Source organism: Perca fluviatilis, chromosome 1 (genome assembly GCF_010015445.1).
Source record: "Perca fluviatilis chromosome 1, GENO_Pfluv_1.0, whole genome shotgun sequence".
Taxonomy (NCBI): Eukaryota; Metazoa; Chordata; class Actinopteri; order Perciformes; family Percidae; genus Perca; species Perca fluviatilis.
In genome coordinates this window covers 26,519,104-26,578,747 of record NC_053112.1, presented here as the reverse complement: position 1 = coordinate 26,578,747, position 59,644 = coordinate 26,519,104, and the positions used below count along the sequence as shown (strand labels likewise).

The following is a 59,644-nucleotide window of genomic DNA, read 5'->3' as shown; positions in this document are numbered from 1 at the left end:
TGTCTGCAATCTAATGGTTTCTGTGGGGAACAAGTGCTGCAGCGGTGCAGCCCAGGCCCTCTAAAGACATCTAACGTTTTCTCAACATCTACACAGATCAAGTAAGTCGTGTTTTAAAGCCATTTTCTGTGGCGTCTGTCTCTAATCATATGTCATTATTAACAGTCGGAAAAAAGACAACGCTGTGAGTTTTCTGTGGGTTGGCTGGCTAGGTTAGCAAGGAGCTAGTCGAACGTTAGCTAAATTAGTTCAAGCAATATTATGTAAATGTAAAAAATCAAGGGGTTGGTTAATAAACAGTGGTGGTAGCTGCCCTTGAATGGAGTTCAGAATCAAAATCGAAATAAGATGTATTGCCAAGTAAGTAACACTTAACAAGGAATTTGCCTTGGTGATTAGATACATAACGTGTTATGGAAATAAACAAAGCAAAATACTGTAACAGACAATAACATAAATATATAATATGTATATTGCTATAAAGAATTTATACAAGACACGATAACCTAACAATTACGTACAATATAACTTTTACAATAAGAAAATGTGGTATGGTTTTTTTGGATCATTTTTTTTATTAAGAAAGACACAAAATGGAAACATTAACAAATATACTTTACTCCTTTTTTCAGCCCCCGTCCCCCATAACACATACAATGTAAATCATTTTAAAAAACAATATCAACCCTTATAGAACGCAGTATGGTTATGTGCAGGGTGTGCAAAATGTTTGAGGGAATGTGCAAAAGTTCAGCGTATATAATATGTGCAATGGTCAGGTATATAGTCCAGGATGTTTGCTGATGTAACGTGTAGTGTCTGGGAAGGGGTGGCTAAAACAAGCCAGTCAACAACATAATGTGCAAAAAGACAACATAAGATGCCAAGACAAAAACTGCAAAGACCCATAACCATACAATAAACCCAAATTATATATTTTTTTCAACTCTGTATTTAGAATAGAATAGAATATACTTTATACTTTATTGTACCCTAGGGGAAATTTGTCATGGACTCAAAAGTGCATAGTGCATAGTAGTAGCTGCCATTACAGACAATAGATACACGTAAAAATACAAATAACAGCTAAAAAACATACACATAGGCTACATACACACAGAAATAAAATAAATAAAATGCAGAACACCGAGTTATTGCACACTTCTCAGGCCTATCTATTACAAATCGTACAAATCTATTTAAGATTTTGATTTAAAATTTTGATGGAGACTGGTACGAAGGAGTATTTAAAACTGTTCAATTTAGTTTTAGGGATTCTGTACCTTCTGCCAGAAGGCAGGAGCTCGTATTCCGTTTGAAGGATGTGGGACGGGGTCCAACAATACTCTCCGCGCCTGCCTAAGTACAGACCGCTCATAGATGGACTGAAGGGAGAGTTTATCAGTCCTCCCCATCACCTTCATAGCAGTCTGTACCAGGCGCTGCAACTTTGATTTGGACTTTGTGGATAGATTGCCGAACTACGCCGTCATCCCATACCTGATAACACTCTCTATCACTGCCTGATAAAATAAAAACATGATGTTCTGGCTGACACCAAACACCCTTAGTCTGCGTAAGAAATACAGTCTTTTCTGTAAACAGGAATATACATAATCTACGTGGTCACTCCAGTTTAAAAGGTTATCTAGGTGGATGCCCAGATAACTATAAGAAGTGACCTGTTTGATATCCTCCCTATGAATGGACAAAGGGGTATAATCCCCCACCGACCGAGGGTCAAACACCATCTCCTCAGTTTTTTTTAATGTTAATGGTGAGATGGTTCTTGTCACACCACAGAACAAAATTGTTGACCTCCGTGAAGTACAGTGATGGATCTGAGTTCTGATGAAGCAGACTAAGAATGGCAGTGTCGTCAGAAAATTTAAAAAAACAGGTTACCCGGGAGACTATTAGTACAGTCGTTAGTATAAAGGGTGAACAGGACCGGTGAATTTACGCAACCCTGAGGTGCACCTGTACTGATGCATTTTGATACAGAAAGCAAGTCGTTAATCCTAACATTTTGGGTTCTATCTGTTAAAAAAGAATAAAACCATTTAATAATAGAAGGATTAACATTCATCTCAGTCATTTTCTGTAAGAGCAGATGAGGCCGTAATGTATTAAAAGCAGAACTGAAATCAATGAACAGAAGGTGTGCATAGGCTTTGGGATCCTCCAGGTGCTTAAGAGTTAGGTGGGTGATGCTATTAATTGCATCATCTGTACTCCTCCACTGCCTATAAGCAAACTGGAGTGGATCTAGTTCAGTGTTGACTTCAGATTTCAGTATGGATACTAGGGTTGGGTACCGAAACTCGGTGCCAATGGGGAACCGGTGCCGACGTAAACGGTAGTAACGAGACCGACTAAGAACGAAAGTTTCGGTGCCTCATTTCGGTGCTTGACTTTACACTACACCTGACAGCATGTAACGTTAGCCTACCTTTAGCTAGCAGCTGGATTAATCACCGGTAAAATGCTGACAGCTAACGTTAAACAGTGTAAAGTGTGACTGTATTTCACTGTGGAGGACTTCAACAGCGGGATGTAACAGTCTGCAGCGCAGCTGCCGTTGTCGCAATTCATAGATATACAGTATGTTTATATGGTCGGAATTAAACAACACAGACGGTGCGTTCACTCGCAGCTGCCGTTGTCGGAATTAAACAACACGGACGGTGCGTTCAGTCGCAGCTGCCGTTGTCGGAATTAAACAACACAGACGGTGCGTTCACTTGCAGCTGCCGTTGTCGGAATTAAACAACACAGACGGTGCATTCACTTAAAACAGGTTGCCTCGTGGTGCATTCACAGTAATTGTAAAATACCCTTTTCCCATCTGGGGTTCAACAGCAATTTACTGGTGAAATAAGTTATTGTTATAGTTATTACATTATTATTAAATCTTTAATTTTGACCATGGCCTTAGCAATAAACAAGTCACTGACTGTTTACTACCCTTATTTTTTTTTTCTTCTTCTTTTTTTTGAACTTTATTGAAAAGTACCGGTTCAGGCACCGTTTAGGCACCGGCACCGTTTTAAAAGTATCGATTTAGCACCGGAATCGAAAAAAACCCAAACGATACCCAACCCTAATGGATACAATGTATTTTTCAAAACATTTCATAACAACAGAAGTTAAAGCCACCGGTCTACAATCATTGTTTTCTGTAGGACAGGGTTTCTTTGGAATGGGAATAATTGTAGATTTTTTCCAGAGAGCAGGAACCAGATGGGAATCTACAGACCTCTGAAACACAGGGCACCATGCAGGGGTTAGCTCTGCAGCAAAGGTCTTGAGGAGAAAAGCAGAGATGCCACCCGGGCCTGCAGATTTCTTTTTACATACATGGCTGAAAAGTGACTGAATTTTGAAGGGATCAACTACTAACCTAGGACATGGGTCAGTTGTAAATGACTGTAGTACATTATTACATTCCAAAGAGTAGTCCTGTGTATCAAACCTCAGAAAGAAATCATTAAATTAATCTGCTTTACTCTGCTCATCATATGTTATGAGGCCCTTTCTATGTGTTGTCATATTTGTAACAGATTTCATGGAGACCCAAAGTTTTTTAGAGTCTATAGAGGCAAAATTCTGTTCAATGACATCCCTATGTTTCCTTCTTGCATCCCTTAATAACTGATTAAGCTCCCTTTGAACTGATTTCAACCCCATCCTATCATGATTTCTAAAAGCCATTTTTTTCCCCGGTTGATACAGTCCTTTAACTCTCTGGTGATGTATGGCTTGTTGTTAGGGTAGATTGTAATAACCTTCTTGGTGGCCACACAATCCTCACAGAATTTAATATAATCCGTAATAGTGTCCGTGGCCTCATCAATACCCAAACCATGGAAAATTTCCCAGTCTGTACAGAGAAATGAGCCCTTCAGTGTCTCTATACTGTCTTTAGACCATACAGTCACTGTCTTAGTTAGTGGTTTACTGCTCTTCAAAACAGTCTTATATGTAGGTATTAGATGGAGTGTATTATGGTCGGAGTTTGACAAAAATTTAACATATCCTGGTCACTATTATTTAAAAATTTTGAATTAAAAATCCTTGTGTATGTTAATAAAATAAATTACGACAAAGAAAGGGAGAGAAATTCAGTCAACCAAATATCAATGTTATCGGTCTCAAAAATGCAGTATAGTGGTATAGACCCAGATAACGTTGATTAGGCACCTGTTGCAGACATCTGTGCATTTGACTGTATATTTGTCTAACAACTGATGCATGCATTGTCTGTAGGTTTTCCATCAGTACGATAGAAGAATAATACGTTTTTGTTGGCAAATTATGCAAAACCATCTTTATTCCAATAATTGCTTGCTTTCACTCCATCTTGAGCTGACACCAGCCTCCCGTCATGATAGGTGGTAAAGATAAACCACTTCAGACTTTACATTTCAGAAATGCATGGATGGCACAAGAATCAACTAATAAAACATATCCAGTATGTTGTTAATAAAGGTCGAATTAGAGGGGGTTTTTTTTCCACTAAAATAATGTCTCAATCATTTCTCAGTTCACTTTTTATTTTTTTCACTAGCTTTACTGTGAAGTTACCTCGCTGCAGCGCAAAAATGCAATAACATGTAGTGTTTAAAAACTTTTAGCTGGCAGCATATGGGGCATTTCCTTTGAAGATGCAAATATAAATACAGAGAAAACAGCCGTCACTGTTGACAAAGACCTACATTACATGCAGCAAGATAATACAGCCACAGAGTCTGCTGACTGTCGTTAACTGAGCAGTCTCCTCCCTCTAATCTGCGTGCCTGTGAAACAACAATAGAGCACAGCGCTGACAAGAGGGAGCAGAGGGAGATTTCTTTCACTTGTAAATGTACGTCTTGCATACAGTACTTTCATTTTGTTCCAGGGGTGGACCCCATCTGGTGAGAAATGGCAGAGGGAGGTTTTGACCCTTGTGAGTGCATCTGCACCCATGAGCATGCTATGAGGCGCCTAATCAACCTGGTAAGTCATGGAACTGAGTAGTGTGACTGATAAGTGTCAGACTTATAACAGAGTGTAAGTGCAGGGACACGTCAAAATATTTCAAGTATGCAGTGTGAAGTAAAAATATCTCCTGCCACCAAAGTTGAGAGAAGGAGGCGAAGAGATTAATGTTATAAACAACTAGCAAATAAATGAAAGTCTCAGCCAGAGAGAAGGGAATGAAAAGCTGCCGACTGAACATGAGCCAACATATCCTGGTTCCTGCTCAGTGTTTATCTTGAGTCTATCAGTTCTGCCACACAGAGACGTTTCATTCTGTTGCAATGTGTGCTGTCACATTTGCATTGTTCTTGTAAATATTCTCTGACTCTTCTTGATGGAAGGTGTGTTAAAAAGATGAGGTCAAAATTATTGAGAGAAACTACTTTTAAAGAAAGAATAAAGCTTGTAATTATGTTGTCAGTTTCCCAGTGACCTCATTGGCTCTTTGTGCACAGGTGTAACTTGCATGGCGAGCTGCAGTTGGCCAGAGCTTAAAACCACCCTGGGGGTTTGTGATTTGTCTTGCAGCAGAAAAGGGTGTTGTCCAAAAAGCTAAAGAATTTACAGTATATTTTATGAGACAGGCACCATCCATTTATGAATATGTGCTGTTGGAAAACAGTAAGCTGCAGTGGGTCATTTGTCTGTATGCCTAATGTAATAAATAACTCTTAAAGTTTATGTTTTATTAGCAGAGTGTTAGCAGAGTGTTTAGACTTCCTGTATTTTCTCTCTTCCTAGATGAGAGAGAGCAGTGGACACCAGAGTAAATAAGTCAGTCATATTCTCTTTGTATTAAAGGGGCTGTACTCGAAATACTGGGGGGGGGACAGCGGGCTGGGAATGCCTCTACATGGCTCTCATAGACCATTTCCCCAATACGTGAAATAACTGTTTTTTCACAGCCACATGCACTAAAATGCATGCGCGGCCAGACCGGCTATCAATATAAAGGACAGAGAAGCTCGGATTACAACACACACAGAAAGAGAGTGATTTCAATCTCTGCTCCAGGACCCCATTACTCCACTGTGTCTTTACATAAAAAATATACGTTCGCTGCTATATTAATGTTCTGAATGTCGAGTACAGCCCCTTTTTAAATCTACCTTGTTCCTCCTGTAATTTCTCTTTCAGCTCAGACAATCTCAGTCCTACTGCACAGACACAGACTGCCCTCAGGAATGTATGTATGACCACATTAGACCTTGTGTTTTTTTCATAATGTGTTATATAATGTTCTCGAATCAGAAACATTAGTGTAGGTTATGTGTGAAGTGCAAATATGTGTTTGTTTTCAGTGCCAGGTCCCAGTGGGCCAGTCAGCGGAGGAGGTGACCTGACCCTCCCCATGGTTCTGATGGGATGGGCGGTGCTGGCTCTGCTCCTGTTCCTGTTGCGCCCATCCAGTCTCAGGGGTTCCCGTCCCACAGGCAAACCTACTGGACCCCACAATGTCAGTATTGTTCACACTCACCCTACTAGTGGGCTTTTCCACTTTTTAATGGACAGGACAGCTAGGTGAGAAAGGGGGGAAGACATGCAGGAAATGGTCACAGGTCGGACTCGAACCCTGGACCTCTGCGTCGAGGCATAAACCTCTATGTATATGTGCGCCTGCTCTACCAACTGAGCCAACCCAGCCACATAACAATGGGCGTTTCTCAATACCAAGAATGCAAACTACGGACTTGTGTTCTTGGGGAGAACGTTCTTGCTGGTTGTTCTTGGAAGAATGAACTCGCAAGTTCACAAGCACAGAAAACGCTGTTAACAGTTTGAGACGATGCGTTCTTCCTGTTATTGCTCAACGCTCCCAGCACAGAGGCTACCTGCAGGGCTCCAAAATACCAGCTAGAAATAAAAACCACAACAATATAACCACTTAGTATTAAAACAATCTCTGGACAAGAAAACCTCATAATGCTACAACTATTGCAATAATATTGAAAAATAAAACTAATTGAGCTTTAATTTTATTGTTTATGGTTTAGCTCAAACAACCCCTTATTCAAAAGAGTGGAACGTGATCCCTACTATTATTAGCGTATAAGTTTAAGTCAGTTTAAATTAAACAAATAAATAGGCATATGCACTGTTGTGTCCTATGTATTCCTATTAGTGTTATGTGGAATTATCATTTCTATATTATTGTAGTGCACTGTATATGCCCAGGGAGATGGAAATTAGAAATTCAAATTATAAAGGTTGGTGTCTCCCCTTTAGTCTACATAACATGTCATAGCATGTTACCACTTTATGTACAACTGTTCATTTATCATAAAGACTCAACTTCTAATAAATCAGAAAACAAATACACCAAAAATATGAACTAAATACAAAATTGTGTGTGTGTGTGTGTGTGTGTGTGTGTGTGTGTGTGTGTGTGTGTGTGTGTGTGTGTGTGTGTGTGTGTGTGTGTGTGTGTGTGTGTGTGTGTGTGTGTGTGTGTGTGTGGTGGTGTGTGTGTGTGGTGTGTGTGTGGTGGTGTGTGTGTGGTGTGTGTGTGGTGTTGTGTTGTGGTGTTGTGTGGTGGTGTGTTGTGGTGTGTTGTGTTGTGTTTAACTCCGAAAAGACAGTTAACCACATGTGTTGTGATATTTAAACAAACGATCCAAAACGGCGAAATAAAAGCCTCTTATTTACGGGACCGGTCTAAAAGACCTCCGTCTTACAGCGGGATCTCGGAGTGTGGCAAGCTGGCGGCCGCTTCATTTTATGGAGCTCCGAAAACTTTGGAGCAAATTGTCAATTCGGCAAAGATTTTCGCAAAACTGCCTATATTCGAAATCTAAACCGTTCATTTCTCGCCTAAAATGTTCTCAGAAGTGAATTTAGTGATGAATAAGATGGTGAAAATTGTTAAAATTGTCCCGTTTTTGGGATGTCTATGCACTGGAAATCCAACCATCATTGAATGCCGAAATGAATGTTGGGATACAGGTGCTGCGAAGTTCATACAAGTTACCAATCGATGTATCCTCGGTAAATGGGCGTGTCAAGAATACATCCGGGAATTTTAACTGTTCTTGGCGAACTTGTGTATTGGGACAGTACTTTGGCAACACGAGATGACGTTTCACAGGAACACAAGCACACAAGTCAATAGAAGAACACGTATTGGGAAACGCCCAATGAAATTTTGTAGGTGTAGGTTCAGTACTGCTCTGCCTTCGTTTACCATGACAATTTACCACAAAGTGGACAATGAATCACAACATAAAAGTAAGATACTGAATAAGACATAATTTGCCTTTGTGGTGATTTACTGAAATAAAATTGAGTCCCCATTTGATGAAAACTTTTCACTGTAACATGTCATGTTTTTTTTTTTTTCTGTGCTAGCCAAGACACAGCAAGCAACAGTCTAACCAAATGCAGAAGTCATTCATACTGTTGCTATGTTTGAGTTGTTAGGTAAATGTTTGTTTAAAAAAAATTAGGAACCATAAACTAAATGTTTATGTGATGTGAACTGGAGCTGTATTTAAGGACTCAGCTGTACACAACCAGATAAACATTTGAATATGTCTTGTTTGTCCACATTTTAAGCTCACCTATTATTATTATTATTATTATTATTATTATTATTATTATTACTACTACTACTACTACTACTACTACTACTACTAATATTAATATATATTATAATATATAATATTAACATTATTGATTTCAGGATGTGCTTATTGATAACATCATCAACACTGTTTACTTTTTTCCTATGGTAAAGACTTTATATTTTTTCTTGTCTTGTTTTGCAGAGCGATGGAAGAGAGCCTCCAGCACCCCCTATTGACTAGCAGTGGAGAGTAGCAGCACTCACCCACCTGCTCTGACTGGAGCTGCACAGTGAAGCTTGATTTATACTTCTGCGTAAAATCTACGCCGTTGCTACGTACGTAGGGACGTGTAGACACAAACCTACGCCGGACCCTACGCCATAGCCTGACATGTACCTCTTGAAAAATGTAACTATACGTCGCGACGACGTACGTCGCTCGGCCGTGGCTTTGTAGCGTTGCATTTCCCCCGACTCATTTCCTGGTTCTCCTTCTCCATAAACAACACGAAATCGAGGAGAGGGTTAACTTTTCCTGCTACAGATTTCCCACGTTGGTCAGAAAGCACTTTGTTTGTTTCTCTCACTATGACTCTAGAGTCAGTACTCGCTCCGAAGCTAATCGCCTTCACTCTCTCACTTTCTCCCTCACTCTACCACCCACTCCCCACACACATACATGTCGGCTCGACACACACACCAGCACACTATTATAAACATCAGGCCACTTAACGTAGGCTATGGCGAAAGCTCTGCGTGGAGCCTCCGCAGAACCATAAATCAAGCTTTAGACAGTGACTGTGACCAGGACAGCGCCATCTCCCCTTCATTCAAATATCTTTTGCTTTACTCCTATTTCAATGCCATTGTGTTTTAGATCGGTCTATTATTCTTGTTTCTAGAGCTCAACTGCTACTGGAATAATGAGCCCAATACATATGATATGATATGATATATATATATATATATATATATATATATATATATATATATATATATTTATTTTTTATTTTTTTTTATTTTTATTTTTTTTACATAAACATTCAACATTGGGCAAGTATTGGTTATTTTTGACAAAGATAAAGATTGAGGCAGGATATTTTACAGTGAAAAAATCTGAAAAGTTTTTGGGAAATTTAATAACCATACATGGAAACACATTTTCTCCACAAATACAAAACTTGAATGAAAGTTATAAAAAATGTTGTTTCGTATATCTGCAGACCTCCCATTTTGACTGATAATATTGGCCGACAGTATCAGCATGTTGATATATCGGTACGTGGTATTCACCACGTACCAAGTCTTTAATCAGAAGGCGTGGCATTGTTCTGAAACCCTGATCTGAGCTCTGGTGCTGACTGGTCGGCAGTTACATGAACCCAGAATGAAGGAATGTGTCACATGCGTTGGTGGAGAAAGGAGTATTAGTTATATTGTTGTTCGAGTGCTTGCTGAGTAATGATGAAGGGTGGCGGGTTCTTCAGACTCTCCGAAACATTCCTCTCTTTCCAAAGTTACAGCTCTAAACGGTGCCAGTAATGATGTCGTACCACATGTTTTAATAACCTATTTAAACCAGCAATGTCATTAATGAAATAAATTTAGAATTACAATAACATGGCATATTGATTTTAATGCAGTGATTTCATCTTATGTTTACATCCAGTCCTTAATTAGATTACATACTCCAGCAAATAGTCTGATTTGAACATGTCTGTCCTTTTAAGTAACTGTTGGTTACTGTAGTATAAATGATTTAAGACAGCAGTGACGGATCTTATGGGTCTGTTTTGACGCTTCAAACTTGTATCACATAGTTGAAATGAACTGAATTGCAAGCATACAGATAGGGTGTATTAAGTGTGGTCATTGTAATACAGTATACTCCGCAAGCATTTAATCATATTGAAATGATTCTGTGTACTGTAATTGTTTTGTAGTTAAAAGATAAAAATCTGAATGGTATACTCAATTTGTAGCAGATAATCATACTTTATTAGCACTTTTGTTGTGGTATGTTGTTTTCTTATGAAGGTGTGTTTTACTGATTCAGCTGTCTAAATGAGGTGGAGGTGAGGGCCTGTTCTTTTCGCAGCAGTGTGTGAATAATGGGAGCAATCTAAAGTTTCTACTTCTGCAACTTCAAACCAATTAAAAGGAAAGGAGCAAGAAAGGGTGCATTTTCAAACAGTGCCAATGTTAATTTAAAGTTTTGGTCTCAGTGCTAATTTAGAGAACAGCTTCTTGAGAAAGAACAGCAATAGTTGAGCTCATTTCTTTTTTAAATGAGATAAGAGGACAAGGAAATTATCTTCAGTGGAAGTTTTTGTCATGTCTCATTTTCGTGGTTTACACCAGAGGTGTAATTAGTGAACAGAAAAATAGAAACCTCTAATGCAGAACATAGTGGTGAATGTATTTTGTTCCTTAACTATGTATGTAAATGTGGGTGGATATTTCAACAGCACCACAAACTACAGCCTCAAAGTTATAGAAGAGAATCAACCCTTTCATACAATCTCAAGAAAAATTTAACATTATAATATGTGGTATTTTTTTTTATATGTATGTCTATTGTTGGCTATTGGATAGCAGAACATGATGGAGGGTTTCCTGTTTTTTTTTTTTTTTTCAGCCAATGACCATATCTTTGTCGTGCCCCTGTCATGGCAACAAGGCTATTAAAGTGTATCTTGGCCTTGGATTATGTTCTAGGGTACTTGTGATATCAGAAAATTACATGGATACGTGTCTTTCTTGAACATGGTGTAAGAGTTCAGAACCTGGATATGATCTGTAACAACTTTGGGCTGAGTTCATCCCAACAGTCTTCAGTGGCTAGCTCTTAATTGCCATATCAGCGAATGTCCTCTAAATATTTCTTTACTACATCTTTCTAGACTTGCTTGGGGGATGGCAGGGAGGATATATAAGGAAGGAAACAGTTAAGTAAACCATAGTTGTATATAATTAAGGGGGAAGCCATGCTAGATTGTTGAGATGAACAAGTGAACTATCTGGTACCACAGGAGACCTTGATATGCACTGTTTCTGTCTAAAAGAAAAAGGGCTTCAACTATGCACTTTTCCTATAACAAAAAAATAAAATAATTAAATATTACTGCCTGGCTGTGTTTTGTTTTAAGCTTGTACATTCCTGCATTCACTAAGGCAGATATACATCATATGTATGTAGCCTATATATATGTGTGTGTGTGTGTGTGTGTGTGTGTGTGTGTGTGTGTGTGTGTGTGTGTGTGTGTGTGGGGGGGTGTGTGTTTTGGTGTGTTTTTTTTTTAAAAAAAAAAAAAAATTTTGTTTTTTTTAAAACTATGAAGCTTTGCTACACATGAAACTGCACTTGCCCAGCAACATAACAATTCTGTTTACATGTTTTTATTTATAAAGACATTTTTATGAAGAATTTAAGATAATTTCCATGTAATGGTATCTTCCATGTAATGTGACCCAGTGACTCATATTTAATACCAAAGGGTAACACTACACTGGACACACAGGACACACCTCTTCATATGGGATTTTAGTTCTATCTTACAGTATATAAATAGTTTTATGGAAAATCCATTAATTAATTTTCAATGTGAGCAAGCACCTCGATTGTAATACCAAAATGTAAAAATCATAAATTTTCCATTAAAGAGAAGAACGTGTCCTGTGTGTTGTTCTGAGTAATCTTCTGAGCATGCGCAGTGGTGAAACTGTACTCCACGTTTCCCAGGGTTACCATCAACAAGTCAGTTAGCCTACTGTAGCTAGCTAGCATTATGTCATTGTGCCTTAAGGTTGTACCATTTATAACTAGCTAGCTGTATGGTATGTACGTAGTAAATGGTAATTTAGCTGTAATAGAATCTATATATAATAACAATTAGCACAGGAGGCTTAGTAGCTAGCTACTTATTAGTGTTACAGTGAACTTGGCGAACACTACCTAGTTAGCATGCTAATGTCAATGAAGGCGATTAGCTAGAAGAAACTTTATAATTTTCAGAATGACAAATCAGCAGTTCAGTACGCTGGCTTACACGAAAAGCCCGAAAACATCGAGAAGAACAAAATTTCAGGTAAAAGCTTTATTGTATGCAGTCTGGATGTCCTACCAAATTAGTAGTAGTAGCTAGATTAGTTAGCTAGCTAGTTAAACGGACAGCCGTTATTAAGTGTCATGTTACTATGCATATAACGCCATTTTCATTGTTTTTAATGTTGTGTTGTGTTATGTGTATTGTATGCACCTTTACTTGGGAGAAGCCAAAGACAAATGTCCACTGAGGTGGACAATAAGGTAATCTTATCTAATCTGAAATGGTGTCGTTGCAGGATGAACTTCAGGCTGCTGTCTCCGCCAGGGCAAGCAAAACAAAAACAGATCGATACTCGTACTCTGATGACTTCAATGACGATGAAGATGGTAAAACTAGTTAGCAAAAGAGCAGAGACGTTAAAGCATGCAGCTAAAAGTAACTGATAAATGGTTGAAACGTCCAGGTTCTGCCACTTCAAGTGTATTACAAATGTAATTTACTGAAAAAAAAGCACCAAGACTAATATCGCCAATTCCAGGACAACTTTGTCCTGTGTATAAGATATTGTAACAGTAGCCTATTTTATGTAATTGGCTGTGTTAAATAACATCAGGTTTAAATATATATACATGTATGCTAAGATGCAGTTGAAAGCTCCAGAAAAAGCTACTAAGTGGACCTAGAGTTTAGATTGTTAATGGTAAGTCCTATCTTGTCATTTACTTGCCATTTTCTTTCATATCACAGATTTTTTAAATGAACTCCTCAAAAAAAAAAAGAGGGCTGGTGCATTTAAGGCTGGGAAGAGCAAATCCAAAATCAACGACTTTGAGATTTCAGACGATGAAGACAAAAACGGTATGGCGAAGAGAGTTTCATTTCTGAAAACCCAAAGAATCGTCTCTCCATCGGGAGACACAACAGCATCAGAGTCTCGTGAAACCGAGCCACCCGACTCTTCCACCGGTCGACACAACAATTATAATGACTCATTTTCCTCACAACACTCCACAAATGTCAGTGAAGATAACTTACGATTTAAAAGCAGTGATGTGGAGTCTACCGATCCTCAAATCACAAGAGAGAGCTCAAGTAAGTCTCTGTCATACCAAACATCAGATGACACTCTACTGGACATACCATTGCCCTTATCGTCTGACAACAGTGTGATGGAAACTCCAGGTCCCGAAGAGAAGAGCAACTCTGTTCTGGAAGAAAGCTCCCAGACTCCCCAGTTATCAGCAACTGACCTCAAACACGTGTCCTCAGCAGGTCTGTTTACCTGCTCCATGTATAAGTCCGCAAGGGCACATGTTACTTTTGTCAGATTTTCCTGCAGAGTTTTGAATTTATATTTCCACAAACTGTCATTATTCAGATACAGAGAGGGAGCCACCCAGGCCTAAACCGAGGCAAAGGACTCTTGGATTGAGCCTTCAAGCTGCAGAGAAGATAGCTGAAGATACTGAATCTCAGGATCTCAGCAGGCCCCAGACTTCCTCGGCATCCATTCCCCTCTCCACTGACATGTCCAGCAACATTGCTGTAAGGAGCTGTGGTCCACATGCAGGCATCATTGCTTGGTTGTTCAGTATTTTTGAGTTGAAACATCTAATTGTAGCACATGTTTGTTATGTCGTTTCACCGAAGTGGACAGAAGGAGATCACGCAGTTTCATGCAGCCTCAGCAAATCCTCTTCAAGTAAGAGTGAGCAGTCACAGCTCTTCACCAATTCCACAGTTAATTCTGGATCCAGAGGTAACCATTGGCTTCCTCAGAACCATAACATTATTTTCTGTATTGTATTTTGAGCTAATTAACCTTCTCAATGTTTAATTTCTTGTTTTAGATGGCTTTATTTCCGATGACAGCAAAGAACAGGAGAGAAAGTACTCCACATCATTTGAAGAGTTTAATGTAAGTCATTTATTATCAGGTGTGACTGTGATAGTGTCATGTTAGATGTGCTCACCTTTTATTTAGATTCTTTTTAGTTTTCTTTTTTAAATGTGTTCATTGTCTTCTTTCAGGCAGACTCAGTAGATCACTCACATCAACTCTCTCATGTCCATGAAAAATCCTTTGATACTAGGTTGGTAAACAAGCTGCAACAATACATACTTCTAAAGCTTTGTGGATAGAACAGGGTAGTAACCTAACTGACCGTCATTTTGTTTAAATTAGGACATCAAGTTCTCACTCTAAGACCACTCAGAGATCTCAGAGTGTGTGCTCCGGAAAAGTGGAATCAAAGTATTTGGGATCTCTCAAACTTCTGGATCGTAAAGTCTCACTACAGGAGTCTCAGCCTCAAGCAGCAGATACACTCAGAGCTGCCATTTACCAGGTCAGTGTGATAATGAGCCTGTGTTAAGACTCCACATTGCTGAAGTTCTTCATAGTCATCAGTTCTTCAATCTTCACAGCGTTTTTCCTGTTATGTGTTTTATGGTGGACAATATGCAACCAATGCGGTTCTCCTCAGTACTATCTAGAGGAGCTCCATTGTATGCTCAGACTCAGACACTGATATTGATTTGATTACAGGTATATAAGATATATAGAATATACTTATCAGAAGTAGAGTGTGATTGGTAATTTCTATGTTGCAACATTATCCTCAGATTGTATTACATTATTATCAGGAGGTAAGGAGGAATGGATCCTAAAGAGCCAAAACGTTGTAATTTTCCTAATAATAACAGATTTTATGAAAGTGTTTTGACAGGCAGATATCTGCGTATGTTTTTTCTCCTCAGCACCTGGACAACAAATATGTACAAGTGTTTTGCACACAGATTTTTTTTAACATGCCAGTAGATGGCTTTTTTCTACAGTGCATTCTCTGTCAACTAAAAACCCTGCCCACCTACATGTACTCCTAACAGGAATGGCTTCAAAAGAAAAAGGAAAAGTTAAAAGAGAACATGCAACGAAAGAAGAAAGAGGAAATCCTGAAAGAAAAAAAGAAAAGGGTGAATAATCAGTTTTGTAAAATTGCTGTTATACAACACCATAAAAGACACACACTGGTTATTTTAAAATATATGCACGCTGCTTGCTATCTTTCCTAAAACAAACAGGATGAAATGGCTAAAAAGGAAGATGCTGTTGCATCATACCAGGCTTGGAAAGAAAAGAAAGCAGAGAGTCTCAGAGCAAAAGCCAAAGAAAAGCAAGATATGATCACAAAAGAGCAAAGAGCGATCGAAGAGAAAGAAGAAAAAAAGCAATCTGCTAAACAGGTAAATTGATTGATATATTGTGTTATTCTTATTCTAAGCTATAATAATCTGTCGGAAGATGTAAATTTAATGAGTAATGTTATAAACATTGCAGGTGTTTGAAAAATGGAAACTCGAGCATGATCAGCTACTCAAAGAAAAGTTCAGAAAACAAAGAGAAGCTGAAATTAAGCTTCAGTTTAGAAAACAAAAACAGGAGGAAGAAAAAAAGAGAGACCGCAAATCTGCTTTTTCTGAGTGGTGAGTGTAAATTTACTTTTTAACAGAAACAAACACTGGCTTTAACAGTAGAGCCAATACAGTCTGACAGCTGCTGTACCATTAGAGGCACATTTTCTGAATGCCTGCTGTTCTATCCAGAAAACAAACGTCACACATTACTGTCATTTAGTGGCTAGAATAGCTAGGTTGAATACATTGTAAAATCGTCCTACTGTCCATTTTTACTACACATTTTATTGGGGTCTGAAAGTAAGTATTTAAACCTTTACAAAATAAAAGTAGTGCATTTCAAATAGCTGCATGGGGCGAATAGCAGTCTGTATCTGGGTGTGAAAATGTTCAACCACTAGATGGCAGCCAAAGCTTGATGTTTAGCCACATTTCATCACCTGTATCTTTATCATCTAAACTATTGTTATTTTTTTTTGTTCTAAAAATGTTTAAGGCGTGAAAAGAAGAAAGATGTCCTCCATGAAAAATTCACAAAGGAGCAAGAAAAAATACAAAATAAAGCAGAGGAGGAACGCTATATGAAAGAAGAGAGAGATAAAATGGCTCTAGAGATGTATGAAAACTGGTTGGTAAGTAGAACTACTTGTGGTGCCAGTGATAAATGGGCATCAAAGGTGGTGGCTGTTTTATTTGTTTTCCAGAAAAATGGTCTCACTCACTCTTGGGGGGTATTTCTTCCATAATGCTGACAGTTTTCTGAGATCTGCTAGTCCTCAAAGAAGTGTTTATATCAAAGGCATCAGAATCTGTTTTAGTGACCAAGTGTGCTTTTGCATACAGGGAATTTGACTCTACGCTTCTAGTACTTCCATATACCTTACATATATATGAATAATTTAAAAACAGAAAAAGAGGGCAATTACATAACAATAATAAATAAAATACTGGAGGTAAGTATGTATGCATCTGATCTCCTTTGTGTAAGTGAGTGTGAGTTTCTGGCCTGCTTGTACAGGGCAACTCCTCTTCTATAGGCATTCTGCTTGGCCTGACGAAGTGGTCTGGCTGTGAACCATGGCTTGTTATTATTGTATGTGCATAATGTCTTGGTAGGCACACACATCTCTTCAGAAAAGCTAATGTAAGATGTCACAGTGTCAAGTCAGTTGCAGCCTCAAAACACTCCAATCAGTGCATTCAAAACATGCTGTGCGTCGCTGGTCCAATACTTAACTGTTGTTTTTTTTTTTTTTAGATTCTTTTTGGGGCATTTTAGGCCTTTATTTTTATAGGACTGGATGAAGACATTAAAGGGGAGAGAGAGGGGGAATGACATACAGCAAAGGGCCGCAGGTCGGAGTCGAACCCCCGGCCGCTGCATTGAGGAGTTAACCTCTATATATGGGTGTGTGCTCTACCCGGTGAGCTACCCAGGCGCCCCGTTTCTCCTCTGTTTTAACCAGAGGTTTTCCAGATTTTAGTTTCTGCCTGTAGGTTGGAATAAGACAAACCAGGCAGTGATCTGAGTGCCCCAAAGCTGCCAGGAAAACAGAGCGATATGCATCTTTACAGATGTGTAGAAGTGTGGTGGGACAAGTGATATGCTGTCTATATTACAGAAGGCATGTGAAAGGGTTAATATTTCTGAATATTGATCCAACAGGTACGGAAAGATTTGGAACAGAAGAGACAAAGAGAAGAAAGACGAATACAAGCAATACTCCACGACAGTCCACCTCCTCCGTGGAGCCCTCCGAATAAAACTATACCATTTCGAAAATGACACTTGAAATGTAACATACCACCCTTAAAATATCTGTGGGTTCTATGTTACATCTTAACTTGTAAGTTTTGTACTGTATGTTGTGTTTTAAACATAGTTAGATGGCAGCTGTTAAATTATATCTTTTTTATCAGGTTTTGTAGTAGCCAGCAGCTCTAGTGCAAGTTTATATTTTTATATGTTTTTTATGAAATGTTGCAGTATGATTAGAAAGTTAGAAAACATTTGTGTTCCTGTGACATGGTAACATCAATATCAGAGGAAACTTGCAATAACAAACCCTTTTTATGAATGTGGTGGTCTGATATTACCACATCTGAATGTAAAGCAGCAATAAGAAAGCATATTAATGTAAAGGGCTATTATAATTGGTCTGCTGATTCCTGTACTGTTTATTGTTGAACTGCTGTTGAATTCCACGTAGTTAATTTATGTCTTTAGATTTACAAGATGCTCCAAATCATCACACAGTCTTAGAAACTGATCTGTTTAACACAATAAACTAATGAGAGCAACACTTTGACACTTACGAAGCTTTCTTGACATCATCTTCCTGTAAAAATGTGAGAATGGAGATCCCTCTCGACTTTTAAAATGATTATCATACTCATTTTTCATGCAAACAAATGTCATGGTTCCAGCTTCACAAATGTGAGGATTTGCTGCTTTTCCATTTAATCATTGTAAAAATTGTATTCTCTTCAAATCATTTTAATAATAATATAATAATTTATATTTCAATCAATGGATTAATCAATAAAATAATCACCATATTAATCCATAATAAAAAATAATCATTAGTTGCAGTCCTGTAAAAAAAGTTTAAAAAAATAGCTCCACCTCAACCAACTTTAACAGTAAAATCCTATTTTACATTAATGCATGAGTAATAGTAATCGAATGATATAAATAATAGTCCGTCACAGAGGCCATTTTTCGGTATTTAGCTAGTACTTGTACTTGTAATACTTTGTGTACATTTTTCTGACTATAGTAATACTTTTTCCAATGCAGAACATTTACTTAATTTAAGTATCTGAATACTTTCTCCACCAGCGTTAAAATGGTTTGCGTTATACAGAAAAGTGTTGCTTATATTTTATATGAATGGGAGAGGAACCTGAATCATGATGTGCTTTTACTCTGAAAATAACACACCGGAAGTGTCTCCTGGGCTGCTTGGATTGGTAGTGTACGGTAGTGTACAAGTACGTAAAGGTAAAGGTAGTGCAGGAGACAGTTGTGAGAGAAACGCTGGTGCTGTGAGTTTGTTCGTCGAGCACTAGTTTACATTTTAGTTAAAGACGTTTAACATCGTTTGTAATCGATCACCGGCTCCGGTGTTCCGACGGCTGTTTCGACACATTAACGTTAAAGAGAGGAGCTAACATACTCTGCGCATTCCTGAAGTTGACTGACTGTCGAGTTGGCAGAGGTAATGTAACGTTAGCTCAGAGTTGCTAGCTAGCTGCTTCACTATAGACGTTCATTCATTTGTTTCTTGTGTTTAGTTCTCTCACTCACCAATAGGAAATAAGAGGTAAACTAGCGCACTTATGGTCCTGTTAGCGCGTAATATGTTACCATATAAACAGTGACACTTGCTAACGTGAACTAGCTAAGGTATCTGGGATAAAAGGTCAGTTTTCGTCTCTGTAAGACGTGGCTGAGCTGCAATGAAAGGCTCTTTATTTTCTACCAGGCTGTAACGGTGCGACTGGTAAGTACTGATGAGTTGGTGAGCCATGACATTCGGAGGCTTGAACAGGATGGTTTAGAAACCGAGATCAAAGTGTTAGAAGGAAAGCAAGCTCAACTTTTCTGATGGAGCTCTGCTCTTCGTAGTAAATCAAGGTTTGCTTTAAAGTTGACACCTTTTTACCACGGTGAAATGTAAGGTTAAGACGGAGTCTTGCCTTTAAGAGCAAATCAATATTTATCAGTACTACCGGGCCTCAAAAACCCAATCGGTCGGGCTATAATTCAGAACGTTATTTAAAACTTCTGTAGTAAAAGGTTTATGTACTCTCTCATTTAAGATGTTTTTTTTCTGTATTCTCTTGTCTCTTTACATTTGCAGATGTTTCAGATAAAGAGGATCTGTTGTATTGGTGCTGGGTATGTAGGAGGCCCAACATGTAGTGTGATCGCCAACATGTGTCCAGAGATCACAGTGACAGTCGTGGATGTCAATGAGTCCCGCATCAAAGCCTGGAACTCGGACACTCTCCCCATATATGAGGTATCATATCAATGTACTTATTCAAAGAAACTGAGCTGAAGGAATGAATACTAAAACTTTAAAGGTCCCATGACATGGTGCTCTTTGGATGCTTTTATATAGGCCTTAGTGGTCCCCTAATACTACTGTATCTGAAGTCTCTTTCCCGAAATTCAGCCTTGCTGCAGAATTACAGCCACTAGAGCCAGTCCCACAATGAGTGTGCCATTTCTGTGTCTGTAGCTATTGAGGAGGAGAGATGGGGGGGTGGCAGTGACCAACTGCCACTTTGCACGTTTGAAAGCCATGATTTCGGGAAAGAGACTTCGGATACAGTATTAGGGGACCAATAAGGTTTACATAAAAGCATCCAAAGAGCACCATGTCATGGGACCTTTAAACTTAATAACAGTGTTAGAAAAAGTAGATGAAGCTAGGCAACTGCTCCAGCCAATGTTTTTGTACAACATTTCTCGGATAGTGGGATAAATGAAACATAAATTAGTTCCAGATTGCTCGGTGTCGCAACTTCTCTACGTCAACCACTACCACAAGGTATTACATCATCATGACTAGGGTAAAGGGCAGTTAAGGACCATTCATTGAGAATATGTATTACATTCCTAACTGTTTGTGCCATGTTTTTCCCACATTGACGGACACACCCTCCCTGTCTGGTTTTCCCAATTCCTCCCACTCCAGCCGGGTCTACAAGAGGTGGTTGAATCATGCAGAGGGAGAAATTTGTTTTTCTCTACAGACATAGACTCAGCCATCAGGGACGCAGACCTCGTCTTTATCTCTGTGAGTCCATCAGTTAACCCCTCGCACACTTCCCGACACACAGTTTGACCAGCGTCGGATATAAATCTGACATTTATGACGCATAAATGAATTCATGGGAGTGATTGTACTTCCACCCACAGGTGAACACCCCAACTAAGACCTATGGGATGGGGAAGGGTCGTGCGGCTGACCTTAAGTTCATCGAGGCGTGTGCCCGACGGATCGTGGAGGTATCGGATGGTTACAAGATTGTCACAGAGAAGAGCACCGTCCCGGTTCGAGCTGCTGAGAGCATTAGGCGGATATTTGATGCCAACACCAAGCCCAGCCTCAACCTACAAGTGTGTATTATTGAATAAGAATGAAACGCTGAGATCTGTTCTACAAGTTTCTAAAGTCGTTGTGCCGCTGCTTTAGGTGCTGTCCAACCCAGAGTTCCTCGCTGAAGGAACAGCCGTGCGGGATCTGAAGGAGCCAGACCGCGTCCTGATTGGTGGAGACGAAACAGCCGAAGGTCAAAGGGCAATCAGAGCGCTGTGTGCCGTCTACGAACACTGGGTCCCCAAAGCACGCATCATCACCACCAACACGTGGTCGTCCGAGCTGTCCAAACTGGTGAGTGTAGGGCGGAAACTAACAATCATTTTCATTGTTTTATTTTTATTTCATTTGATGATAATTGTCTCATTTTTAATCATTTTGTTATAAAATGATTGTTGCTTTTAGGTTTAAATACATTTTTTACACTCCCAGATATTGATAACTATATTGGCTTCAAAAACTGTCGGGCTATAGTCCATAACCCAAAGATATTCGGTTTACTAGTTTTTGACAAAGAAAAGTATCAAACTCCCATTTGAGAAGCTTGAACCAGGAAATGTTTGGTACTTTTGATTGATGAATGACTAAAAACAATTGGTTATCCGAATAGTTGCGGATTAATTTGCTTTGACTAATTGATCACTAAATGTTTCCTTTGTGTGGCCTTTACTATTTTGTAGTTGTCATAAGTACAATCTAACAAAAAAATAAGGGGTAACACTTTACTTGAAGGTATCTACATAAGAGTGACATGACACTGACATGAACCCTAACCCTAACTCTAACTTGTCATGACAAAAACCGAATGACACTGTCTGACAGAAGCGTTATGTCATAAACCTTTTATGAATTGTTTATGACCTGTTCATGACAGTGTCATGTCACTCTTATGTAGATACCTTCAAGTAAAGTGTAACCAAATAATGTGTGCTTGTGTAGGCAGCCAATGCATTCCTGGCACAGCGGATCAGCAGCATCAACAGTATCAGTGCTCTCTGTGAGGCCACTGGGGCCGATGTGGAGGAGGTTGCCAAGGCAATTGGTATGGACCAGAGAATAGGCAGCAAGTTTCTCAAAGCCAGCGTAGGTAAGAAACGCATCCAAAAGATGTTTAAAGTGAGCTTTTACGTAAAGTTGTATTCGTTAAAACACAGATTAAGTATTGCCTTCTATCTCTTTGCTTCTTTAACGCCCTGGTCAGGTTTTGGTGGAAGCTGTTTCCAGAAGGACGTGCTGAATTTGGTGTACCTGTGCGAGGCCCTCAACCTGCCCGAAGTAGCCTCCTACTGGCAGCAGGTGAGAACTACACCACACACGGTAGCACCTCATTTTTCTCTGCTCGCTGTATTCACCTTCTCTCATCGGTTTGTGATTTTTCTCAGGTGATCGACATGAATGAGTACCAAAGGCGGCGGTTTGCCTGCAGGATTATTGACTGCCTCTTCAACACTGTTACTGGTAAAAAGCTTGCTCTGCTGGGCTTCTCTTTCAAAAAAGACACAGGTGACACAAGGTTAGTCTCATTTCATCACCTCCTTGTAGACATTTGTCACCTCTGTTATTTTCTTCTATATTTCTTTTCAACAGCCTTATGTTGATCATTAACCTAGAATTATTTGTACGATCACACTTTACTCCTGCAAACATACTGTGGTGAACTATGACCTGTATGTCGTGTGTGTGTTTATGCTTGTGTGTGTGTCGCAACTCCAGGGAGTCTTCCAGTATCTACATCTCTAAGTATCTGATGGATGAGGGCGCCAAGCTGTTCATCTATGACCCCAAAGTTCTCAAGGAACAAATAATTCATGACCTCTCCCAGCCCAACATCTCAGAGGACAACCCAGAAAGAGGTGGGTGTTCTTACCAAGGTTCATATGCATTTATGCAAAGTTTTGTTTAGTAAAATACTTAGTAAATATTTTTTGGGAATTTATTTGCCTTTTGATTACATCAGATATAGCCAAGTGTACAGGAAATGGGGTGAAAAAAGACATGCAACAAAGGCTGGGATTGCATGGTCAGTGGTTACATGGCTGTGTATGAACACTGGTTTTAAATTTTTCAGTGCACACACAGACAGCAAGCGGACCGTGAGGAGATGTCCGCTGAATTTGTAAAAAAATAGTGTATTGGATTAGAATCGATTGACTCCATTTTTAAACCCCTAGGCAGCTTTCAGTACCACCCACAAAAAACATTGTCAACTTGTTTTGATAATATTTTAGTCAGGTTTAGGAAAAATGCCAAATAATTCAGCGGTCCCAGCTCCTAAAAAAAAAAATGAATATTTGCTGGCTTAATTTAATTTAGAACTTTTTTTTTTTTATCCCAAGGGAAATTGTTGGTATGGGGCAAATATAAAATATCAAAAGGTGCAAATTCAAAATGCAAACGTCATTCCTGATACATTTTAATTGACAGAAAGCTGAATGGTTTGTTTTGAATGTTTTTAAAGAAAAATATTCATTTGTCATTTCATCTTTCTTTTGAATGCTACGCTGTACTGATAACTAGCTGAGATGAGAACCTGCAACTCTTCATTGTTTTCTTCTTCTTAGTGTCGGAGCTGGTGACTGTGACCTCAGACCCTTACGAGGCCTGCCAGAGTGCACACGCATTGGTCATCTGCACTGAGTGGGACATGTTTAAGGTCACAATCACACATTGTTTTCCTACTATCTTTATAAATTGCTTCCATCTTGGAATAAAAAAAGGCAATCTTTTTAAGTCGTCATAACCCTCAAATTCCACCATAGGAGCTGGACTATGAAAAGATTTACAAGAAGATGCTGAAGCCGGCCTTTATATTTGATGGTCGCAGAGTGCTGGACCACCTCCACCCTCACCTCCAGAACATTGGCTTCCAGGTGAGCAGACAGAAAGAAAACGCACCACACAATGCACGGTTACACATCTCATACAAAATCAAAGTTGATGAACTGACTTCTATCATTTTGCTGCTTTTTCTGTCCACAGATCGAGACCATCGGTAAGAAAGTGACCGCAACACGAATTCCCTACACTCCAGCAGCTGCTTGTCCTCGCATCGCTGCCAGTGAACCTCCCACCAAGAAAGCCAAAGTCTAAAACTCACTTCAGCTCCTCATACACAACATGCAACACATTCCTCTCTTAACCTTTTTATTGCTGGTACACGCCTAATTATTCGAAAAAGGCCAAAACAGTGTGACTAACTGCTCCCCTGCAGTGGGTCTGAGAGGAAGAAGTTGAGCCTTCAGTCCAATATAGTGTGAATGTGATCCATGAATGTGTTTGAATCTTTGGAAGAGGTTTAGTGATAAACAATCAATAAATGGTTCATTTTCTACATTTCATTTGTCAACCAAACATTTCAGATTCAGCCATAGATGCTACTTTCTGACAGTATGTACTAGATAATTAAGTATCAACAATAATCAACAATTTTATACTATTTTTTTAAAATATTTTTATAAATCTTACTGTATGTTGAATCAGTATTTGTTCTATGTATCATTGACCGTTTACTAAAAATGGAGATGCAATAAAATGTGACGTGTGTCCTCAACTTGTTCCCGTTGATAATTTCAAATAGAAAGAAAAACAGATTACAACCAGCAAATGTCGGCTGATGAGTTTTAATTCTTTAAATATAAATGTACATTTTAAAGATTTGTTTCGTCTAAACAATTAGTGTGCAAAATAAATGCACATCTTTCTTGTACAAGTGTAAAGTTTAAATTATTTTACATTAGAAAAGGAGTTTGAGCCTAAATTGGCTTTTTAACCTATACAGATCAAAAGTACCTCTTTTTATACTTCTGTACTTACCAAAAGGCCAATTTGGGCTTAAATTGTATTTTTTCTAATGTAGTAGAAATTTAAAACTGTGTTACAAGTCTTCAGCAACCATAGATTTGTTTGAAATTTAAGCCACTGCAAGAACCCATACACCAAAAAAAAATCCCTCTCTTAAACGCTTCATTAAATCAGTCCTGAAGCAGCAGACATCAAAGAGCTCGTGGTTAAAGATCAGTCGCTCTCTACCTGAAGTCCAGGGCCCCTGAGGGGAGGGAGTTCACGGTGGATTTGATTTAGGGGCCCCTGAGGCGCAGAGACAGCAAATTACAGCTACTGCTATCACTAGGCTGTATTTTCTCCTGGCAGGGGTACATGGACAGAGTCTAGTTTATCTACATATCTGCAGGCCTCCAACTGCTGCTTGTTCTCTTTGATGTCCTCTCACTAAAACGTTAGACCTTTGGGTTGTGCAGGTGAAAGGTGGAGAACGTGCATGAAAAGGAACAGAATGGTCCCTGTACTTACATGAAGTCTTGCTAATGTCACTTCTGTACTCTCACTGCTACCTGCCCTCTTGTTAATTTGTTACATATTAACTTTGGTAAAAGTGTTTCCTGCGCTACAGCTTACAATGATGCATTATGGTACGGCAGGAGTAAACGCTGATTTTGTCACCGTTAATGTGTATAGTTATAGGTACAGTAGGGACAAGACTAGTTATAGGTACAGTAGGGATGAGACTAAAGGGAGGAAGACCTTAGAAGCTGCTGGTTTGGTGCTTTTCATTCTGCTATAGTGACTTCTGCTTTTCTCTTCTTAAGTAGATTCTTCAGGAAGAACTCGCCTGTAAAGAGAAAAGACAGATTACGAAAAATATATGTTGTGTCTGACTCATATGAACTAAATGAACAAATGCATTTACCTTGCTGTCCATTATGTTTTCTATTAAGTTGTATGATATATATTAATGTACGCTACTACAATATAGCATTGGCTAGACGTAAGCAGTGACCAAAACCCGACGTATGACCTATTTTGGTTTCAAATTATCGTGATGTGCTTAAAAGAGCTTTGTGAGAAAACCAAAGTCTTGATCACTGCATTCAAATTTAAAAAGGGTCAGTTCACCCAATTTACAAAAATGCAAATCCTCACACTTACTTCATAGCCACACAAATAATTTGCATTTTAACTGTTGATGTTTTGAGATCTCAAAGTTCCAAGTAGAAAAAATGTCCCAGTTACTCTGGATAGACCACAGCCCTCACTGAACAGTTTTCATTGGAACTACTTGATCATTATTTTCAAAAGATGTTACTGCTGCTGAATTTTCAAATGTAAATTTGAAACAAACAAAACAAACTTGTTTTCATCTACATTGTATTATGTCTCAGAGGCAGATATCTCAACCCAAACGCATATGCATGTCTACATACCATTGGGGGTAAGTGAGAAAATATATTTTGTTCCAATTTGGGTGAACTGACCCTTAATGCTGCTGTTGCACTCTTTATGCGCTGATTCACTTTTAAGGAGTTTCAGCTGAATCTGAATATTCTGTAATTGTAGAATAAAATAAAGTCGTCCTGTATGTCACTGGGATAAATTGGGCCATCCATAACTTTGTGTGCGTGTTAAAACTGTGCAGGGTGTGTTTCTCACCTGCTTTGTAGGAGGATCGCACCAGTGGCCCACTGGCTGTGTACATGAATCCCATATCATTCCCAACTTTCTCCCAGTGGGCAAACCTCTCTGGAGTGACATATTCCTCCACCTAGACCCAAAAACACATTGTCGCAGTGTGCAATAATTTACCAATGTGCATTTTTCTTAGTAAATGTGGAAATACTGCATAAAGTGTAATAGGTTACCTTTAGGTGGCGTTTAGTGGGTTGCATGTACTGGCCCAGTGTTAGACAGTCCACTCCTGCCTCTCGCAACTCTGCAACATCACCAGAACAGTGTGGTCAGGAAATAGTTGTACTTTCTGTCAAAATTTCTGGAAGTATGCCTATGTGTACACACCAGTCAATGTGTTGAGTATCTGTTGGTCAGTCTCGCCCAGTCCCAGCATGATGGAAGTCTTGGTGAGCACAGTTGGTTTGACCTTTTTAGCGTGCTTCAGGACACTCAGAGACTGGTCAAAGTTCGCTCTGGGGTCACGCACGAACCTGCAAACAGATGGGACAGATAGACACCCTGGTTGAAATAATCAAAAAGGTAAATATATACCCCTATACTTAAAATGTATACCCAGATTACCATAAACAATTAACAATCAAATGCTTCTACATTGTGTCTTCCCTAAATACTAACAGAAATGGCTCTGATATGCAGGGGTTAAAGCAAGAACCCATTTGTGAGCCTGAAATGCTGCCCTGGAGGAAATGTGTACAATTTACTGAATTAAGTATTATATAAATGTACAATTCTGCCTGTGATGTGCTGGTCAGTGTGAGTGTTTACTGTCCTCCTGCCTATGACTGGCTTTCCTCTTGTGGCGGAGTTGTAACCAAGTAGAGTAAAACAACTACACTCACTACATACAGTATTTAAAAAAATATAAATCGGATTTTATACCAGTCAGCTTATGCATGTGATGACACAAACTGTAGTTTGTATTTACATTAGAACATGTGATTGGTGACTTTTAAATTTTGCTATACAGAAGCTTAACATGACACCTTTTACAGTGCTCTTGCATATCACTGCAAACGTATTTTACTTTTGTGCAAAGGATTAATGGTTTGTTGTCTGCCATTTTCTAATGATGCCTTTACAAGAGATGTTCTCATTATTCAAAAACCCTGATATTCTTTGGTTTGGTGGCTGATCAGAAGCCACTAAAATGAGACTGAAGCCTTCAGGCTTTTCCTAATGTTGAAACATAGATTAGATGCTCAGCTTCTAGCCTTGAGCAATCATCATCTTATAAAAGAATTACAGCCAATATAGTAACAGCTGGTAAAATACAGATGCAATGTGTTTAGGCTCAGTCAGTACCTTTGCAGCTCTCGCACTGTCTCCACATTGTGGGCATACACATCCAACCCTGACAGGGCGATCTTCTCTACTGCTGCCAGGTCACCACGAAAATCAGGGGTCAGACATTCAACCAGGATCTGAGAGTCCCTAAAATGAGGATGACAAAAGTGCTGGTTTGTTATTTTGCATAGATATTAAGATACAAACACCCAATGAATCCAAAAGCAATAGGAGATTATACTGTACCTTTCTTTTAGGTTGGAGACAGTTTTAGCAAAGTGCTCTGCCCCTCCATCAGCAATATCTGTGGGGGAGGGGGAAGGAAAATGTGGCTTTACATGCTATCACTGCTGACAAAACTCTTGGTTGGTTATTTAAAATTTGTGTATATTTTAATTTTTTTGTAAACCTTTTAAATGGTGTAAAGTCACACCTGGGAATAATTAGGTAGAGTTAGGGAGACATTACCATCTCTGTCGACTGAGGTGAGAACAACATAGTCCAGTCCCCAGGCAGCGATGGCCTTGGCTGTATTGTAGGGCTCGTCTGGGTCCAGAGGTGGAGGTCGACGGGCGGTCTTTATGGAGCAGAACCTGCACCCACGGGTACATGTGTCCCCCATCAGCTACATATAAAGAGAGCAGGGGGAAAAACAACTTAGTTATATGTATGTCATAGGACTGGAGCAAATCATCTGTACAGATATGTACCTCTTGTGATATGTTACTAATACACAAGCAACAGGTATAGTTTTATTAAACGTGTGAGTTATGGATTTTACATATATTTATAAAATGATGTGAAACTGTACAAAACGTACATATTTCCTAGACACAGAGATAATATCAAAGTGCCTTTTTTGTCTCCCAAAAAAAGTGTGCTTTTCTATAACGGTCAGTAAAATTCAGTCACAGTGTGCCAGGAGGATTACCATGATGGTGGCTGTGGCTGTGGCGTACTCTCCTCCTCCCCAGCATTCCCCAATGTTAGGACACCTGGCCTCCTCACACACCTGAGAAAAAACAGACACAGAGTCTTAAAACTGCACAAGAACTGACTGACATGTTTATTTGACTTGTCTTCAGTGTCAGACATATTTATCAGACATATTAGTCTGATAAACAAGTAGTTTCAAGGTAAAACTCACTATATCACTTAAGCCCATGTATTTGAAGGATATGGTTGAAGCAAGTATTTTTTTTTGCATATGGGTTTCAAAATGCCATAAGTCAAAATTCAATACAAGCGAACAACTATTCTGTTTTCATGAACAATGTAAAAAAAAAAAAAAAAAATTTAAAAATAGAAAATAAATCCTAGTTAGTTAAATATAACAAATAAAATAAAATTGAATGGATTTGTTGTGATCCTTACATCAAAGGACACAGGTGGAACTAAACATTTTTAATGTCAATGCCCCCCATCATTTTTTAAGCATCTGCATTTCTCCACTAACTTACGCAGACTATTCCTTTAACTTGTTACCAGTCTATATAACTCACTGTATGCAGGTTCAGGTCTCTCAGAGTGTTCTTCAGCCTGTTGTAGTTTTTTCCAATGGGGATCTCCGTCTTGAGCCATGGGGGAAGGCGCAGCCTTTCACAAAAACAGAAGCAGTCATTCACCACTGTAGGTGTAGAAGATGTGGATACAATCTTTTATCACTGTATGTATGCACTATAGCTTTTGTGAAAATTCGACAAAAAATATTTTATAGATAAAGGATTCAGAAATATTGTACATATAAAACCATAAAGATGTCCTACTGAACAAAATACAACATTGCCCAAAATGAAATATTAAAAAGTGATAGCTGCCTTAGCGAGTTCTTATCATACTGTGATTTGCTTTGCCCTGTTTAATACAACAGTAAAACTTCAAGGTAAGGAAAGAAATTGCTGCTCAGTCAGCCCACTAACTATCATATGAAAACAATTACAATCTCTTAGAACTAAAACTACACACCACTATATCAGATCATCTGTAAAGTGTAGTGTAGACCAAATACATTACTTACACAAGATTGCATCACCCTGATACACCCCACATCCACTACAGAAAACTTGACTTGTTGCATTGTATGTATTATGTGTGTGTTTGTATATATTAGGGGTGTGAATCTTTACTGGTCTCACGATTCGATTACGATTATCCAAGTGTGACACTAAGTCAGCACGAAATCCAGGTTCACTCCAAAGGGCGAAGATTGGGGGTGTTGAGGTTTTTTTCTGTATTAAAATTTGCCTGATAAGCAGGAACTGGCTGGCCTGTGAGGTTTACTACATTTGGTCTTCCATGATGAATCAATGAATACATTTTGTCATCGGTAACATACACACATCTTTTTTTCTCCTACTTGTATGTACATAATAGTTCCGTTTATTTTGTATTACCTATCTTTGTTCAGCTTGTTGTCCTTGTGTGTAGCTATTACTATCTTCCTGTAAATCGAGAGCAACTTACAAGTTACAACCAGAGTCAAATTCTTTGCATTTGTACACATACTTTGCCAATAAAGTTGATTTGGGTCTCTAATGCAATACAAACAATACCTAGTGTACAGAGGCACACATAATGTACATACAAGCATATATCATTATGTAGTATTTACATGTATTCTTACTGTTTGCTCGTTCCGTTACAGTTTTGTATTCTGTTTGTTTACTGTTACTTGTCTCTTTTATACTTGTCTCTTTCGCTGACAAGTTTGTGTGGACTAACCAATGACAACACAACAACTTCCTGGTAAAATAAAACAGATTCAAGTGAATCTATTAAGTTTATGCAACAGTAGAGATTAAATGTAAAGGCAGGGTGTTCTGCAGTGCTTTACAGAAGAGGTGGGCCAGCTGGCTTAAAATAGAGCAAACCGATTACACTTTAAGTAAAACATAAACCATTACTATTATTACTACTTCACACTGCAAATGTCAGACAAGATGGATGAGGATCTCCCTGGGTAGCATGCAACCTTGAACAATTTCCTTTAAAAGTATGACAGCTATGCCACTTATTAGACATCAGGGGATTCAATTCAGCAGTCTGGTGGATAAGGCTTGGTCTGATCTGGTCTGATCTGGTCCTTGAACCCTTCTGATACACCCAAAGATGAAATAGGAAACTGAAATACTTTCTCACTGCTGCAATATCTCTGCCGTCTCACCTCTCTCCTTTCTCTCTCTTCAGGTTGCCTCTGTACTCTTCCCACTTGTTTTTCTCCGATAATTCCCCTGAAATGAAGTCTTGTAGATCAGGCCCGTCGTTACTCAGAAGCTCCTTCTTTCTGTCAGCCCGGTTTGAGGAGGATTTCTCCACAGCTGTCAGACTGCTAGTGTAAACCTGCAGAGCAAGGACTCGATGATTCACAAGCCACTTCGTACAATCATACACTGTCATAATGCTTACAAGTCCGTGCACCATGCCACTTATTTGGGGCGTTATAAACAGCCATTACTGTCACTTCAGCTGTGTTACAAAACATAAGGTTAAGTACTTCAAGGCCCGTGATCAGGCTTACACCAGACGGTAGCCGTTATAGATATCCAATACCGTCAGTGTTTGATAGTTGGAGAATATTCGAGCAGTGGAAATACTTACATGTGGGATGCATCTGGGACTCAGCCATATATGGTTTGTGGAGAAACGGCCAGCTACACAACAACTTTGTTTGAGCAGCGCCATGACTTTAGCTAGCAGGCGACTGTCATTAGCAACAAACTTCGACAAGCGGCTGCTTTGGTCTGGTGCTGCATTCACTTGCGTACAGCACAATGGGAAGATAGGAAAACCTTCCTTTGCCCATAGATATATATCAAGTTGGGGCGTTCATAGATAACCCCAACATCAGTTAAATGCGCTAAACTAGTAGATTTGTAAAGTATTGGAGATGTATTTTAAAATTCAACCTTTATTTAACAAGGTAAGCTATAATAAGGTTGTAAACAAGAAGACCCAACATTTAGGTTTAGGTTGATGTGAAAGGTTTTTCCTACTCGACTGATAGTAATTGCGGTCTTTACAAACTGACAAGAATGCGGCAGAGCTAAATAGAGCTAAATTGACAGTTAATAGTTAGACAATAAAACAACTTCTGTGCCGGTCGGTACTTGTTCCCAATTTTAAAACAACACAATTTTGCTATTTTCTACATTTCTATTATAAATTTATCAGACATATACTAAGAAAATAATCATGAAGTTACTCGATTGTCTTATAATGCCTGATGACAGGACGTACGTGCTCTACAATTGCGTCGTGACGTCCTTCCTTCCTCCTTTCCTCTGCTACCGGCGAGGTGAGGATAGCTGAGAAGATTTTTTCTTGGGTTTCATCTGTCTCCATCTGTGTCAATTAAATATGTTTTTGGCTTAATTTTGTACTACCAGATGCGGGCAACATTGTATTACACATTATAAGCTGTATTTGCCTTTACTTTAGGTTTGTTAAGCAATATGTTAGTTGTTTTTCTTTTGATTGCGCTGTCTGTCGGAGGCCTGGCGTTGTAGACCTGTTCATGCGCAGGGCCATATCGCGTTAAACAATATTATTTTTATAAACTAGTATTCTTGTTCTATCAGCTGCTAATTGCGACCAATTACATGTAGCAGAGTTATCACTGTTCAGTGATAATACGTGATTCACACCGGTGTCCCAGCTTAGACTAGCTTTTCGTTAGCGCAAATGCTAGTTATGATAACTTACTGAGGCTGTGCTGAGTTGCTACAGCCAGACACTGAATTTTACAGTGGCCACATTTTAATATAAAACTAAACACGTAACGTTAGTTGATGTACAACATGTCAGGTCAGCACTGGATACTTTGCACCCTTTAATCTGAATTTAAGAAGTAACGTTAACCGCTGTCACGTAACGTTATCCAAAGGCAGGGGTCTCAACAAGTAGCTAGCTTGCTAATAGGTTGACAAACTGAGACACACAATTACCACGCTATTAAAAGTGAGGTAGCTAACTTTGTGGGCCATAGTCATTTAAAGTGATAATGTTTCCTTGGACCCTGATGGGAATATTTTCAGCGATGTAGCTAGCTAACTATGTGGCTCATATAAAGTGTAAAATAGTCATGAACTTTGACGTGAAGATTTTTCATAAGCTTTGGGTATTGCAATTTCATAACGTGTAACGTTAGGAACAGTAGCTTCATTCAGCTTATGTGTGTTATGTAAACAAATGTAAGCAATGTGATGCAAGTAGCTCTTGGCCACTTTAGATTTTTTTTTTAAGTAGCCCTTAGATGAAGAAAGGTTAAAGACCCCTGTCCTAAGGGATCATGGGTTTAAACATTAAACGGTCTTTTTTTTTTCTTTTTTATTTATAGAATGAAGACCATTCTCAGCAGTCAGACCGTCGACATCCCCGACAATGGTAAGAATCTGGTGGTTATTGCACACTATCAGGATAATCCTGAGGTGTCTGGTATTTAAACAACTTTTAATAATTTGTGTATGAGTTTAGTTTCTTACTTTTGTGTGCGTGTCTTTTGCAGTCGAGGTGAGGTTGAAGGGGCGGACAGTGACGGTCAAGGGTCCCCGTGGCAAACTCGTTAGGGAGTTCAACCACATCAACCTCGAGCTCAGTCTGCTGGGCAAGAAACAGAAGAAGGTAAGGAGGAACAAGTCTTGTTTGCTTCAAATGATGCGAAATGCAGAAAAATTCAGTGCTTTTATTGCTGAGCTGACCGCCCAATACATTCATTGTACTGTTGACCCTGTTAACGGACATATGACTGATAAGTAAAACTGAATTGTAACAGCAATGTCTATGCAGGCTCAAATACAGCTGGGCATTATGGTTTATCATTACCACGATAACTCCTAAAAAATGATCTAAGAGTCAAATTGAGGCACAAAACGGCTCGATGTTCTACATGTATGGTTATCTTCTATTGCATATTTGTAAACGTTCAATAACTCATTATCTTGTTGATGGCAATTACAGCCTAATTAGATCTGTACAGGGCATTTGTAGCATGAAAATGTGTTGCTCATACATCACAAGGCAGTTGGATAACAATATTAAGAAGCCCTTGTCTCCATGCACTCAAAAAACTCAAAAGGGCAGTTAATTGGCTCTGTGATGGATAACTAACATCTACCGTATTTTGGATATTTTTACATCCGTTTTTCTTTTTCTCCAGTTAATTGGATCTAAAAATTGCCAGTAATTTGTAAAAATGGCCGTACCAAAATCCCAGATGTCAGCAATATCTTCAAATTGCTTTTGTTTTCTGACAATGAAAGTGATGTGAGTCTTTTTACTGTCTTCCTCAGCTTCGTGTGGATAAATGGTGGGGAAACAGGAAGGAGTTGGCCACAGTCCGCACCATCTGCAGCCACGTCCAGAACATGATCAAGGGAGTCACTTTGGTGAGACTACAGTTACATTTACCTGATGCTGTTTGAGTTATTGATAAAGGCTAATTCCACCGATGGCAAACTGCTATATCATCTGTGCCCAGCCTCTATGGTAGGATTAGTATGTTTTGTAGTCATGGCTTCTGTTCTGTATGGCGGATTACTGTTGGTAGAACCATTCATTTTGTTTGCCTTTACATTTCGGCTCAATGCCTCTCGCTTCTGTCTGACTGCAGGGTTTCCGGTACAAGATGCGTTCTGTGTACGCCCATTTTCCCATCAACGTCGTCATTCAGGAGACTGGAACTCTGGTCGAGATCAGGAACTTCCTGGGAGAGAAATACATCCGCCGTGTCCGAATGAGGGCTGGTAAGTCTGCTTCAAGGTATGAAAATATTAAAGGGTCCAAGAATATTGTAATTTTCTCAAATCCAAGTTTCTAAGATGTGGCATAAGTGATGAGTACATTTAAGCTACATAAAGATAGCTTTTTTTGGGGGGTGGATAGAATTTATGCATTTTCTGTGAAAAAAATGCTAAATGTCCTCGCCCTGCACAGAAGCTCCACCACCATCTGTGTGGGTGAATTAGCAGCATAGTGATGCACTTTATCTTGAGGTTTGAAAGAGCGCTGTAGAAGTGGTCTACTTTACTACTGTCTGTATTTGATAATGTGTGTCAGAAATTTTATCCCATTGTGAATAGTTAAAATGTTTTCTCTCCCCCAGGTGTTAATTGTGCCGTCTCTGCTGCCCAGAAGGACGAGCTGGTGCTGGAGGGTAACGACATTGAGCTGGTGTCAAACTCAGGTACACTGTCTGCCTTTTTCTCTACAGCTGTTCTACATGGCAGATATTTTTCACAACATTACAGCGGAATGATTCATAACGCTACACCTGCTAATTACCTTCCCCATGTTTGAACTTGTACATTCTGCTTCTTAAAACTTCTCAACTAAGATTTTGTGGATTGTTTATTACGTTCTTAGCAGAATTTGTGATATAATCACTTAAGTTCATTAAAGCTACCTTGAAGCTTGGTGTAATACTTTCAAACGGATCAGGGAATCTGTTGGTGACGTGATTGGCAGACTGGCTGGTACCTCTTACCCAAAACTGTAGACATTACCATGCTGCTAGTTTCCATTAGTCATATGGTGTTGTAGTTAATCCTGTCAAATCGTACTTTTATGTATAGCCCCCTCTTCCATTCTACAGAACTAATAGAATAGTTCCCTGAACTGTCAACATGAGATTTCTTTTACACTTTTAGTATTTTTCCTGCCATATAAAATAGAACTTCCTCATTACTATTTGAGGTGCACTTAGTTTTCTCATTGATAAATGTTGTGATGTAGAAAACTGCAGCCAATTCTGATTTAAATGTATATGGTAGAATTACGTTAATTGCAGCACTTGGTTTTTTTTCAAAATATGGTATTTGATTGCAAAGATGACTGAAGACAGTGGTTCCCAAGCAATTTTGGCTTGTTCCTAGTAAAGCAAAATCAAGTTTAAATATGAGCTGAGCTGTGAGCACTTAAGCAAAAGTGACTTGAATTACTTTAGAACTCTGAAGAACAATTATTTTACCAGGAAAACACAAAGGTCAATGTCCAAAAACAAATTTGCTTAACAAAATGATATCAATGGCTCAGATAAACCTTGCAAACCACTGACATCAGTTATCTGTAACATCAATATCATGTCCAGTACCTTTTTTTTTTTTTTTTTTTATTTTTTTTATTCTCTACATTGGAACAAATTAAACAATACTATCATAGTGATTGAAGTGAGCACATCCCTCTATCCCCCTCTCCCCCTATGGCCACTGGTATACAGTCGTGTTTGTAAGCAGGACTGTTGCATATTGTTTTTTGGCTCTATATTACAGCACATTTGACTTCAGCTTCAGCTTTATGTGCTTTGGTCAACAATGTAGGAGTTGAGAATGCCACAGCACAATAAACCCAACAGTGTAATAGTGTTGAGTGGTTTATATCCAACTGAGCATGTAATTTGATGAAGATGACACTAAAATCCCCTAAAACCAGCAGCAAGTGAATCTGGCTGTTGTACAGGCCTGGTAAAGCATCACAAGGGAAGACGAGTTGTAAGCTGATGGTTTGTAGCCCGTAGAAAGACTTGACCACAACAGCTTAGCAAATATTAAATATGACTCATACTATTGCCATATCCATTTTGGTACCCTAAAATGTGTGGGTTTTACTATAAAAATCTCACTTTTCATATGTAAATGTAAACACATTTTAATAAAGCTGAAATGTCAATATTACCTTACAAATGTGAAATAGAGCCAAAACAGCACAACTATCATGACCTTAGTACTTACTGACTCCAGTGCTCATCCCTTGTCAGTCTATCTCTCCCCACCCCTCCCTCCCTCCCTCTCTCTCCTCTGTATTTATTGTAATCCCATGTGTGACGTGTTGCTCATCATCCCAACCTCTCTCTGTTCCAGCTGCTCTGATCCAACAGGCCACAACAGTCAAAAATAAGGATATCAGAAAGTTCTTGGATGGTATTTACGTGTCTGAGAAGGGAACAGTACAAGAACCCACTCAGTAAAAGTTACATCTGCATTCGTTGAGGTTAGACAATGCCGTCAAAGCCTCCCCTGTGGCCTATCTGTTTTCTTTTACTTTGCATGTTTCTTACTAGAGATGCACCGAATGACCGGTTGGTGAAAGGAATTGGCCGATTTTCACGTGACCGGCGACCTGCCGGTCAGTCTGACAGATGCCGATTTTATGCCGGTCAAATGCACTCGGGCGCCGCATGATTAACATCGCGCAACATGAGCGCACCGCTGCTCAATCAGCTGTTTATGAAATGTCAAAGTTTTAATTACGGCTCTGCAGAGTAGTCTGCTCTACTGATCTCAGGTGAACGGTCAGCTGCTCTCTCTCTCCCCTCTGAGGCTGAACAACTGGAACATGAAAACTGCACTCACGTGGGTCCCGTGAAATTTGACAGCTACAGTTTATCGGAAAATAGCTTTGGGCACCCTGACTTTGATGAATTTACTGTTGATCAGACCCCAGATGAGACAAGAAGCTAACTTTGGCGAACGCTGCGGTCCCTCTGCTAGTTATAGATGGATAGATAGATAGATAGATAGATAGATAGATAGATAGATAGATAGATAGATAGATAGATAGTTCTGTTTTGTAGTGATCGATTATCTATTCAGAAATGTTCTATTAAAGAAAATAAATATTTCTGTGTGCTGGAAAGTGGTTAGAAAATATGAAATCGGAATCGGCTAAAATCGGTATTGGCAGTTCAAACTCAATGAAAAATTGGAAATCGGAATCGGCCTAAAAGTTGAAATCGGTGCATCTCTTTCTTATACGTCTGTTTTGTCTTTTTTTCTTTTAATTGCTCTGTTTCCTGTTAAATGTTTTTTTAATAGTAATGATATAAAACCGAAGAAAAAAATGAAGTAATTGATTATTGTCAGGGGTAGTGTTTTATATAAGTCAGCCAAAGAGGTCGTCTGTAAATTGCTCTTTTTAATCTGACCAACAATCCAAAATTCACCCCTCGATATGGACTGACGAGTCTGATCTCCGTTACGTGATGGTCCACAGCAGGTTGACTTCGGTTACTTTTCTCCAAAAGTTGAATCAGACTTATTTTTTGCTGCAGGCTTTCAAAATGCATAGAAAGACCTGCGTTTTTCCTGGACTGACCAAAAAAATACAATTCTCGTCTTGACTGAGATACTGACTTGAGTCTTGTTTTTAAAATAAGAAAACAGCAGTTGTACTGAACACACTTGCAGTTTTGGGACGGCTGCACTTCCAAATTTTGACATCTCGTTCTTGTTGCAATTATAGTTTTTTCAAATAAATGTAATGTACAGACTCATCCCAACATGGCAGATGTATTCAAAGAAACTGAAGTAAGTCGTGTCAAAATTTACCAAGACATCAATCTCTTAACATGCAATTTACCAATCCATATTGTTTATAATTAGAATTAATTTGGCCCTCAGTTTTGTGAAACAATACATGATCATATTGCCAAGAAACTGTTCCACTGAATGTCTAGAATATAATTAGTGTTGAACTGTTGCCCAGCCATATGTTTCCTAAGTGTTTTTTGACTTCAGTTTGTCTTGATTTAACACAAACCAGAGCATGCAGTCTTTAATAGTGCTCATGTCATGCAGGCTGTCAGGCCTCAGTAATAAAAAGCATGTTTTAATATAAGGTGTTTCATTAAACCACCCACCTGCAGTGGTGGAAGAAGTAATCTAATATTTTACTTAAGTAGCAATACAATATTGTACAAATTTTGTTAAAAGTCCTGCATTCAAAAGCTTAAGTAGAAGTATTGGTACCAAAATTATACTTTAAGTACCAAAAGTACTCAATGCAGAATGTCTCATTTCAGAGTAATGTATTGTAACACTGGATTATAATTATTGATGTATTGAGTACATCACTTAAACGTTGCTTTGGATAATTGTAATTGTAGAGTATGACCTATAAATAATAATGTATTCATTTATATTTTGCATTGATCTGAATTCTCTAATGTCAAATGAATAGTGGTGTAAAGTGTATTTCCCCCTTCCAAAAGCACTTGCTTTGTCTGCTCAGTGGCTGGGTGAGTTGTCGTCGAAGGGTAGATTGACCTCATCACTGTGGGTGAGATGGCAGCGACACACGGTGGCTGACTAATCTCAATCAGTGATGAGACAGACAACAGGGCTGGAGCCAGTGTCCTTTCTAAACCACATTAATATTACAATGTCTCCTTTCATGTTAGAGGGGTAATAAATTACATTATTTGGTATAATGTAGTGGCGTAAAGGTATAAAGTAGCATAATATAGAAATACTAAAGTCAAAAATTGTACTTGAGTAAATGTACTTAGTTACATTTCACCGGTGGTTGCATGTGTTCTGGTCTGTCCCTTCACCAGGCTTTTCTGTTTCTTTTCAGCGGCCTTGATCCAACAGGCCACCACGGTCAGAAAGAAGGACATCAGGAAGTTCCTGGACGGCATCTACGTCAGCGAGAAGACCACTGTGGTGGAGCAAGATGCCGAGTAACTGTTCACCATGTCCTGTTATGACCAATAAAGCTACCAACTTTTCCAATTCCATCTGTCCTCTGGTTCTTTTTGTCGCATTTGATTCGTTTAGCTTCATGGGGAATTTTGCAAGAATAGTAATGGTAACTCAAAAGCAGGGGTGGAAGCTACTACATTTCCATTTGTTGCTTAACAATTGTTATTTTATTTTTATGTACTTGTATTTTAAATTTTTACTTGCATACTTTTTTATCCCATACATTTCAAGTCACATCTGTCACATTTAGTTGAGAATGGAACAGAAGAAAGTATCAGCTTTACACGATGCTGGACTCTTATCTAATTCTCTGGTGGAAAATGAAATTTAAAATGACCTGCTGGAGACTGAGTGTGCAGAATGAAATGACATTTCATAATGTACAGAGTTTAAAACAATGGGATTATTTTACAATTTCTTGGTTATATATTTTGTCTGTAATTTTACACATGGGCCTTCATACTTTCTGGGGGTTTAACATGACAGTGTTGCTCTTAGTTCAGCAGCTTTTTATAAGGTCTATATGTTTGTTTTGATAAGAGGCAGAAGTTAATTTTGTTAGTAATACGTTTGTAAACATTCAATGTATGTACATAACATAGTATGTCAATGTGTTTGCTCTTACAGTTTGTTTTTTTTACAACTGCTTACATGTTTTCATAACTCATTTTTTCAAAACTACACAATACACAAAGTGCCTCCTTCAAAATGAAACTGCATTTCTGGCTATATCATGTACACACTGTTTAAATCTAAAGCTCTTTTGTCTTTCGTAGGATTATATCCACATTTCCATACAATGTTCTACAGTAAAAGTAAGTTGCTGAGAGAGGTTGAGAAGTACAGTGTAAACACCAGTGCAATGTTGAAACAAAACAACATTACTGTTGTAACACTACTGTTACAGTAGCATACAAGAATGCAAAACTACAGACATGTAAACCAAAGGTATCATTTTTAGAATAAAGAACACATTTGTGTGTGTGTGTATGTGTAAATGGACTATAATTATTTTTATTTATTTATTAATTAATGACTACTCAAAGCGCTTTTCCATATTACAGGCACTGTTCACCATTCACACACATTCCTACACTGTGGCCGAGGCTGCTATACAAGGTGCCACCTGCTCCTCAGATACAGTAAACGTACACACGCACGTGATGAAGACGATTGATTGCCTTAAATAAGAAAAGAAAAACACGAGTGAGCAATACCTACAAAGAAAGTGGGCATTTGATTATAGGTTAACAACCAATGTATCTGATGTGAACCTGACTGTGGCCTGGGAAAAGTCAGGATCCTATTCATATCAATTAATAAATACATAAATAAATATTACTGACTAAATATTGACCTCTACATTTCGATTACCAACTTCTCATGATTACAACAGCTTTCCAGTGCTGAATATAGCTAAATTATAACTAAATAAATGTGACACTGTAAGTATAGGTATTGTTGTTTCCTTATCTGGACTCTCCCCAGAAGTTTACTTAGTGTAACTTACCAGCAGAGTTGGTCGATACAAGTTTTTTTTTTTTTTTCATTCAAAGTCTTTATTTCACATGTCATCAGTGTATCATTAAACACAATTTCAGAAGGTACAATGATCATATGTAAGCCGCGTGAAATGGGGAACCCCAAATGAGCTACTAAAAGCTTTTTGGAGGGGGCCCGATAACAATAAACAAACAGATAATATAGGCTACAAACCAAAAACTCAATTTACCATAAACACAAAATAGACAAATACAGAATACAACAGAATACAGACACTTAAGAAAATCAACAAATCCAGTCACAATAGACTCAACAAAGACAAATACTACAAACAGACACACGATCCCAGCACAAACTATAGCACTTACGGAATAATCAACAATCATATGTTAAGAGCAATTTTTCCTTGAGACTTTTCTTGAAGATGGAGACGGAATGCGACACTTTCAAGCTTGTTCCAAATCTGCGGTACAAATACATGCAGATAAAGTGTTTGCCATAGGTCAATCTGACTGAAGACAAATCCATGCCTTGTTCACTTGGATGTGTATGATTCATGGCTAGAAATATCCCTGGAAAAGCTCTTGCAATTACAGAAGCAGTTGTTGCATGATATGTATTAACCATAAAAGATTAAACTGTAAAAATTCAACAGGCTTTCTTCATTTTTTAGCAAGTGATGAATGTAATGGGCATCTACACTAGGCTATATTTGAAGTACCATTTATTTAAGATAAAAAAGTGGATATTTGCCAGAATACAATTTTTCACCATAGGCATGACTTTGGTGATCCCCTCAATTTTTTCCTGTAGCTTCACCATGAGGTTCACATTTTTAATTTAATAATATCATAGCACCCAAAAGATTAAAATGTAAATGATATGCTTGAAGTAGGCTAGTCAAGGCAATTTATTTATATAGCACAATTCATACACTAATAATTCAAAGTGCTTAACATTAACAGTAAAAACAACAGTGGAATTGTAAGGTTACACATAAAAGATAATAAAAGATGATAAAAGACAAAATGATCAACATGGTTGTACAGGTTTGAAAAGCCCTGGAGAACAGGAATGTTTTAGGACCTGACGTAAAAAACTGTAAGCTGCTGGCCAATCTGCAGGCATTCTGGGAGTGTATTCCAGGCATGAGGAGCATAAAAACAGAAAGCTGCTTCTCCAGACTTTGTTCTTATAAAGGGAACTGCAAGCAGCCCGGCTTCTAAAGACCTGAGGGGTCTGGTTCATGTCTTTGATGTAATTTGGTCCTAGCCCATTAAGTGCTTTATAAATGAACAATCTTAACAGAATCTTAAACTTGATTCTCTTGTTTACTGGAAGCCAGTGAAGTGATGTCAGAACTGGAGCTACATGTAAGCTACATAATATACATATATTTACAGCTACATAAAATAGTAGCTGTAAATCAGCCTTACAGTTTCGGCTCAGGTGATAGACTGCCAGGAAGTCACTCCCATAAAATATTTACTCTTGAAACAACAGTGTTGTGATTTCCATTGGATCAGAGTACTATCACTTGGTTGCCTGTTCTGCCAATTTTTCCAGCCTGTTGTGATTGTGTAGGTTTCTGTGTCCTGTATGTTTCTGTTTCCTGTATTTTTCCTAATGATTGTGTATGCTTCTGTACTGTGTTGATTGTGTTTGTTTCTGCTTCCTGTATGTTTCTGTGATGATTGTATAGGTTTCTGTTTTATTTTGGTAGTCTGGTTTTCTGTCTTGTCTTGTCTAGTTTTACTTCCTGTGTTTTCCCGCCTTTTTGATTACTCACTTTTTGATTACTTTGATGCCCACTCCTAATGTGTTGCACCTGTTCCCCAGCCCTAGTGTCACCTGTTCCTTGTTTTCTCATTTACCCTGTGCAATTGTTTTTGTTTTTTTAAGTGGCAGACTGAGCCTATATGTATTTGGATATACAATTTGTGAACAACAAGTGAAATTAGTAATGAATGTGATATTTTATTTAGAAGAATTACATTGTGTTGTTCTATCCTATCCAATATTTCCTATATTTCTAAACAGATTTCTATGCTGTATTCTGATGAAATGTCCCCCCTTACTGATTATTGGTCGCCCCCTGTGCTTAAAAAAAATCCTGGAATGATGCCCACCCTTTTCTGTTTGTCCTCAGAAAACCTGTCTGCCAACATATCTTGTCCCACTAATTGGACTCTGCACAATTGTAGATGTTTCCACTTTGTTACAACACCATTGAGTTGGGCTCAGGCTCAGGTAATCAGCATGATTTGTGCACTTGGTTAATTGGCATCTTCCTCTGAAAGTCTGTATGAATTTCCTAACAGCACTCCGTCTGTCCTTTAACCCCACTGTAGAAACACTGTCAATCCGAGGGGGGAAACCTTGCATCGATACACAGTGTTGAGGAGGTTTTGGAGATTCATAGGATCATACAACATAACACTGAGTTGAACAATGCAGCTAATGGTAAACATTATACCTGATTATATAACCATGGAATAATAATAATTATTATTATTGTATATAGCGCTTTAAAAGGTACTCAAAGGCACTTTACAAGGTCGACGAAAAAACAACAACTGATAACTGATCGGTAACAGGATCAGTTTAACAATGTTATTTTATTCAGTGAATTAAAACATAAATGAATACATAAATATATACCTATGAAATACATCCTGAAATAAATAAATGAGGCAATAAATAAATAAATAGGTTTTCGTTCGCATGCTGAATTTTGCATTTAGCTCAAATGCACCACAGTGCCAAAGTACAACCTCATAGAGCTGCTATGACTCTTATAGGCCTATTTAACTTTATTTACAAATGTTGAAAGCTGAACCTAAATGGATTTGAATAGATAATAGAAATATTTTTTTTGTGTTTAAGAAGTGGCTGTGTTGTTTTTGTTGATAAGTTGATTGTCTGCCATGTGCTTATATAAGTTAGCCAGTGGTTAGCTTTAAGATTAGAAGCTAAAATGTGAAGATGATTCACACAGTATTGATTCATATGTACTTACCTGATTCTACGTGTAATGTATTATTCTATTCTATTTATGTAGGAAAATACTTGGTTCTGGGGTGATGGTAAACCTTTCAAATTCACATACTGGTGTCCAGGAACACCAAAGGATCCCAAAAAACAGTGCTGTTTACAGATTTCTTCTAGAGGTAAATTATGATACATATAGCTTTAGAGTGTGAGGATTAATTACAAAATGTAGGCTTGTTGAAAAATGTATCCGTTAGTCATACATTGTATTTTAGTGGATAATTTAGAGAAATAAATAATACAAATAGCTCTGTTTAGTAACTTTCTGAATCATACTTTGTTAGAATGAATCAAATCACATGACAGCAATACATTTCTTTATTTCACATTTTATCACTTTAGTTTAGTTTATATAGCTTTCATCTCTGTAGGATGAAACCTGGAGGCCTTTATGTGTTTGATAGTCCCAGTGATAAAATATTGGTGCATTAAACTGTACAATCAAGTCCACTATAGTCAACATTGTACTTTTACCGTTTTGAATTTATATTATTATTAGTATATGACTATGAACATATGCACCAATTACCACACTGTTGCGATGACAGCCAACAAGTTCTGCCTATAACTGCATGTGATGTAGTTATACAGAACAAGCCTGTGTCTTACAGTATCTGTTTCTGCCTGTTATGCGAGTGCGGCCTCATTAGACAGTTTCAGGTTTTGGTTTGTGTATCGCCGACTGATGTCTGTGTTTCTGATGTTTACAGATGGACAGTGCTGGGAAGACTCATTGTGTTACAATCTCCTCCCATCAATCTGTGCCAAACCCTCCAGTGATTGCTGAACGGACACAGAGGCATGCACTACCTTTAAACAAACACTTGGTATATGTGACAAGTGAAACTGAAGCTGAAGAAGAGGATTGAATGGTTGTTAATGAGTATCTTATTACCACTCTGAGAAAATTAGTCTTATAATGTAAAATTAAAAAGCTGAAGCATTGAAACAAGCTGGTCTGTGAGTCTGTCAGAAGTCTATTGTTTTTATAGATATAGCTGTTTTGCATCTTGACAACATCTCAAAGCACACACACGTAGGTTGTGCTTCTATGTACTTCACGGGGCAATTTATGTCACTTTTACATGAAAGTACATAAAATGTATCCTTTATCATCCAAACACCATAGAGACCTTCCTGTTTGCAAGCAAAAGTGTGTAAGACATTTCCTTAAGTTTATAAATTGTATGTAGCCTACATATTATAGTTTCACCAACTGGATAAACAGACAATTCTTCATATAGTAATACAGTATGTCAGAGGTAATTTAACATACACTTGAGACTGTCAAGATAAATATTTCATACACACAATTTGTATTTGTTATTTTTACACCTCCGCTGTCAGTGTCTCAACGTGTTTTTTTGTTGTTCTTCTATAAAAGAAACTATTGAACATTTACATACACATACATTTTGGAAAGATATACAGAACTTGGTGCCCTTAAAAGTTAAGCTAATACTTTGAAATAAACAATCACGTGTATTCAAAACATATTTTAATTATCTCTAGTATATACTCATTTTATACAAAATATATTCATATTTATTTCCCATTGCTGTTGTTCCTTTTCTTCTCTTTTCATATTTTGGATGATTTCTTTGCTGTGTAAAATTCTGTATTAAAAAACAACAAAACGCACGCTCAGTGACGCACATGACGGGTGTGCGTCATCTCCAAGCGACAGCAGAATTCGCGCCAATCACTTGAAGGATATTCTGAAAACTACCCTAACCCTAATCTGGGAGAAAGCCTGTTGATAATGGTACGTTACACATTTAAACTATTTATTCGCTCCTTCTGCAAGCTGTCTATACAAACAAAGTGGTTCAAATTGCTGTCTTGTTGACTCTGCTCCTGAAACTGAAAATTGAAGTGCGCAGTGTTAACGTTAGCTAACGTTAACGTTACAGCTAAAGATGAAGATACAAAATAACGTTAAAATTAGCGGGTAAAAGTTCAGCGAGGGACACATTACGATCTTTTGCTATGTTGTCGTGTAACAGTTGACATGTGCCTGCTGTTTTCTTAACATAGTTTAAATGATGCAGCACTTTTTTTTCTTGAAATCAATGTCAGAAAGTGAGATCTTCAAACATCAATTTGCATCCAGTAACGTGAACGTTATATATAGGCCTAGTTAGATAACGTTAACCGTGTAGCGCTGTAATCTGTGTGCCCAGTCAACAGTTTTGTTAACAGGTTAAGATATACATGTTTGTGTGCACACAGGACATCAGGCGGTTCTTTGCACCGACTTCAGCCAAGCCTTCAGTGCAGAAACCAGCTCCAAATGGAAACATCAAAACAGAGGAGAAGAAGAAGAAAAAGAAAAAGAATTCCTCCTCATCATCAAACGAGGAAGTGAAAAAGAAAGAGATCGCCAAGGCAAGGAAATTATGTTACCTCCTGCCCTCCTTCTTGTAGTGATACATCTGTTTTATGTTATTCTTCACGTTTTATTGTGGTTTATATACTTTAGGTGAAAAGCTCCAAACCAAAGGAGACACACAAAGATAGCGAGAAAAAACGAAAGAAGCATGCAGTCATAGAATCAGGTGTGTATGATTTTGTGCTACTACATAATTCCCCTGCATCATGGTCAGAAAACAGGTTTTCAAGCCATCTTTAAAATATAGGTTTTTTTTAAATGGTCACTGTTGTTTTGAAGGTGTTTCTAGGCTGATAATACGGTTTGCTATTTTGTTTCATTTTATTCATTCAGTTTTTGAGACATCAAACAAATCTGAGATGCAGGCGAGGATTCAAAGGTTTCCAGAATTATCTTCAGTCTATCTGGATTTAAAACTACTCAGTCTGCTAAGAGAGGAAAAAATGTCATATGGCCATATCTTCAATTATTTCCCTAAATTGTGACTCTTATTTTCTAATCCAAATAAAAGCAAATTACATTTCTCTTTGTATGTAAATAATAACATTTGAAATCAACACAAATAACTTCTATTGTGCAATGGGCCAACTATGTTTTTATCCAGAAGGCTAGAAGAGTCTTTAAAGGATTCTGGAAATGCATTTTAAAATAGTAAGTGTTGTCAAACAAGATTTCCAGAATTTAATTTCAGAAAAATTATGCTTTGCTCAGTGAGAGGCATAAACAAGGAACTTTTTGATCAGGTAAAAAAAGAGGCACCTTAAGAAATAAAACTATTAAGTAAGAACACATCTGTGCTGCACCGGCAATATTTTGTTATTTTAAACTTTTTGATCAGCTTTGATCGAAAGCTTGACACGTCTTTTCTTCATGGCATATCTTGTTTTTATGTCTATCCAGACTCTGAGGATGAGGAGCCAGTGAGGAAGTCAAAAAAATCCCCAAAAGAGAAACAGAAGATGAGCAAAACTGAGCCACCTCCCAAAAAAGATCCTGTGCAGTATGTCTCTGAAACAGGTAATGGGTCTATGGTTTATTATCATCATATTGCAGACATACTTGCTGGGGCTGTACAGACCTGGTATACATGTTGTGATTAATTGTCATGTTTGCCTCAAAGACAAAAATACACCTGTCCTCACAATGGTTCTCTAATTAATTCTTTGTCAAGTTTAGTCTGTTAGTTAATCATCACAATAATAAGCACAAAACAATAATGTTGACCACCTAAATTTTAAATACATTTCAGCAGAAAGTTGGGAATTGCAACGGGCAAAATAAATCTTTTTGTTTAGAAATGGGCAGACACAAACGCATTAGTAAACAGATGGGTCCAGCTTGAAGAAGACAATGATGTTTTGTTAATTTATGGAACATTTATTTTGATATTTCTCTTTTTTTGTTGTAGACTCAGACAGCGACAACTTTCAGTCCTTAAAGAAGGTGTCTGAACCTAAGCAGAATGGCACGGCCAAACAGACAAAGTCAGATGCAGGAAGTGTTCGTCCAGGAGTCAAAGAGGGGCTGAAGTCTCCTGTCAAGCCCTCCTCCACACAGGGGAAAACTGCGGTGAAGTCTCCTCCTGTGCCCGTCACCCCTAAATCAGCCCCGCCTCCTCCGCTCAAACGAACCCCCACTTCAGTACTCGACTACTTTGGCAGTGCGACTGTTCAGCGTTCAGACAAGAAGCTTGTAGCCAGCACCAAGCGAAAGGCTGTGAGTATTAATTCATTATTTACTGTTTTCACTTCTTCTCTTCAAACCCTCTCACTCTTTTCATGATCCTGCTTTTTCATCCAAGCTGTCAAGATTCATGGCTTTCTTCAGCAAACTTTGTTTTCAGCCTTCCATTACTGTATCAAATTAGAGGATGGATGCCCGACGGGACCCAACGGTACCTGACGGGCCGGGTCGGGTTTGGACAGATATTTAGAAATGATGTTCGGGTCGGGCTCGGTCACATCAGCACGATAAGGCATTGAACATTTTAAATTTAAAACAACTTATTATGTAGGTAGCCAATGGGCCTGTTTCACTTGATGCAAAGGTTTGTTTTTTTTTAAACACGCACAGACACACACGGACATAGCTACAAACATACACACACACACACACACACACAGACATAGCTACACACACACACACACACAGACATAGCTACAGACAAACACACACACACATATGCGCGCGTGTGCCTGTGTTAACGTGCGCTTGTTGCCCCATGTGCGCTCATCTGTTGACATTTCTGAATGACTTCCTACAGCTTAATAAACGCAGGCTTTCCACACAAATAAATGTACATGTGTCATTAGTTTGAGAAAAAAATGAGATTTTAACTGTGTCGGGCTCGGACATAAATATCTTAATGGCTGTTGGACGCGGGCTGGGCTCGGACAGAAAAATGCGACCCGATCCACACTCTGTATCAAATAAGGATCCTTTTATAACAAACTGACTTTGTAAAAACTCATCCTCTCCTCAGCCGACTCAGGACACAGATGATCTCATGAGTGATGAGCAAATTGCCAAACAGCTGCAGATGGATGAGGACATGGAGGTAGGCTGATCAACATACAGTAACATCTGCATGTTAATTGCATGAGTAATTCCAACCAGAGGTCGTCCATTAGCCATTTGACAGAAAATGAATGATTCATCATATATGATTGTAACGGAATATCTCTGGGTTGTGGACTGTTGGTTTGATAAAAGGAAGCAGTTTGAATATGTCAGGCTTTTTAAAAAACTAAACAATTTTCAGCATTTTAGAGGTAAAATGGTTAAACTTATAAAATATTCTGCAAAGGTTAAGGACTTTAAAGGTTTGTCTCCCAAGCCTGGTAATGTTTTTGAAAGTTTACAAGTTATAATGAATCTTTTGGAGAATTACTGAAATTCTAAATAATGATTTAATGTTGCTTGAATGTAAAAAGTCCCAAGAGTAATGCAGAAATTATTATACACAGTTAAACTTGTTTGTTTTTTCATTCTCATACTGCATCCTCATATTGCTTTTTCGCTCCTACATCACTCAGCTGGAAAAGCAGGTCCATGAGGACGAGGAGTTTGCCAGAACTCTGGCCATGCTGGACGAGGAGCCTCAAGCAAAGAAGGTGATTTAAAAAAACAACAAAAAACAACAACAACCTCAACACAAAGGCACATCAATTTTGATATTAGTGATTGCTTAATATAATTTTGTGTGTGTGTCTTCATCCAGGCTCGTAAAGGCTTCGATGAAAAATCAGCCGCGACCGCGTGTCCCAAAAAGAGCAGTACCGGCTCTGCTGCTGGCAGCCCGTCAAAGACCAACCGAAGGGGCAGCATGTCAGAAGACGTGATTAGTCCGTCTCCTAAGAAGAACCCCGCCCCCGTCAAAGCCAGCTCCAAACTGGCCATGATGAAGAAAAAGGAAGAAGAGAGGGAAGAAAGGCCAAAGAGTAAAACACCAATTTCGCCCACAAAAATAAAACTCTCTCCCAAAAACGAGCCCCTGTCTTTGTCAATCTCAGACAAGAGGTTTACTCCCAAGAAAGGAACCACACCCACCACAGTAAAAATTTCTCCCAAGAAACCAGAGGTGAGCAAGGCATAATACATTGCATCAATATCATGATGCACATAATCAATCAATCAATCAATCAATTCTTCAATCAAATTGTCCCCAAAGGAGCAGCGAAGAGAAACTCATGATAAAACACAAAGCACATGCATGCATCATAAAGCAAAAATGAGCATGGAGTACACAATTTAAAGTTAAAAGTTAAAACAATTTAAAGACAAATGTCCTCACTGTCTCACTCTGATCAGAGCACGAATACGAGTCCTGATGATTCAGAGAAGAAGAAGGTCAACTCTGCAGCTTACAGGAACTTCCTGAACCGCGATGGACCACGAGCTCTCGGCTCCAAGGAAATCCCACAGGTACTCACTCACTCACTCATTCACAGATGCATCACACACATATCAGCCTTCAGACTGACCAACATCTTCATTTGAACTGCCTTTTTCGTGTGTGTCTGTGTGTGTCTCCAGGGTGCTGAGAACTGTTTGGAGGGCTGTGTGTTTGTGCTGACGGGGGTCATGGAGTCCATGGAGAGGGATGATGCCAAATCCCTCATCGAGCGCTACGGAGGCAAGGTGACTGGCAACATCAGCAAGAAGACCACCTACCTGGTACAGGGCAGAGACAGCGGAGTCTCGAAGCTCGAGAAGGTGACCAACCTGATTCTGACTAATAAATTCAGATCCAGAGAAGCATTTCCTAAACGAAATATGTCTTAATCATATGGAGACAAATTTACCTTGATGTGTTGGCAGAGTTATAGATCGCATCAACAAATGATTTGACATACCAATCATCTTGGTAACCTTACACCCAATTTCCACCGGCTGTGTAACGGCAGCGGAGTAATTAGGTTTCCGTTAAAGTCAATGTGTGTATTTCCACTGACTGTGGAACGGCTGAGTTCCGACTCCGTCCCAGTTCCGGTGATCTGCAGCCCTCCGGAGCAGATACGCAGAGATTCCATTTTTGCCGGACGCCGCAGAGCTCCGCAGCAATTCAGCACACGGCAGATAGTGCGAGACAGGAAGTCAAGCACAGAAACAAAATAAACATCCGGTTAATTTTCTAAATAAAATACACCGTGCTCACGGCGGATCATATTTCCCTGCACCACACCTTGAAAACACAGCTCAGAGTCGTTTCCCCTCTACTCCTCTGGATGGTTTTGTGGTTCTATTCTACCTGAATTCGCGAACTTGTAGGTCCTCGTGACTACAGCTGTCAGTCATGGCCGCAGCCGTGCCGCAACAAATCCGGACCTGGTGGGTATTGATGGACGGTGGAGCACGGAACAGACACGGAGCAGAGCCGGTCCGCAGCCGTTCTGCGTTCAGTGGTAATCCGGAGTTACAACTGTAGGGCGAGATGCTTACCAAGTGTCATATTAAGTAAAATTGCACACAATATATGAACGGTATATGTAGGCACCAAAGAACAATAAAAATAAGTATTCAAGCATTTGAGGCTTTCAGTCTTTTACTTCCTGCCTCTTTTCTGTACTGATTTCCTTGTATCTGTCCATCAAATAAATATGGTGTGTTTGTACAATTGGCTTTATCCTCAGGCGGAGAGTCTCGGTACCAAGATCCTGGATGAGGATGGTCTGTTGGAGCTGATCAGAACCAAACCAGGAAAGAAGTCCAAGTATGAGATTGCTGCAGAGGCTGAGGTCAGCTCTCACAACTTAAATCATTATTTACAAAGTGATTTTTATTTGCTATTTTTATTAGCAATAAAATCATTTCAACCCAGAATATGTCAAAAACGTTTTTAATGACCAACTGAAATCACAAACATTACCCATTTCAAAACATTTTTTTAATATTTTTATTATTGAGATGCATCAGAAATGCTCCTTTGGCTGATTTACAGACCATCTGTCATAGAAGAAACATGCAATTTATTTTCAGTTGGTCTTTAACTGCAATTATATCCTGCACATAAGAGTGAATTTAATTTTTTTTATTTTTAGAGCAAAGCCTCAAACACCAGGACTCCCCCCAGCAAAACATTAAAAAGCACCCCCAAAGCCCAGAAGATCTCTCCCTCCAAGGGGAATTCCAGGTCCCCCCACACCCCGAGCCCGTCTAAGACAGGCTTGGCCCAAGGCCACGGTGCCAGGACCAGAGATGGCTGCACTCCACCTGGGAGAGGCTCAGGCCACACAGCCCGGAGGGAGCTGGGCCTTTCCCCCTCCACTTCTTCATCTTCAGCCCCAGAACCATCATCGCCATCACTGACGCATGAGGACGCCAGTCTGCTGTGGGTTGACAAGTACCGCCCACGCTCTCTGAAGACTGTGATTGGTCAACAGGGAGATCAGAGCTGTGCCAATAAGCTGCTCCGCTGGCTGCAGAACTGGTACAGACACCACAGCGGGGGCTCTTCCAAGCCACCAGGTAGCAGACGGTTTATCTGTCTTTGTGTTTTGAGGTGTGTGAGCAGAATTCCGAGTAATGATACAAACTAGATTTTTTCAGTGAATTTTAGTTCTGAATGTATCTGTATCTGTGTTTGAGTAGCTTGTGCTTTTTGTGCTGTTTGTGGTTGTACAGTTGCAAGGTTTGGTAAGTTTGGAGGAAAAGATGATGGATCTGGATTCAAAGCTGCTCTTCTCTCTGGACCTCCGGGCGTGGGTAAGACCACCACAGCTGCCCTGGTCTGTGAGGTCAGTCTGAAAACACACACAGCCATGTTGTTGGGTGCTTTTCTTTGTATTTTCTATATGCAATCACACCAGTCAGTATGATTTAAGTAATGCTGCACATATGACTTCCACTTGGGATAAATAATGTCCCAAGTGTCAGTGTCTTTTTACCCAACCTCTCCACTGTGTTTGTGTGTCGGCCTGCAGGAATTGGGCTTCAGCTACGTGGAGATGAACGCCAGCTGTACTCGCAGCAAAAACAGTCTGAAGGAAGTCGTCTCAGAGTCACTTAACAACACCAGCATTGAGAGCTTCTACAAAGGTGATCTCTCTTTTCATTTTTGTTTCTCCATGTTTCCGCCTGTTAACACATTTGGACCTACATTAGCCTTTATTGATGTGCTTTTTTCAGAAGAAAACAAACTGGAAGGTTTTAATTGTGAAACAGCAATAGGAAGTCATTTGTGCTTGACAGCATTGCAAAGAAAAAGCTGATGACTGTTGGCGTCTTGTGAGGCTTTGTGATAATATTTCCACCAAGTTTGTTAAGGTAGTCAAAAAAGATTAAGAGGCCCATACTTTAATAGTACGGTATGTACTCATATACAGTGCATGCAGAACAAACTAAGAATATTTCTGAAATTAGTGATTTATATAGCTCGTTGCAAGAATCATTTGGAGGCTGTGACTTCTACTCAGTTTACCAATCCGTTGATAAAGCATAATTGTGAATTTCACAGAATTTTGTTGAGTTTTTAGTAGCGAGGTTAAATATTTTTTTTCTTTAGAGAATTAACATAGCATACTATTTGTCCAGAATTGAAGTGAATACTATGTGGTGCTGTGTGTTTCGTAGGCACGTCTCAGAAAGTGAGCAGTAAACACGTCCTGATCATGGATGAGGTTGATGGCATGGCTGGTAACGAGGACCGTGGAGGAATCCAGGTAAAAAAGCAACAGATTCTCACATTTTGAAGAGGTTAGAGGTAGGGTTGTGTACCGAAACCCGGTTCCACTATGGAACCGGTTCCTACGCAACTGGTAGGAATCGGACAGGATTAGAACGCAAATTTCGGTTCCTCATTTTGGTTCCACTTAATGTGTCGACTGAAATATTTTCCCTCTGTCGCTCCGAAACGGACGTAAAAATATCACACTTTCTCTGTAGTCTAGCGTTAGCTAGCTACCGTGAATGTAGGCTACTTTTAAAATGCTATATTTTCCTTCTGGGCTCACTAAAACGGACGTAAAAGCAGGACATGCCATAAATCAGGAGAGGTGTCGTATCTTGCCAGAAAAGGCAAATATGGTCATTTTTCTGCAAAAGAACTGAAGTTTGAAGCTGGTTTAATTAGCATACCAACTCAACATTTATTTTGTTGTTACTTGTTAATAGTGTAACTGTTATTTATTATTAAATTATTGTAGTTGTGTGTTAGGTGACTTATGTTGACTTATTATATATTTAAGTACTTTAAACCGTTCATATATTGTTAAATTTAAATAATTTTCAATAAAAAACTTTGACTTGATACTAACCTCTGACCTTTCGCCTCCTGCAGGAGATGATCGGCCTGATCAGAAATTCAAAGATTCCGATCATCTGCATGTGCAACGATCGTAACCACCAGAAGATCAGGTCACTGGCCAACTACTGCTTCGATTTGCGCTTCCAGAGGCCGCGAGTGGAACAGATCAAGGTACACACACACACACACACACAGACATACACACACACACATACAGTCCCACATCTGACGAGACAAGTTTTCTAGCATGTCGGTTAAAATAAAACGGCATAAACTTTAGGATACATCACACACAGAGACGCTGTGGTTGTAAGCATTTGGATAGTGGCTGAAAACAAGCTAATAATATGAAAACCTATAATGTTGATTTTTTTTTTTGGGACACTCATGAATGGAGATAATTAAGACTTCAATATATGCCAATGATTCCTAATTATGACATGCTGCACAATAGACAGTAATAGCTTCCTGTTACCAGCTTTAAATCGAAAAATTGAAAGGGCAAAGTATGCATATTTTCAACCAATTTTGTATCATAATAATGTTGGTAGTATGTGTAAATAAACTATGTTAAACTTCCCTCCATCCATTGACCAACGTCCCTACTCTCCTCACTCATTCACTCATTTGGTTAGTGTATTGCCTATTTCTCCCTATTGATTCTATGACATGTTGGCATTAGGTCCAGGCCCCCAGGAAGTATGGGGCTTTGAGTTGAAGCAAATTTGACATAGCGGCCAAACAGTGGAATTACAACGTCTGTGTCCCTATTGTGTGGAAGCAGTGCCGGTCATCCGATTAATTTCATAGGAGGAAGTGCTGCAAACGCTGTATACAGTTTTTTATATATTTTTTTACATCGATGATTACGTCACTTACCAATGGGAGCGTTATTGGTCTAGTGCGGTGCATTCTGGTAGTTGTAGGTTTTCTACCCTTTTTAAACGAAAGGGAATACCACAGCCTATTTTCTCTGTTTTCTCTGGTCATGTAGTGTGCGCCATTTTACTGCATAGACGGTACAGTTTTATGAAAACCCCCTCTTTCCAGTGGTAAAATAGGTCTTATAAGTGAGCGCTTAAATGTAAATATTTACTTTTCCTGATCCTTTACTTTTGTTTTCTCTCTCCATTTTTTTAGGGAGCAATGATGTCCCTCGCTTTCAAGGAGGGAATCAAGATCCCACCCCCAGCTCTTAACGAAATGATCCTAGCCTCCAATCAGGATATCCGACAGGTAAAGAAGACAAAAAAGCATCATTAATTCATACCGAGGTTTTGCTTTCACTCGCCACCCTCGGTCTCCCCTCTCACCATGCTGACTGTTTTTTCCTCCAGGTGATCCACAACCTGAGCATGTGGTCGGCCAAAAACAAGGTGATGACGTATGACCAGTGTAAGTCTGACGCAGCCAGCGCTCGCAAGGACATGAAACTGGGTCCGTTTGATGTTTGTAGGAAGGTATTTGCCTCAGGGGAGGAGACGGCCCACATGAGCCTCATCGACAAGTCTGACCTCTTCTTCCACGACTACTCGCTAGCGCCGCTCTTTGTCCAAGAGAACTACCCGCATGTTCGACCAAAGGCTGCAGGGTGAGAGAGGCCGGCTGTTTCCACCTATGTCTGTTATCTATGCTAAGCTAAGCTAATTTGCCCCCTGGATCTAGCTCCATTAATGCACAGACATGAGAGTGGTATCAATCTTTTTTTTCTTTCTCAAAGAAAACAAAACAAACATTTCCTACACTGTCAAACCATTCATTTAATATTTCTATATTTTCATGTCTCTTCTCACAGTGGTGACCTGAAGTCCCACCTGGTGTTGCTCAGCAAGACAGCTGACTCCATCTCTGATGGAGACCTGGTGGACAGACAGATCCGCTCTCGGCAGAACTGGTCACTCTTGCCCACACAGGTAACACTCATTCACGCATGCACGCATTCACTTCTTTAGATTGGCTTTTGTTAAGCGTTTGTAAAACACTGAATTATATGACATTAAAGGTCCCATGACATGGTGCTCTTTGGATGCTTTTATATAGGCCTTAGTGGTCCCCTAATACTGTATCTGAAGTCTCTTTCCTGAAATTCAGCCTTGGTGCAGAATTACAGCCACTAGAGCCAGCCCCACAATGAGCTTTCCTTAGGATGTGCCATTTCTGTGTCTAGCTATTGAGGAGGAGAGAGGGGGGGCAAGGTGGAGGGTGGGGGTGTGGCCTTGACCAACTGCCACTTTGCTCGTTTGAAAGCCATGATGTCTCTCTCTCTCATGGGTGGGCCTAATTCTCTGGGGGGGCAGAGAAAGAGGAGGTAACCTTGCTCATAAGGAGCAAGATTCCGCCCATCTGAGCTTTCATTTTCTCAAAGGCAGAGCAGGATACCCAGGGCTCGGTTTATACCTATTGCCATTTCTAGCCACTGGTGGACCATAGGCAGGCTGGGGGAACGCATATTAATGTTAAAAAACCTCATAATGTGAAATTTTCATGCCATGGGACCTTTTAATAACAGTAAACACACACTCCGTTATCACATCATTCTTGCAAAAAAGCTAATACACAGTCAATACACACACGCTCATGTGTCGGGATACCAGAGATTGATCATTGTGCTGGTCTGTGTTTGTGCTCGTAGGCCATCTATGCCAGTGTGTTACCAGGGGAGCTCATGAAAGGCTACATGAGTCAGTTCCCCAACTTCCCCAGCTGGCTCGGCAAGAACTCCTCCACCAGCAAACATTCCCGCATCGTCCAGGAGCTGGCCTCACACATGTGTTTAAAGTGAGTCGGCCTTGATCACTGTCTTTGAACTTTTTACACCCTGTCAAACACAGTATCGCACTCGAGTATTTAAATGTTTGATTTGTTTATCTCCTGCAGGACGATGAGCAGCAGACAGGCAGTGAACCTGGACTACCTGTACTACCTGCGGCAGGCACTGCTGAGCCCGCTTCAGAGGCACGGAGCGGAGGGCGCCGGCGAAGCTGTGCAGCTGCTGGACAACTACCAGCTCATCAAGGAGGACGTGGACAGCATCATGGAGATCAGCGTCTGGGGCGGACAACCAGACCCTTACTCCAAACTGGACTCCAAGGTCAGCAGGGGGTGGTATAGTATAGATGTTGGTGGTTGGATTTGAAATTGATGTATAAAGAAATACACCACAATTAGTTTAGATCATTGTGATAGCAATTAGAGCATCTCTGAGCATCACTCTGCTTAAGTACCACTTATACATAGAACTGTTCAACCCAATTCTCAATACACACCTTAACCAGTATCAGTGGTTCTCTACTGGGTACAAACGAAAGCGTAGGATTTGAAAGATTCTGACTCCTAGTGATCGCATAAAAAAGACAGCAATGGACGCCAATATTACCATATTTCAAGCCATACAAATAATCTAAACCTGCGATAACTTTCTTTTTTGGTCACTCAGGAGCAGCAGAAATAAGCTGTAAACACAACACTGACATATACATTTTTTAAGTTGATATGGTAAATACTGAGTAAAGCAGCTTCAATGAAATTAACTTAATCAGCTTTGTTTGTTTCAACAGCAAATCACAGATGATGAAATTGTCAAATAATAGCATAGCAAGTTACTTTTGAGGTCATGCTGATCTACAGTCGCCAAACTCCAGTACCAGTGTTTTACAGTGTGCTACTCCCCTTTTATGTTTTTTTTACTCACATTTTTATTATGAACCCATTGGTGTACATAATACCGCACAACAGATATGCATCTTTTTCTGATTTAAAGAAGGAACTCTCCGTTGGCTTGTGAGCTGGAAAAAACCAAACTCTGGTCAGGCCAATCACATCGTGTATAGAGTCGGTGGGCGGGCTTATGGCTGCTGCTGCTGGGAACAGTGGTCTTCTGGAAGACTTGGAGTTAAGCTTTTCTTTGAGAAAAGAACAAAGAACGGCACAGAAATCATTCTTAAAAAAGGAAGATGTGTTTCGGAGTTTTGCCGACCGGATACGGCAAAAGTTTAATCTATCAACTAGCTTTGCCACCTTCTTCGTTGCTCTGCTCTGTCTTTTATTACGTGCAGAGGGAATTTGAAAGACAACCGTTTATCCCGCCCCTCGGATTGAGCCCTGTCAGTGGTCAATCCCAGACCCAACATCTTGATGTTTGTCTGGCTGGTCAGGGTACCTAAATGTCCAACAAACGGTGAATTTCTCCCCTCTGTCTGTCTCCTCGCAGGTGAAGGCAGCATTCACACGAGCCTACAACAAAGAATCTCACCTGACGCCATACTCTCTGCAAGCAGTGAAGAAGGGCCGCCGTGGTGGCGGGGGGGAGTCAGAGTTCGGAGGAGAGGACGTGGACAACGAAGTGCAGGAGTCTGAAGACGAGGGCCTCAAAACCGACGCCATGATCAAAGTAAGAGCATTAACAATGAGGTTACAATGTGTAAACCCATTTGATTCCAAGTACACTCCATGCCAAAGGCTGTCTTCGTATCTTTTCACTGTTTATATGTCGTCTGTGTCTCGTTCCTCCGTGCAGCAGAAGAAGGCCAAAGCCACCAAGGAGTCAAAGAAAGAGAAGAAGGAAGATTCTGGAAAGGGAAAGGGCAAGGGGACGGGCAAAGGCAAAGCCAAAGCCAAGAAATGATCAGAGGAGGAACCCTTTCCTGGTCTGCCTCCCTCCGCCCCCACAGACTGTAATATTGTTTCTCTGCACTTGCAACGATCCTTTAATGAGCAACAGAAAGTAGTGAGAGTGGTCTTAACCTCTGCAGGTAACTCATCTGTCCCTTATCCCAACCACACTAAGCTAAGAAATGTCTTTCCACTTTTTTAAATTCCTGTCATGTTTCCATCAGAGCGTCTCTGATGTATATTACCTGCTTGTTCCATCCATTATCATGTCTACGCACCTCTGTAGTAACATGTGTCTCAACAGGAGTAGAGTGCATTTCTCCCGTCATCGGTTTGTGGTCCAGGTGTTAAGGCTGTAAATAATGTCACTGCGATGTATAAGACTGTTACTTTTTGCTACGACTACAATACAGAAATGCTTTAGTTCTACGGTTAGCACTGATGTTCCTGTAAATTGCAATTTTGTAAAAAACATTCATGATGATTAATAGAAAAATATGTCGCTCATTAGTATCAGTGATTGATTTTCTTTTGTTTAACTGAGTAAATGGTTTCTGGGAGTACATTGTTTTTTTTAAGATTTTAAATGAGATATTTAGTAGATTACACTTGGCCTGAATATAGATCATATTCTCTGATAAACTATTACTATCTATTTTGAAAAACTCAGCCACTCAAAAGACAATCTATGCAATAGAATCACAATCGTATTTAGTGTGTGAATAATGTGGATTCTACCTGCAGACTTGAGGCAAAGCCAATTGATAAAGAAATATAGACAAATGGAAAAACTTTCACTAAATAATCTGAGAGGTTAGCAAATAGAATTAGTGCTGCAACTAACAATCATTTTCATTATCAATTAATGTGCCAATTATTTTTTTTATTTTGATTTATGAAATGTGAAACAATAAGAAAAATCTAGAAAAAGCCA

The 59,644-nt window shown here is 39.2% G+C and overlaps 6 protein-coding genes and 1 long non-coding RNA gene across 10 annotated transcripts in view; 6 read left to right on the top strand and 1 right to left on the bottom strand.

Moving 5' to 3' along the window:
- Positions 1 to 9,073, top strand: part of smim14 (small integral membrane protein 14) — a 9,141-nt gene extending 68 nt beyond the window's left edge. The window contains exons 1-6 of one of the 2 annotated variants that reach the window (XM_039794527.1): positions 1 to 101; positions 4,904 to 5,001; positions 6,163 to 6,211; positions 6,327 to 6,481; positions 8,371 to 8,442; positions 8,790 to 9,073. The exon at positions 1 to 101 is cut by the window's left edge and continues 68 nt beyond it. In XM_039794527.1, the coding sequence (XP_039650461.1) occupies positions 4,927 to 5,001; positions 6,163 to 6,211; positions 6,327 to 6,481; positions 8,371 to 8,442 (351 nt within the window). In that variant the 5' untranslated portion in view covers positions 1 to 101; positions 4,904 to 4,926 and the 3' untranslated portion in view covers positions 8,790 to 9,073. The remainder of the gene's footprint in view (positions 102 to 4,903; positions 5,002 to 6,162; positions 6,212 to 6,326; positions 6,482 to 8,370; positions 8,443 to 8,789) is intronic. The other variant, XM_039794535.1, reaches the window with a different exon arrangement.
- A 3,236-nt stretch (positions 9,074 to 12,309) lies between these two features.
- Positions 12,310 to 18,362, top strand: map9 (microtubule-associated protein 9). The gene is made up of 13 exons (XM_039794515.1): positions 12,310 to 12,675; positions 12,932 to 13,022; positions 13,384 to 13,908; positions 14,015 to 14,181; positions 14,287 to 14,395; positions 14,487 to 14,554; positions 14,668 to 14,729; positions 14,822 to 14,984; positions 15,526 to 15,612; positions 15,721 to 15,882; positions 15,977 to 16,122; positions 16,550 to 16,685; positions 17,720 to 18,362. Exons 1-13 carry the CDS (start codon positions 12,604 to 12,606, stop codon positions 17,837 to 17,839), a joined length of 1,908 nt encoding a protein of 635 aa, XP_039650449.1. The 5' UTR covers positions 12,310 to 12,603; the 3' UTR covers positions 17,840 to 18,362.
- A 658-nt stretch (positions 18,363 to 19,020) lies between these two features.
- Positions 19,021 to 24,714, top strand: ugdh (UDP-glucose 6-dehydrogenase). Its single transcript, XM_039794466.1, has 12 exons — positions 19,021 to 19,274; positions 19,920 to 20,081; positions 20,763 to 20,864; positions 20,987 to 21,187; positions 21,264 to 21,461; positions 22,107 to 22,254; positions 22,369 to 22,463; positions 22,550 to 22,680; positions 22,881 to 23,020; positions 23,729 to 23,820; positions 23,927 to 24,037; positions 24,147 to 24,714. Exons 2-12 carry the CDS (start codon positions 19,920 to 19,922, stop codon positions 24,255 to 24,257), a joined length of 1,491 nt encoding a protein of 496 aa, XP_039650400.1. The 5' UTR covers positions 19,021 to 19,274; the 3' UTR covers positions 24,258 to 24,714.
- A 57-nt stretch (positions 24,715 to 24,771) lies between these two features.
- Positions 24,772 to 31,700, bottom strand: lias (lipoic acid synthetase). Its single transcript, XM_039794479.1, has 11 exons — positions 31,533 to 31,700; positions 31,099 to 31,274; positions 29,438 to 29,531; positions 28,867 to 28,947; positions 28,404 to 28,560; positions 28,182 to 28,239; positions 27,954 to 28,082; positions 26,976 to 27,121; positions 26,822 to 26,892; positions 26,613 to 26,724; positions 24,772 to 25,794 (listed from the first exon to the last, which is right to left on the bottom strand). The coding sequence occupies exons 1-11, from the start codon at positions 31,614 to 31,616 to the stop codon at positions 25,733 to 25,735; spliced, it is 1,170 nt and encodes a 389-aa protein (XP_039650413.1). The 5' UTR covers positions 31,617 to 31,700; the 3' UTR covers positions 24,772 to 25,732.
- Positions 31,701 to 32,191: 491 nt separating this feature from the next.
- On the top strand, positions 32,192 to 39,444 carry rpl9 (ribosomal protein L9). Of its 2 annotated transcripts, XM_039794500.1 has the most exons (8): positions 32,205 to 32,229; positions 33,271 to 33,317; positions 33,439 to 33,554; positions 34,223 to 34,318; positions 34,543 to 34,675; positions 35,035 to 35,115; positions 36,788 to 36,917; positions 39,282 to 39,411. In XM_039794500.1, exons 2-7 carry the CDS (start codon positions 33,272 to 33,274, stop codon positions 36,892 to 36,894), a joined length of 579 nt encoding a protein of 192 aa, XP_039650434.1. In that variant the 5' UTR covers positions 32,205 to 32,229; position 33,271; the 3' UTR covers positions 36,895 to 36,917; positions 39,282 to 39,411. The 2 variants fall into 2 exon arrangements, with proteins under 2 accessions (XP_039650425.1, XP_039650434.1); XM_039794491.1 differs by lacking the exon at positions 36,788 to 36,917 and having other exon boundaries at positions 32,192 to 32,229; positions 39,282 to 39,444.
- A 3,579-nt stretch (positions 39,445 to 43,023) lies between these two features.
- Positions 43,024 to 44,915, top strand: LOC120566984. Of its 2 annotated transcripts, XR_005640498.1 has the most exons (4): positions 43,024 to 43,162; positions 43,264 to 43,375; positions 43,974 to 44,082; positions 44,674 to 44,915. It is a non-coding gene; the product is annotated as an uncharacterized LOC120566984 (long non-coding RNA). The 2 variants fall into 2 exon arrangements; XR_005640497.1 differs by lacking the exon at positions 43,974 to 44,082.
- A 714-nt stretch (positions 44,916 to 45,629) lies between these two features.
- On the top strand, positions 45,630 to 59,270 carry rfc1 (replication factor C (activator 1) 1). Its single transcript, XM_039803387.1, has 23 exons — positions 45,630 to 45,728; positions 46,196 to 46,351; positions 46,446 to 46,521; positions 47,256 to 47,372; positions 47,764 to 48,071; positions 48,838 to 48,912; positions 49,391 to 49,468; positions 49,576 to 49,935; positions 50,166 to 50,279; positions 50,391 to 50,570; positions 51,488 to 51,592; positions 51,896 to 52,322; positions 52,479 to 52,591; positions 52,778 to 52,892; positions 53,427 to 53,515; positions 54,133 to 54,270; positions 55,240 to 55,335; positions 55,437 to 55,690; positions 55,895 to 56,012; positions 56,732 to 56,877; positions 56,977 to 57,190; positions 58,310 to 58,489; positions 58,616 to 59,270. The coding sequence occupies exons 1-23, from the start codon at positions 45,726 to 45,728 to the stop codon at positions 58,721 to 58,723; spliced, it is 3,570 nt and encodes a 1,189-aa protein (XP_039659321.1). The 5' UTR covers positions 45,630 to 45,725; the 3' UTR covers positions 58,724 to 59,270.
- The last annotated feature ends 374 nt before the right edge of the window (positions 59,271 to 59,644 follow it).

Bases quoted from the DNA above. Each gene is read 5' to 3' on its own strand.
- map9 (XM_039794515.1), top strand. From the start codon at position 12,604: ATGACAAATCAGCAGTTCAGTACGCTGGCTTACACGAAAAGCCCGAAA. The intron at 13,023-13,383 runs GTAAAACTAGTT...TTCATATCACAG, and splicing joins CTTCAATGACGATGAAGATG to ATTTTTTAAATGAACTCCTC. The intron at 14,555-14,667 runs GTAAGTCATTTA...GTCTTCTTTCAG, and splicing joins CATCATTTGAAGAGTTTAAT to GCAGACTCAGTAGATCACTC.
- ugdh (XM_039794466.1), top strand. From the start codon at position 19,920: ATGTTTCAGATAAAGAGGATCTGTTGTATTGGTGCTGGGTATGTAGGA. The intron at 20,865-20,986 runs GTGAGTCCATCA...TTCCACCCACAG, and splicing joins CAGACCTCGTCTTTATCTCT to GTGAACACCCCAACTAAGAC. The intron at 22,255-22,368 runs GTAAGAAACGCA...CGCCCTGGTCAG, and splicing joins GTTTCTCAAAGCCAGCGTAG to GTTTTGGTGGAAGCTGTTTC.
- lias (XM_039794479.1), bottom strand. From the start codon at position 31,616: ATGGCGCTGCTCAAACAAAGTTGTTGTGTAGCTGGCCGTTTCTCCACA. The intron at 31,275-31,532 runs GTAAGTATTTCC...CTTGCTCTGCAG, and splicing joins GTCCCAGATGCATCCCACAT to GTTTACACTAGCAGTCTGAC. The intron at 28,561-28,866 runs GTAATCCTCCTG...CTTTATATGTAG, and splicing joins CAGCCACAGCCACCATCATG to CTGATGGGGGACACATGTAC.
- rpl9 (XM_039794491.1), top strand. From the start codon at position 33,272: ATGAAGACCATTCTCAGCAGTCAGACCGTCGACATCCCCGACAATG. The intron at 33,318-33,438 runs GTAAGAATCTGG...TGTCTTTTGCAG, and splicing joins CGTCGACATCCCCGACAATG to TCGAGGTGAGGTTGAAGGGG. The intron at 33,555-34,222 runs GTAAGGAGGAAC...TGTCTTCCTCAG, and splicing joins TGGGCAAGAAACAGAAGAAG to CTTCGTGTGGATAAATGGTG.
- rfc1 (XM_039803387.1), top strand. The intron at 47,373-47,763 runs GTAATGGGTCTA...TTTTTGTTGTAG, and splicing joins GCAGTATGTCTCTGAAACAG to ACTCAGACAGCGACAACTTT. The intron at 52,592-52,777 runs GTCAGTCTGAAA...GTCGGCCTGCAG, and splicing joins CAGCTGCCCTGGTCTGTGAG to GAATTGGGCTTCAGCTACGT.